Source organism: Cibotium barometz, chromosome 3 (assembly GCF_041138505.1).
Source record: "Cibotium barometz isolate CiBa-2024 chromosome 3, ASM4113850v1, whole genome shotgun sequence".
Taxonomy (NCBI): domain Eukaryota; kingdom Viridiplantae; phylum Streptophyta; class Polypodiopsida; order Cyatheales; family Cibotiaceae; genus Cibotium; species Cibotium barometz.
In genome coordinates, this window is record NC_141048.1 from 66,263,938 (window position 1) to 66,336,026 (window position 72,089).

A 72,089-nucleotide genomic window follows, 5' to 3' on the forward strand; every position below is an offset into this window, starting at 1 on the left:
GGAACAAGAGTTCATCAACATTACAGAGGAGATGGGACCACTAGTGGAAGAGAACTGGTTAGTAAATTTGGTAGGTGTTAAATAGTTATTAAAATCTTGATAAGATGCATTGTAATATTTGATGAACAATTTATTTTTTAGGTTTCGGAGGTCAGTCGCGCTGCACCGGCAAGGCCCTTCAAAGGAGAGTTTTGGCTTGGATGCACTTCTGAAGCTGAAGCGAGAGTGAATTTACGACTTCTTCCATGGAAGCAGGTTCCCAGGTCAAGGGTCCTTAGGTGAGAAGTGCTATGTTTTCAACATGTCCACCATTGGACCTGCTTCAAGGTTGGATTTGGTGAATAGAATGCGATGGACTGGCTCTGTGGCGACATGCATGGATACAGTTCGACCACACCTAATGAACATCAGATTGGGTGACCATGGCTTGTCATGTATATGATCCAAGGAATAAAATTACCAATGTAGAGTATTTAGGTGGTTAGAGCAATCTAATTGTACAACCTCTTAAATGACTATCGTTTTCACGCAGCACGCAGGATCTTCTCTTCACCATTACGACATGTGAAATGAAAGAGGAGAATATGGATGCCCAATGTCTGTTCTGGGAATGCATTAACGAAGTGATGGATAACCATGGTTGTGAGAGGGAAGATTTCCATGGTTTCATGGCAGACAAGGCTCATGCAAACTGGAATGTAGTTCGACATGTGTTCATCAATGGTGGAAAAAACAACGTCTTGACAGATAGGGAGAGGTTTTGCCTATTTCATTGGGAGCAAAGCATGGTTGCCCACACAACAAAGTATGTGAGTGTTACGTCTCAAGGAGAGCACAAAGCAATGTGTGAGAAGTGACACATGACTCCTACCAATGAAGCTGCACGGTGGAGGCTCGATTGATACGTCAATGATGGTGTATAGTGGTCATGTGATGGACATGAATTTGTCAGCAATGGACTCTTGGTTAAGCTGGTGGGAAGTGCACATATAGCACAATGGGGTTCAGTCTCATGAGAGTGACAACGATAGAGAGAAGTAATGATGGTCCAAATACCCCAAGAACAAACCTAGCAGAAAGCAAGCATAGAAGTTGGCTGGCAAGGGAAGGATATAGACGCAAGATTTCTCTTTACGATGCATGTACTACCGATATGACGAATGCAATTTTACAAAGCACAAAGGCAGTCTCTTACAATCAAGGCAAGCACATAGGGAGAGGCCCAAGCTTAGAGAAACTAAAAGAATGATGCTCCACAAGCCCTGCCCAAGTGGTCTGAATAGTTAATTAGGCAACTGAAGGAACACACATGTACAAGGCGCCTACCCCTCTCACTGGGTGACAAAGAGAGCGCACGTCACAAGAGACCATCAAGGGTGGTAATTGATATTGATGATGAGGCCACACATCGACCAACGTACAAAACACATATAAGAGATCGCAAGTATTCTGGGAGGCCACGAAAGATCAATTTCAAAAAACATAATACAAGCAAAACTCCAAAAATAACTACAAAAGTCACAGAGGGCAATGTCATTGAGCGCAAGGTGAATAAAGTAATGTGGGCAATCCGAAGGACATGCATTGGCAGCAAGGTCACATGCAGTAGAACGCCTCGTGGGGGATAAGAGGTGTGGGCAACACATAGTCAAATCTGCTAAGGGTGTGCCTGCATCTTCCTTTGAAGGCTATCACGCAAGCACCCTAATGGTCTCATTAGACAATGGATGTGGTTCTGCCCTGACCACGTGCTTCATTGCTATATAGTGGACAACAACATAGACCGAAAGCCCAGTCCACCATCCAAGATATGGCCAGTTGCTTTAGGAACAAACCTCACAATCGAGGAGGTATATTCATTGTGGGAATGTGGATACTAGGTGGAGTGCAAGAATGCAAAGGTGTTGTTCCCACCCCATCACGTAGCAATGGGGCTTCACGGTTCTTTACAACTACAACTTCAAAAGATCCGCCATATGGGTCCACTACTAACATAGAGGCTGCTGGGTCAAGCATGAGAAATGGCATATGAGTCAAGTACCGCACATCAGTATCAGAGAAAGTAGCCAAGAAAATAAAGGCTGCTTTGAAAATGAAAGCTATGGTGGTAGAAGAAGTGCAGAGAGTGGAGCACAAGTATGAAGTTTTCAAGATCGAATCACACAAGGATAATGCACACGTGGGAAAATATGATGTGCATGTGAAAGACGAACCATCTTGTACATGTCCAGATTTTGCAGATAGAGACGCCAAGAAGAAGCCATACCTTTCATGCAAGCACTTGTACTTCATTTATTTACGTGTGATAGGCTTAAGCCAGAGCAAGAATATGTTCATCCACCAACCTATCCTATCTGACCTTAAGCTTTACAATGCCTTGTCTCATAGGAGAACATATCCTAATTTAGAAATTTGAATGCAAGGATAATCAGTTGAGCTTAACCTTTGTGGATATCACCTCATTGTAGAGGGTTCTATTGTGCAATGTCCATCTCCTTCAAATACATGCTCGCTCTTTCTCAAATAAGTTCAAAATATGCACTTTTTATTGTGGTGCCAAAATTCGAGGAAAGAAACCTTTATAAACCTTTATAAATAACAATAAAACAAACAAATATAGTTTTTTGTTTTGAGTGTTGAACCTCTCCCACTACTATGAATATAGAGGCAAGCTCCAAAGCAATTTGTTATACAGCATTGCCACCAAGCCTTGTTAGAAGAGTAAAACAACCCAAACCCTCCTTTTTATTTATGATTGCCTCATCAAATGTTAGCATTGAAGTTGTTGCTGCACGTATCAAGAGGGAGGCCACCAATGCGGAGATCAAGTAGAAGACCATAGATGATGCACAAGCATGGAAAGGTCTCACATCCTTTCCACTTCATGAAAATGATGAAAAAAAATCTCAAGTTAAGGACAGGTGGGCTTAATTGTAATTTGGTGAGTCCATGGTTTTATTGATGAATCGTCTGATAATGTTTTGCTAAAAAGGAAGTACGGAAGGGTACGAACACTGTTTGCTTACTTTGTGCCTACACCCCGAAGAACAAGTGAGACCATAGTAGTAAAGATGGTGTACATAAATGAACTTGGTTTTATTTTTAGTTTGAACCAATAACCCCAATGTAGAGGATGTGAAAATGGTTTTTGCATTTATGTACTTAGAAGGTGTACGTGAATGAGCTTGGTTTTATTTTCAATTTATATCAATAATCCCAATGTAGAGGATGTGATAATGGTTTTCACATTTTTGTATTTAGAAGGTGTACGTGAATGAACTTGCTTTTATTTTCAGTTTGAACCAATAACCCCAATGTAGAGGATGTGATGTTGACATGTGTTTATATGTTTACTCCCGCCGAAGTAATTACGTCATGTTGCTCTCTCTAACTTGCTTCTCCCCTCTAACTTGCTTCGCCGAATTTCAGTAGTTGGAAGATGTACATTAAAAAACTAGGTTTTATTCTCAGTTCAAACCAATAACCTCATTTGTAGGCCCTCTCTGTCTTGGGGAGGGGGGAATCTTTTTGAAATCCGCTCGCCCAATTCCCAAAAAGCACTCGCTCGAAAATGCTCGTCGCCAAAAAAAATGTCCCTATAGTTAGATGCATTGAATGATCCGTTGTTAAAGTTAGTGAACTTGGATGAGGAGGAGAGATTTATAGCTCTTCAAAGTTTGGAGGCTATGCAGAAACGTAGAAAGGCTTGGCATGACCAAAATATCAAAGTGTGGAATTTTAAACAGGGAAACTTAGTGTTAGTCTATGATAGTAGGGTACTATAAGTTTCTTCGTAAGTTAAGAACTAGGTGGTTAGGACCTTTCAAGGTATTACAAGTGTTTGATAATGGCTCTTTGAGTATACAAGATCTACAACAATAGGAGAATGAACCATTTAGGGTAAATGGATTGCGAGTGAAACATTATGTTACTTGAGTATAAAGTAAGAGTTTGAAGTAGTTAGGGTATTTGAAGGTATATTTGTTAGAAGGTATAGGAGTTGTTGTGTATAACTTATGGTTTTGTTGTCATGTTTAATTAGGGATGAATATATATTTTAGATGGACTTTACGTGGACTAATATGAATACACCCACCAATCATGGACAAGAGTAGCATGGATGTTCGCCATCAGAGTGCCTATAGCATTCCTTCACTTCAAATTCATTCTCACTACTTGTATGCATACAGGGGTGAGTTATGTTATGCTAATCATTTTGTCCATTTGTTTCTTCTTCAGTTCCACCCGTTTCCATCATGTAAATGTTGTGAGAGGGAGATGGTGACAATAGCATCTCCTCTATGCTAGCAATGTTTCACCTACTTTAGACACTATGATACACCGTATGTTAGGGTCTTAATAGGAGTGTCTCGTGAGAGGCATGATGAGTGTAGTGTTTTCCATCGTGAGAGAGGTATATACTAGGACCAGAGACATAGGCCAAGAGATGGAGGGTGGTGAGATGTTCTAAGTTGACCTTTCCTTTTCCTGAGTTCTTGCTACCATTAACTTGTGGATTTTGGGGTAGTACACATGATTTTTGTGCTAGATTTAGTGCTGGTAGTGGCCTCCCTACTTTATCTCTTTAAGCTGGATTGCTTGAGTTACCTATGCTTTTTTATAGCCTATGAGCCTTGGAGCCTTTACAATGGAGAGACCAGGTCTATGCGACTTTTGTTTGGGTCGACGAGCAGGTAGACGATAACCTGAGGGACATATTTATTGTAGATGAGAGGCAAGAGGATGTGAGAGTGTGGAGTTTTAGAACATGGCTTATTGTGATGATGAGGAGTTATTGAGATGAGGAGTTGTGGTAGTTTGTATATTTTTGTTTTGTTATTTTGTGAGTTTGTTGTTATTTGGTGTTATTAAAAAAACTTTTAAAAAAACCCAAAAAATTTGATTAGGACAACGCTACGTAGAGGCGGTGTTGTGGTTATGAGTTACATGTATTTTACAAGAGTAAGAGGAGACTATCAAAAGGATATTTAAAGTGAGTAAATAATATGAAAAAATAATGCAGATATAAGGAACCAGATTTTCACCTTACTGATCAGGTGTATTCAAATCGTATTTATGATAATTTCTTTTATTACTAAATAGAATTTATTATAATTTAATTAATGACATAGTGTGATTAATTGAAGTGTTAAAGAGTGAAAGAGTAAGAGTGTGACTGAGCATGATTGGTCTTATGACCCATGTAGTCTTGCTAGTTAGATGACCTAAAGTTTTAACCTTTAGAGGCTGGTGTTAGTCCCTTTATGCTTAGGCATTATTTGAGATATGTCGATGAAGTATGCCAAGATACTCATGCTGTGTTTCTAATGAACCATTTGGGACTTTTGCTTTAGCTTTATAGGTAAAATTGTGCTTAAGAGGGTGAGCTAGCAAAGTTCGAAATGAAAAGAAAAAGAAGAAAAAATGAAAGAGTTGGAGGCTTTACAAGAACAACATGAAACAAAAACACAAGAAGATAACTATCACCATGTGAGATTCTTGGTAGGTTTCTAGGAACACCCTCAGCGGAAACATTGAGGCCTGGAGCCGATGCCTTCGTCTCAATGGGGTGGGGCCTTGTGAAAGAAAGAAAAAAAGCATTTTCGCTAAGTAAATAAAAAGTGTTGAAGTGCTAATGCTTAAGAGAAGCTTAATTGATTGTAGTTTTATTTACAGAGTTAGAATATGTAGTTTTACAACATGATATTTTGTATGAGACTAAGGTCATAACTGTAGACATAGCTTAAATAGTGTTTAAGTGTAGAGTGGATTAGTGCTAGTTTCCTTGAGTGAGGTAGACTTTAGCATTCATCTTTGTAGCATTTCTATATGGAGATAAAGACCAATTTAGGCTATACCAATCATAATTTGAGTAATAAGTGAGTAAACTTTCAAGAGAGTGGTTAAACAATCGAATTATTAGTATGAGTGCGAGTCTTTTCAAAAGAGCGAGTTATTGGTGGTACTCTTTATACATGAAGAGTGAGAGTAGTAGAACCAGAATGAAGACATGATATAGTGCTCGTGAGGATGCTTCACCATTAAGTGTGGGGGAAATTGTAACTCCTAATTTTGGGGCTCAATTTACATATTTTTTGAGCAAACTTGGGTAATTTTAGCAATTTTAGGAGTAAAAATTAACAAAATTAGCTATTTTTAGCCCCCAAAAAAGTTATTTTAAAGATTTTTTTTCCATTTTAGGAGATGGTGACAATAGCATCTCCTCTATGCTAGCAATGTTTCACCTACTTTAGACACTATGATACACGGTATGTTAGGGTCTTAATAGGAGTGTCTCCTGAGAGGCATGATGAGTGTAGTGTTTTCCATCGTGAGAGAGGTATATACTAGGACCAGAGACATAGGCCAAGAGATGGAGGGTGGTGAGATGTTCTAAGTTGACCTTTCCTTTTCCTGAGTTCTTGCTACCATTAACTTGTGGATTTTGGGGTAGTACACATGATTTTTGTGCTAGATTTAGTGCTGGTAGTGGCCTCCCTACTTTATCTCTTTAAGCTGGATTGCTTGAGTTACCTATGCTTTTTTATAGCCTATGAGCCTTGGAGCCTTTACAATGGAGAGACCAGGTTTATGCGACTTTTGTTTGGGTCGACGAGCAGGTAGACGATAACCTAAGGGACATATTTATTGTAGATGAGAGGCAAGAGGATATGAGAGTGTGGAGTTTTAGAACATGGCTTATTGATGATGAGGAGTTATTGAGATGAGGAGCTGTGGTAGTTTGTCTATTTTTGTTTTGTTATTTTGTGAGTTTGTTATTATTTGGTGTTATTAAAAAAACTTAAAAATAAAAAAACCCAAAAAAAATTGATTAGGACAATGCTATGTAGAGGCGGTGTTGTGGTTATGAGTTACATGTATTTTACAAGAGTAAGAGGAGACTATCAAAAGGATATTTAAAGTGAGTAAATAATACGAAAAAAAAAATGCAGATACAAGGAACCAGCTTTTCACCTTACTGATCAGGTGTATTCAAATCCTCTATTGTTTATGATAATTTCTTTTATTACTAAATAGAATATATAATAATTTCTTTTATTACTAAATAGAATTTATTATAATTTAATCAAAATGACATAGTGTGATTAATTGAAGTGTTAAAGAGTGAAAGAGTAAGAGTGTGACTGAGCATGATTGGTCTTATGACCCATGTAGTCTTGCTAGTTAGATGACCTAAAGTTTTAACCTTTAGAGGCTGGTGTTAGTCCCTTTATGCTTAGGCATTATTTGAGATATGTCGATGGGAGTATGCCAAGATAATTAGTAGAGTTAGGTAATTAATTTCAAGATAATTTTTGAAATCAATATGTTGGTTTTAATGTGTTTTTATGGCATGTAAAGTTCTATATTGTTTGAGGGTACATGCTTAGTAAAATGGTGTCAATATATTGCATAACAAGAAACATTAATGAATGTGAAATAGTTTTGAGCATTGGTTAAGAGAATTACATGTGATTAGTTCTTTTTAGGATATAGTTTAAGATTAGTTAGGAGTGGTTATTCTGTAAAGTAGGTGGCTATAGTAGAGAAGGAGCCCTCGATCTTTCTATTGTCCTTCTCTTTATATTAAAGAGGAGTTGCCTTTGGCTTTAACAGTAGGAAGCGTTTAGAAAGTCCTTAGAAGCTACGATCCGAACGGAGCACTGTCCACCTTGCTAGTCTAAACATTACCCTATTAGTCCACTTATTTCACTTTGACAACACACAGTTGTCAAGCATGACACTACTTGTTATACTTCAACTACATACACCTGTAAAGCATGGTCTCAAGCTATACCAATAACACCAGGTAACTAGTATTTAATGTGAGGTCACCTACGATACCACTTCACTAGCATGGCACACTAGCATCACGGGCGTCCCCGTTTTAGCCAAAGGGTGGACTTTATGTAAAATCTTTCTTAATGAGCTTTTCAAATTTCTTCCAAGATTTTGGTTTGTGCTTGTGGTGGTTCTAATACATTCCACCATAATGCTACATTTTCCAGCAAATGATTGGTAGCACACTTGATTTTGTCCTTCTCATAGAATTTCTTCCCCAAAAAGTAATCATCAAGCTGACTAGCCAAGCAATTATTGTGTGAGCATCTTTCTTGCCATCAAATTTTTGAAAGGTATCCTAGATTCCTGAGATCTAAGAGTAGCTTCCATGGTTCTCTGAATTTGGTCACCATCAGAGTCTGGAGATTCACCATTACTAGTACCTCTATGCCTCTTCTTATGGGATAACCTATTCTCTAGATCTGTTCTCAACTCATTCTCAAACTAAAATTTGATTTTGGAGTGACTGAATTTGCTCTTAAATGGTTGGGGGTGGAGGGTACATGATGAAAGAGAGATGTAGATAGATAAAAGGTGCAAATTTTAAATGTAGAAATGAAAATTGTTGAAAAAATGATAATACTTAGCTTTCACCCACAATTTGTAAGAAGTCAGAAGCTCGTTCAACTCATGCTGTGAGAAGAAAATCCACAAGTGCCAAGAGACCGTCGAGTAGTATCAAAGTGGGCATGAACTTGCCCCATAAAGATCTCTAGAGACTTTGCTTTTGAATTCTTTGAATAACAAGAAACAACTTCAGAAATTTGTGCTACTAGTCCCCAAATCTGAAATCTTATCGAATTATTTAATGCTTCCAATCTTTAAGCCTTTATGTTTAAACTTTAAGGGGCCCCTTCTTTATGAGCTAGCCACTATGCTTGCAGAAGCTTTTTGAGAGAATGAGGTTTATAGAAATGTAAGCTTTTATAGCTTATAAAGGTTATAAGCCTTTAAGGGTTATAATAGTAATAAGCTTTTTACGCTTACAAAGCTTCTGCTTTTTAAGAAGAAAAACTTCTCTCATCTCACGACTATAAGAGAACCCGTCGGAGAGAAGAGAGAGAATGGAATGGTGGCAGGCCGATAGTGCAAAGAGAAAGAGAGGAATTAAAAACAAAAAGCGCCGAACAAAATTGTAGAGAGAGAAAATAAAAAAATATAGCCCGATGAACTGAGAGAGAAAAAGAAAAAGAAAATCCACCATAGCCCGAATTCGTGTAACCGATTGATGGAGGGAGAAAAAGAATATTAATTAAAGCTTTATTTCTTCCCTTTGAAAGCTTGGAGATTTTATCTTGATTAATCAAAAGAATAATGGCATGCAAAGAAATAAGGAAAAATTTAGATTTAACTCGTTTTCTCAAAATTGGCTTAAGAGCCCACCATAGCCATTGATCATGCAGTTTATGACAGTGCCGTGGGTTTAGCAATGTGAAAATTGACCTTAAGCCTTCTTCAATTGTTGATTCCATCGAAAAAGGTCAGATCATGGAGAGGTAAAGAGTTGAGAAAACCCATTTTTCATCAAGAAGGGTGGTTTTGGGCAAAAGTGGTCTTGGGAGTGAAGGTGACATGAATTGCAAGCCTTTGATCTTGTTCCCCATCCAATGGTCCACAAAGTTCCCATAAAGCATTCAACCTTTGTCTAAGAGTCCTTAAGCTTTTTGCCTTCTTTATCCTCTGGATTTTTGTGAGCTTCTCCCTTTTCTTTAAGTACAAGTACCCATAGGTCTGATACCACTGTCACAAGACCTCATGTACTTCTTGATTAATTAATCAAACTCACATACACATCAAGGAACAAAGCATAGACTTGAATCAAATTGACAAGATTAAAGCGTAACATCAAACATGAGATAGAGTAAACATTACCATCAAAACACACTATTGGGTGCAATCTCCCCCCTCATGCGTGCAACTACACTTTCACTACATGAGTATTTTTTAGAATTGTATTTAAAATATAGCCCAAGGAGTTAATACTAGTGGTGCGTACAAAATAGGGCTTGATTTTCCACTTTTACAAAAATTACTCAAGGACTAAATCTTGTTCACACACGTGCTAGTAATATAGCAACACCCCGCACAAGCACGCATAAATAATATTTGACACACGGCCAACAAAATCTCACATGAAATAATAATAATCCGAGATTATATAGACAAGATCCTCCATGTGCGATACACGCACTACTTATCACCTATCTCCCAAAATTAATCCCAATATGAAATGTTGATTAGACACAAACACAACATACACTCACCAATGGTTACACTTCGATGAGAGTATCATTATACACATCATCTAGCATGGCATGTCTCACCACTTGTTACACTTAGATGAGTGTATCACTATACACATCATATAGCATGGCATGTCTTACCACTTGTTACACTTGGATGAGTGTATCACTATACACATCATCTATCATGGCATGTCATTTGTATAAACCACTTGTTGCACTTTGACTATGTGCAGTTGTCTAGTATAGTCCACTTGTTTTACTTTGACAGCACACAGTCATCAAGCATGGCATTACTTGTTACACTTCAACAACATACGCCCGTCAAGCTTGGTCTCAAGCTATACCAATGACACTAGGTAACTAGTATTTAATGCGGGGTCACCCACGATAACATTCACTAGCATGGCACACTAGCGTCACAAGCATCCTCGTTTAGCCAAAGGGTGGACATTATGTAATATTTTCCTTCTAATACAAAGAAATTGGCACCAAGACCACCTTCTTTTGATTTTCATAAACTTAGGTTGATGCGGATTTCTCTTGGTGTGGCTATGTACCCACTCCAAATTCTCGCCACTTGGGTTGTACTTCTAACTATTTCTCACTTAAGTTGTTTGCTTAGCCTATTTCTTTCCATATTTCCTTGGATGCATTAAGTTCTCATCTCCACTTCCTTATTGTGAGGTTATGGTCACATTTAAATTAAGGCCACCAAGCGCGTGCATCTTAGCCTCCTCCTTTGTCATATCACCAATTGGTGAAAGTGCAAGTACTAATTGATATTATAATCTAAATGCAATGTATGCTTGATGTCATCATTGCAAAACCACACCATTTATATTTGGAAAATAATATTTTGGAGGACGATGATTTTAATACTTTATCTCATTTTGGTCTTGGTAAAGTACTTGATATTACATTACTAGATACACTCATGGTTGAATTGGTTTACACATTTTATCAAAGAGATATTGGTTATACATGAGATATACCTAAAGTATCGCTAGATAATACACATTTTTACCAAAGCATTCCTTAAACAAAATTTAAATTTGTTATAAATAATTTGGAAGACAAATAGATAGATTTAAGCTTAAGAGTGAGTCTAAAAAATGTAAGATAAATTTCACCAACTTTGATAAGCCATTGGTTAAATTTCACCAACTTTTACAGGTTAAACATATAAATCGATCACGTGGGCATATAGATCACATGGTGGGTATGGCATCATATGTTCTATGTGCAATCAAGTTAAGGCAGTTTTCATCACGATGGCTAGAACATACATTAGCAAGGTCATAGGAAGTGTAGACATATATATAAGGAACATGCATATTTAGCATGCATAGCATTTGCATATGGTGACAAGACATATAGGGATATAAGGGATATGCATCATATGTTGATGCTACAAATCATGGACATCAACCCTTTCATGTGGCATGACGTGGATACACATGAATGGTTATCAATTTAGGGAATCTAGAAATATAAGGATACAAGGAACATGCATAGCATTAACAAGGTCATAGGAAGTGTATACATATGAGGAACATGCATATTTAGCATACATAGCATTTGCATATGGTGACAAGACATATATGGATACAAGGGACATGCATTGCATGTTGATGCCACAAATCATAGACATCGATCCGTTCATGTGGAATGACGTGGATACACATGATGGTTATCAATTTAGGGCATCTAGTAAATAGCATCCAGTTTGAATAATGTCCACATTTAGAGGGCCGTTCTACATGAATGAATGGCATGGGACATATGCCAACATGTTAGTGATGGATATGGGGAGCATTCATAAAATTTATGGGGATGTCAGTTCACATGGCATGGCATGTTACAACAACTCAACTCACCAATGTTTGGCCACCTTACTAGGTCAATGTTTATATTTAGACTACGTAACTTTATTTGACCACGACCATAGGTATAAATGGTCACATGAAACTCTAATAGATCACAAATGCACTGGTAGATGAAAGGGTCTATTTTGTGCATTATGTTACATTTTTTTGTTTGGGAAATGATGTGGCAAATCTATTTCATAATTAATGAATTCTACTAGGAGATATTTGAGCTTTTATCTCCATGTGGTGGTCTCAATCTATGCAAGGTTTGACAGTGATCGTAATTGGTCGATGAACATTGAACCTATAAGTTATTGATATCTCTTGAATTTTAAGGTATTTTATGTGTGTAGTAACATTTTCCTAGGAGTAGTTTTAAACATTATAATTTAGTAATGCCCTACTCAATAGAACCTTCAAATTTGACCTCTTTAGACTAAGCTAAGATTGGTACAGAGTGTAGGAAAACTTGGACCTTAAAGTGGCAATAATGTCATGTCTTCCTTTGATTTTAAACTATTCACTAAGACTAGACATCTGAATGTTGGATTCCATTTAACTCAATGAGTTTGTTTGAGTTAAGCTTGTAGTGATTCCACATCTGTAAGGTGATGTTGCAGTGCCACTCTAAGACTCGTGATTTGAAACCCAAAGGAACCTTTTCTGCTTTCATAAGAAAGGTGACATGTCAAACAAGAATGAGAAAAATAAAATAAATTGGCCACATGATCTTGAAAAAGATGAGATGAATGGTGAAGGATGACGATGATGTTGATATAAGGTCACATGATCTTGAAAAAGATGAGACGAATAATGACGATGATGTTGATATAAGGTCACATGATCTTGAAAAAGATGAGACGAATAATGAAGATGATGCTGATGAGGAAGAAGAGGAGGAAGAGGATTTTTAAATTCAAATCAATATTTCCTCAAGTACTTTATTGCACAATCTTAAGCCTTTCACATATTATGCATGAATATAACCATACAAATGCTTGGCTTATGTATAAGGTTGTTCCATTTTATATAAGATGTGTTTTTTTTTTAATTCAAGTGATTGACTTAATGTTTTTGATTTAGTGATTGATTGAAAGTTTTTTTAAATAAGTGATAGTTTGACTTATAATCACTCTAAGTAATTGCATGATCTACATTTGTTTGTTTGTTTGTTGTTTGAGAGAGAGAGAGAGAGAGAGAGAGAGAGAGAGAGAGAGAGAGAGAGAGAGAGAGAGAGAGAGAGTTAATACTTCCTTTGTCATTTCATCAAGGTTTCAAGGACTATCTTCAAAAAGCTAGCTTGCCTTTTCGAGACCTTCTTTGAAGCTCCAACAAATGGTATGCGATGTTGGTCTCATACAAGAAGAGCATTTATTATCTTAGAGAGAGAGAGAGAGAGAGAGAGAGAGAGAGAGAGAGAGAGAGAGAGAGAGAGAGAGAGAGAGAGAGAGAGAGTTAATACTTCCTTTGTCATTTCATCAAGGTTTCAAGGACTATCTTCAAAAAGCTAGCTTGCCTTTTCGAGACCTTCTTTTGAAGCTCCAACAAATGGTATGCGATGTTGGTCTCATACAAGAAGAGCATTTATTATCTTTATTTATTTGTGTATGTTTGTATTTGACAATACTCTTTATGTTGGTCTCATATAGGAAGAGCATTAATTATCTTATTTATTTGTGTATGTATGTGTTTGACAATACTCTTTCATAAGCATACCTAGATTAATTGACCTGTGAGCTCTATGATTGGTCAATTTAAGGTAGAATCAAGTATGGGTGTATCTAACTAGCTAGATGCACCCATGGTTAAAATAACTTGGACCTCTGAGCTCTGTGATTGGTCAATCCCATGTAGAATCAACTATGGGTGTATCTAGTCAGGTACTTAAATCTACCAGCTTGCCTTTTTGAGACCTTATTTGAAGCTTCAACAAATGGTATGCTAAGCATACCTAGATAATTGGACCTATGAGCTCTATGATTGGTCAATCCCATGTAGAATCAACTATGGGTGTATCTAATGAGCTAGATACACCCATGGTTAAAATAACTTGGACCTCTGAGCTCTATGATTGGTTAATCCCATGTAGAATCAACTATGGGTGTATCTAGTGAGCTACTTAAATCTTGGTAGATTTAAGTTTTTTAAAGTTTGATTTTTTAACATACTTTTTCAAATAATATTAACATTTATAATTGATTTACAATCAATTGAATGTTTATGGTCTTTCATAAGTACAAGTGAAAGATTATAAAATCTAGGCATCATAGATCATAGGAGTGAATGTGGGCTATGATCTTGCAGGGGAGTTTGATAGGTGAAAATAGTAAAGTAAAAGTCTATTATACACCACGATGAGGAAGCTATATAACTTGGATTGTGAAGGTGGGTTTTATCGTGAGAATTTGCAAAGCATAATGGAAGAGTAATTTACATGAAGGCTTTGTCTTGCCAAAGATAAATGGTGGAGCAATTTGTGTTAAGGCCATACGTTGCCAAATATAAAATTGGTTATGATATGCTATTGCATTTGTTATATAAAACATGCATATGTTGCCAAATATAAAACTGGTTATGATATGCTACTATATTTGTTATATTTTTCATTTTTAGTTCAAGTGTCAACAAACAAATTTAATTTAGAGATATTAATGTTTGTTGAGACATTGTGTATCATTAATGTATGATTTTCTCAATATTGTCATTGTTTTTTCCATTAAAAATATTTTAGGATTCTTCAAAGTTCTTAATTTGATTTGATATATTAATTACTAGTAAGTTACAAGGATGAGAACTAGCTAAGCTTTTCGTATGCAAATTATAGAAGAGAGTTTCTATGTAGAATTCAAGATCCCTTTCATGTACATGCGCAAAATTTCCTTTCATGTACATGCACAAATTTTCCTTTTATGTGCATGCACAAATTTTCTTCCTATCAAAACAATGGGCTGGAGGTTCTTTATATGTACAAAGCACAAAAATTATGAGTGAAGGCTACCTTTTATTCTTTATATGTATAAGTAAAAAGTTATTCCATGCATCACGAGGGTCTATTGATGTACGACCTTATCTATATGTGCAAGCAAAAAGTTATTCCATACATAACAAGGGTTTACTAATGTACAACCTTATTTACGAGGAGAATGTTAAAGGTTATAGTGGAGGGGGAGTGTCACTTATAGAAATATGTTGGACCTACCTATCCATTGTCTATGTAGTGGAAAAACTAACATCGATGGAGTCTAATCTTTGAAAGGTTCAGTCTCCAAATGATTAAGGTGATAGTCAAGGGGGAGTGCTATTTCTAGAAATTTGATGGACCTACCTTACCATTGTCGATGTAGTGGAAAAATGAATAGCTGTGGACTCTACTCTCTGAAAGGTTGGGTTTCAAAATATCCAAAAAGTATTGCCTGTGACCGTTTGATCCACTACAATCTACATCGATAATGGTAAGTTAGGTTCAACAAATTTCTATAAATGGATTTCAAGAAATAGTTTCTATGGTAGAGTGGAAGGTTTGGTTTCAAAATATCCAAAAAGTATTGTCCATGTCTCTTGGATCCACTACAACTTCTCTATCATAGAAATATTTAAAGCGGAAGTAATAGCAGTCTTCTAGTCTTATAGGTCGTGACACAAGGAAAGTTTATATTTGATAGAAATCTATAGCCTTGTGTGATGAGCATCTTCTTTAGCATAGTAAAAGGCACCACAAATATCTTTATCGACTTAACCAAGTGCCTCCATTTATATAGAATGTGTTTATCTAGGATGTGTTTAATGAAATACCTTATTGTTCTAGAATGACATACGTACAAATAAATTCCTTGATTGTCAATAATGATATAAAAGATTAAAGACCACATGTATATTTGAATTCATGACATAAACATATAGTGACTTTGTTATCTGAAGTAAAATATATGAAAAGAAAACTTATTAATTTCATAGATGTAAACACAAGCACAAGCACAAGCACAAACACAATCAAATTGATTAAAAACTAAAACAGAAACTTTATGCATTTTACATTTCACTTATCCTACACAATGTGTGAACACTCACACATTAACATTTTGATTATCAAGCCATCACGAGCCTTCCAAAAAAATAGGGGAACTCATTTTGATGATATTTTTGTGTAGATTGACATAGATTTCAAAAATTGAAATTCAAAACTTGTAAAACACTTAGCAAGGTGGCACTTCTATGCAAAATTTAAAAGGAACTTGATTCAGGGCCCCTAATATGGAACCAAAATCCTGGTTTGCTATTAATTAACTAGTCGACTTGGGTATTTGAATGTAAACCTTAATAATAATTTTATAAGGTCGAATACTGTGGGTGGTGAAGTTTCAAGATATTCTGGATGCTTCTAACCGACTCCTATTGTGCTTATAAATAGCATAGTGGAGGTTTGGGTGGCTGGGGCCATTTGGCTCCGTGCGAGAGAGAAACGATCTAAAGCGAGAGAGAGACGATGTTAGCGATTTGAATTGAGAGAGACGATGTTTGGTGCAGTTTGAATTCAGAGAGAGGTGATGTTTGCAATTTGAATTGAGAGAGAGAGAGAGAGAGAGAGAGAGATGACGTCTCTGATTTGAATCGATGGAGAGACAATAACAGTCTAAATAAAAAATAAAAACCTTACGTTAATATTCGGACACTAATTAATGAATTTCGGGTGTAGCCCGAATTTCACACATTGCATGGGGTTAGCAGGCTGTGATCTAGTAGAGGCCTAAACTATAGACTAGCCCTAGAGTTGTGAAACCCTTTCAAACGAGATATTCTTATTTTCTTTTCACAATTAGAAATAATACGCAGATCGAATTGCTCAAAGGAGATCTTTCTAAGGTTGAGAGTTGCTCCTACATACATATATAATTTAAATTAGGTTTCAGATTTATTCTAAGGTTTTTGCCTCTTCAAATTAATCAAGCTTGCGAGCTCAAAAGATTTAACAAGGGGATCGCTAATCTTGCTACCTTTCGAAGACGGGTTTTGGGGTTAAGTGTTCCCGAATTGTGGGCTGATCCGGAAGAGCAGACATGGCGCCACCGTCTGGTGGGGGCGGTGCAGTGGCGGCGGCGACAGCGGGGGCAGTGGCGGGGAGGGGCGGGAATGGGCGGCAGCAGCCTCAGCAGCAAGGATTTGGGAAGGTTCTTTTCGGGATCATGCGAATGGCTATCTTCTGGTACATCGCCACTCAGATGTTTGCCCCCAAGAAGCCCTCCAACCCAGCTCTCCTCATCAACAACCTCGTCTCCAAGGGCGAGAAACTGGTACCTTTCTTAAAATTTTTGAAGAACTGAATAAATATCAATCCTATTTGATTTTTTTAGTTTATGTATCGGAGACACAGTCACAGGGACGTGTAAAAAAGCAAAAATCAAGGAAGAGCATACACCACTTGATGGAGTTTAAGATTTACTTAAGACAGATTCTATATCAATATTTAACAACAAAGGCTTGCATGCAATTTTCTTGATTTTTTGATGAGGGCTGCTTTTACTCATTCAAATAATAATATTAAAAAACCAGGACAACTTCACTCTTGTCCAAGAACTCTTGAGTCCAGGTGATGCAAATTATTATGGACTGCAGGATCAATGGGTATAGCCGGGTTAAAATAGGGAATTCACGAAGTCAACACCTCAATAAAGAAGTGAGGCCTAGCTCGATAGGTACCGCTCTTGTCTCCCTAAAAGGAAGTCCTGGGTTCGATACCGTGTAGGCATCTACAGTCCATCTCCCAAAAAAGAAGAAGAAGTAAGGCCTTGCACTAAAGAAGAGGGCTTACTGTTATTTTTGGTTGAAATAAATAAATAAATATTAGGTAACAGAAAAAAGGACAAGTAAAGCGAGGGCTTACTTAAGATGCTAGGCCAAATGTCTGCCGAACGAGGAGAGGTAGAGGAGAACGGAGGCCCATATTTTTCAATTAACACTAGAATGGCAGCTGAGTTTATTCAACATGAAAGCTAAGCCTTCTAGCTTTCCCACCTAGAGGCTTAACCTTTGAGTGAAAAGCAGCACGAGCCAAAATTCCTAGTGTACAAAAGGATAACCTTTATGCACTATTGTGCTCAAGGGACATGTATAGTGCAGGGTTGTCATTTGTAATTTAGGATGGAGGGTGAGGAACCCATGACGGGATGCTTCATAGTATGTTGAGCTAACCCATTTACCTTCTTGGCAACCGACTTTCTCATTAAAGTTACCTTTAGCTCATTGGTGTTGATGATAGCGATGCGCCAAAGACCTGAGCCACAGCTTGATATTTATCCTGCACCTTCACAATATCAGGGTGCTTATCTGGTGTAGCCGTGAATAGCAGATCTTGCCATGCAGAAGTGTCCTTGTTTTCTACCGTGCTTTTGTTGCATGCAGAGAGTAGGGATGTAGTGAAGAAAAGTAGAAAGTTATGATCGAGGAAAGAAATTGGTAACATTTGAGCATTATAAAAAATATATATATATATGTACTTAAGCATCCCTTTAAGGTAATTATGAAAAGTTGAGCAGAGAGTGCCAAGTTGTGGTAATAAGTCACATGTGTGTCTGCAACGTAACTTGTTAGTTTATGAAATCTTGCAGGATATGTGGCTTTACATCTCGGAGGAAGAAAGGTTTATGGACTTTGGAAATGAGAAGGCTCTTGTGTGGCATGAAACAAATATACCGTATGCCATAGGGGGACCAGAGAGTGTTCGCCATCATCACATTGTATATGACCCTTCGGAGGTGGTTGTCTACCAATCATTTTTATTCATGCAATTGTCTTCAGTTCAATGGTGTAGTGTTTCAATGTTTTCTTTTTTGCAGATTGTGAACCGCAATGCAAGTGTTTTTTCCCATGCCTTCTTTGCTCGCTCTGGGTACACTCCTGATCCAAGTGATCCAGAATATGATTCGTGGTCTTTCAGCAGAACCCATCGTAAGTCGTCCTGAGTGCTCTTTGGCTGGGAAATGGTGCTTTATCAAAACATGGGGTTACTCATCTTCTCGGGTTTCTGCATGCAGCGATTCTAGTTCATCTCCCAAAACCCAAGGTTGACAAGAGGAAAAGCCTTTTGGGTGGTGTAAATGAAGAGCAAGAACTTCTAGATACACCGGTAACTTTATATTTTATACTTTGGGTCTTTTCACACCTCTCTTCTGCCCATGAGAGGGGTTGGAAGGGGGAGATTGTTCGTGCATGAGAGATGAATGGGTGAGATCTCCTCTTCTTAAAGGCAGGGGATACGACTGTAAAGACTTTTAATCAGCACTACGCCTAGCCTATTTTAAGGCTCGGCAATCATTGAACTCAATTGTAGCAGCATTCCCATATAAAAATCATATCATTAGAATTTCGTTTTGTCCGGCAAGCTAAAAATTGTGATTGTTGGTTGGTTTTTGAAGACAACACCAAGTGAAACAGAACTGGAGGAGGAGGTGGCCTCACCTGAATTTGTGCCCTTTTGGAAGCCGAATATTACCATCTGTTTGGTTGAAGATTTTACGAGGTGTGTTACTAGCCATTTGCAAATCGAGCTTAAGTAGGATGCTATTTGTATGGCTTTGGTTTCTGCATTTATAATGAACTATTCTCTCTTTTGGTGTTCAGATATTCGAAGAACGCGCTTCCTCCCCATATTGCAGGCAGTATCCTTGCTTGTCTTGCTTTGCATAAACCAATGTGTGTGCTGAAGGGCGTGTTAGCCATTGCCATGCATTGCATCCCTGTCTGCTCGAAAAACAATTTTGGGTGTACTGTTGTAATGCCTGCTTGATTTGTGAGTGGTCGTTCTACGAGGCCAGGGATGCCTGAAACAATGCTCATAGGATTGTGTGTGCGTGCGCGAAAGTGTAAGTTGACATAGCTTGGGTGTTGCTGATAGGTTGCTTCAAAACAAAACATGGATTAAGGATCAAAACAAAACATACTCATGCATAAAAAAAGCAGCTCGTGTATAAGAGTTTTATCTCGAGTGGTCGAGAAGAGCTAACAGCTCAATAAAGGTGAGAGACCTACAATACAAGAAAATGAGGTAATTATGAGAGCAATGCTAAGAAAAATATGCTGTATTCATACTCTATAAATACTATATGCATACTCTATTCATACTTTATACATGTATACTTATGCTCTATACTCTATGTTCTATGCACGCAAAGAGTATGCATGCTCTATGCATACATAAAGAGTAGGCATGCTCTATACATGCATAATTATGCTCTATAATGTATGTTCTATGTATGCAAAGAGTATGCATACTCTATGCATACATAGCATGCATACTCTTTGTGTGCATCTATACTCTTTATGTATGCACACTCTATACTCTTTACACATGTATAGAGTATAAAGTATGCATAGAACATTGGAGTTAATGGTTGTACTTTTGAGTCGAAGTCTTTTTTAAAGTTTAGCTTAATGTTTGGTTCTAGTTCTTAGTGCTTTAGGTCTAGAGTTTACAGTTCTCTGTTTTGCTATTGTGTTTTTTGTTTTTTTTGGTTTGTTTTTGTTTTTTGTTTTTTGTTTTTTGGTTAGTGTCGTAATTAAAAGTCTTCGTTTGATATTATCTTTTGATTTCCTCTCCTTAGTAGCTAGGTTTGTTAGTTTATTTATTTTTGATCTTTCAAATGCTTTGTTTTTGTCTTTATCCTTCTTCACTATTATTTCTTTCTCAAATCTCTCAATTCGTAAGTTCAGATTTTTTTGACCTTATGAAGGTATATATATATATATAGAACATCTATACTCTTTATGTATGCATGCTCTATACATGCATAGAGTATAGAGTATGCATGCTCTATACTCTTTATACATTCATAGAGTATAGAGTATGCAAGCTCTGTGCATGTGTACTCTATGCTCTATGCTTTAGGCATGCATAAAGAGAGCATGGTTTATGCTTTATGCATGCATAGAGCATGCCAGTTATCTTGTACTCTTTGGCTTTTCCCTCTAGCGGGCCGAATTCTACGATCAGGTCATTATCTTCGGCAGGCTTGATTTCCACTTCACCTTCTGTTGGCAAGCGGAACACTTCGGACACGTACAAGGGGTTGAACTTCCTCTTCTCTTTTGAGGGCAGTGTGATGACATTGGAATACTGGAGCTGTTTCAGTTGTTTTCCTGCCTTGAAGTTATGTTGGAGCTACTCCCAGGGCAGCTTTGCAAACTTCCTCAAGCCTATCTTCTCCAGCCACTCTGCATGTTTGTCTGCTTCCTTGTACAGGATGGATGACAGTTACTCGAACTCCACCAACTAAAGTAGGGTGAGAGAAGGTAGGGATCACAACACAGTTTAGCAAGGAGAGGACAGGTAGTGCAGCGAAGCAGAGTGCGGGCAACATAGCTTTTGCACAATAGAAACATGCAAATCAGGCGTTTGAGAGAGCAATTGTAGTGTCTCCGGCCCTCCCGGCCGTTGTCGTATCACACGTCTCTCCTTGGTATGGTCATAATTACATGATTTTCCACAATTCTTTTCAAATATTGTTTATTAGCGCTTATTGCACAAGCCACGAGGTCATTTATGGCCTGGTAGTGGTGGGGTGAAATTGATGTGATGCCTTTCCCTTTCCATCCTTTACGGGGTGTCACCATCGATTTTCTTGCTACTTTCATGCAATTGGAGTTGGCTCTTCGCTTTCTATACTTCTTGAAATTACATTTACATGGATAGTTTTTATTTTTAGATCTTGTGCTTTTTGCTCTTTCCAGAATCCTGTCTTGATTCCCATTCTTGATCTTGATTGGATTCGGATTATGCTCCTTGGATGCTTTCCGATTCTTGACGAGCTTGTTGTGCTTGTGTCTCTTCCTGTTCTGGCATTCTTCCATGATAAGGCTTCAGTCTATATCCGTTCATTAGTTTCTTTAACCTTTCTTCATCTAGGCTTGCTAGTTTGAAGGTTTCTGTTTCCATTTTTCCGATGTTTGTGAATGGGCCTGTCCATCTCATTTTCAGCTTTCTTGGGTGAGGTCCCCTGCTTGAGGAGAATAACGGGACTGTCTCTTTCCTCAAAGATCTTGAATTTTGTGTTCCTATCCACTTGGAGCTTCCCTTTTTCTGCACAATCTCAGTTGTCCATGCACTATATAGTCTTTTTTCATTCAATTTAAGGAGTTGCTCGATTTTGTGAACTTTCTATTCTTTCGGAGATAATCTTTTTCAGCCATGGCTATTTTGAGGCTTTGTGTGAGGAATTCCATGGGCACTACTGCTACGAGTCTGTACACCATGCTAAATGGCACAAGTCCCGTCGCATTCTTGTAAGTTGTCCTTGAATGCCCATAATGCAGAATGCAGCTTTGTGTCCCAATCTGTCATGTTTTCATTGACGGTCTTGATTAGAATTCCTTTCAAGATTCTGTTTTTGGATTCCGCCTGTCCATTAGCACGTGGGTAGTAGACTGTTGATTTCTTGTGCATAATCATGTGTTGCTCTATGAGCTTCTTGATCACTTCATTGAGGAAGTGGCTTCCTTAATCGCTAACTATTTCAATCGGGCATCCAAATCTTGTCATGATAGTTTCATACAGAAACTTTGCCACTGATGATGTCTTGTAGTCTTTTAAAGCTTTTGCTTCTACCCACTTTGTGCAGTAGTTTGTGGCAACCAGTATATACTTGTTTCCCGTTCTCTAAGCTGGTGGCTTGAATGGGCCTATAAAGTCCAGACCCCATTTCTGGAATGACTCGAGTGGTCGTATTGTTAGAAGTCATCTCCTGTCTAGTTTTATACACCAGGGCCTTTGTTGTGGGTGTGCCCGCCCTTATGAGGTGTTTTATCATTTTTCCCCACTCTCCGCATTTTTTCCCTATTTTTCCTATTTTTTTAGTGGCTTGGGAGGTAGCCCGTTGCTGGACGTTTGCTGGAACTGGTCCACGACTCCATGTATGAGTTGGCCGACTGCTGACAAGCTGGCCGACTGGATGGGGTGCTAGTCGTGGAGTTTCAGGGCCATTCGGCTGCCCTACAGCAGGCCGACTGCTGTTGAGGGGCCATATAAATAGGCCCCTAGCCCCCTTGCTAGTTTTGTATCATACTCTGGGATCTTCTTCTGTATATAGAGCAGAGTTACACGCCTTTATCTCTCTCTCTCTTGTGCTCTATTTTTCTGCATACGTTTTTGATCTTGTGTTCCTAGATCTGGTCATCATGTCCGCTGCGTATTCTGACATGGTATCAGAGCCTAGGCTCTAGATAGTTCTTGGGATTTGTGTGAGCAAGAGGGGGACTGTTGTGTGGCTGATTGGTGGACCGTACGGGACTGTTCGGGAAGAGGAGAAGCAAGAGAACGGCGGGCTGATTTGCTGGACAGCCACTTGCAGGTATTAGTTCTTCTTTGTTCCCACCCACCCACTCTTTTCAGAGTACATCCCCGCCATGGCAGATCTGTTTGAGATGGCCGAGAGGCATGTGAAGATCCCGACACTCCCCACGTTCTCGGTGGACCATCAGTTGGACGGGAGCAACTACGGCATATGGAAGGTTATGATGGAATCTGTTCTGGAGTCTTACGACCTCGCTGATTTCGTCATTGTTGGGGTTCCCCGGCCGGAAGTAGAGGAAGGGGAGTTACCGTCAACCCGAAAGGACCGGGAGGCTGAGACACAGATGTGGGATCGTGTCAACGCCAGGGTCCGTTCGTTTATTTTTCTCAACTGCACACCGCAGGTAATCAATCATGTAAAGCATATGACGCTGGCCAGAGGTATATGGCAGCATTTGACCTCTCTTTACAACAGGGTATCGCCCATGAAGAGGATTTCCTTGGAAGTACAGATGCGGGTTATGAACCCTGCAAAGTCGTCGACGATGCGGGAGCATATTAACAAGCTGCCTGCTCTTCAGCAGGAAGTTCTTCAAGCTGGGAAGGAGATATCGTCAGAGGACATGGCCATCACGTTGCTGTCATTTGCCCTCTTCGTACTCAGCATTTTACTCGTCTTTGATTACCAGTGGCAGGCTCAGCACCATCACGTGGAGGAGCTTGTGCCCATGGTCCTGGACCAGGAGGAACGATTCACGAACCCTCCTCAGGGTGGAGGTTCGGAGGCCTTAACTGGCCAACGGTCGAAAGGCCGTAACACGGGCAAAGGAAAGACTTCGTCGGAGAAGTCTTCTGAGAAGAAGTCCGTTACTGATCGCGAGAAACTAAAGGCAGAGAGGACCTGTAATGATTGTGGCGTGAAAGGCCACTATTGGAGGCAGTGTCCCAAGCGGAAGACCGAGAAGGGTGAAGATTCCTCAGCAGCAATCATGAAGTCTCCGGCTTTTGTGCACCTGGAGGTGGTGGACACTGATGTTTCATTTTCTTCAGGCAGGGAGGAGATTGGAGGACTCTCCGCAACGGATTATCGGGAGTGGATTCTCGATAGTGGTGCATCCAAGCACATGACTCCTTTCTGTTCCGGTTTACAGGATCTCTGCAGGTGTTCTGGTCATATTCTTACTGGGGATACATCCACTATCCCAGTTCACAGTGAGGGCAGGATGGAGATAGTTCCCGATGGTAGAGGGGGGAAGCATTCCTCCCGGGTGTTGTATGTTCCGTCACTTGGTTTTCATCTGTTGTCAGTGCATCAGGTTTGCAAGACTGGCGTACGGGTGGAGTTTGATAAGCATTTTGTTGCTCTCCGAGACAAAGCAACGGGCCAAGTGGTTTGGGAAGACGGAGTGGAGAATGGAGTATACAAGCTTTCAGCACTCTCTCTCCCAGGTCCTCAGGTTTGTGATGAGTGGCAGTCTGGTAATGGCCACTTGTGTGTGGATACGTTGCAGGTGCAGGCTTTCCGGGACCAGATGGTGGATAGCTTGCCAGTAGATGGCAGCAGTTGGCAGGAACTCTCCAGTACTGATGTTGGTAGTTCTTGTGTTCGTCAGTCAGAGGAAACTGAACAGGTAGCTTATACTCTGATGTCTCGTACCATTCGGGACAAAGAACCTCCAGTAGATGAGGATGTTCTTTCCACAGGGACCTTTTGGAAAGCCAGGTAGGTGGCAGTTGATTACTTGCAAAAGGAGGTGCATACTCCAGGCTTTGTGGTTCCGGATTCAGAGGGAGTGGTTAACAGGTTTCAGAAGGCCTTGCGTGGTCTTCGACAGGTTTCCAGGACTTGTTTTTGCACCGTAACAGGTGTAGATCCTTGTGAGCAGTGTGATGCCTCTTTGACTCAGAAGCAGAATGGTTCATTGACCTGGTGATGGGACACCAGATTGGACGGGAGCTTCCTGATGAGGCAGTTGAGCTCATGGTTGCGGATGACTCTTTGGGAGGCAGGATTGCGTTTTCTGTGGTTTCTGCGGCATGCGAAGGATCATGGACTCTTTTACACAGGAGGGGGATTGTTGGATGGAGTTTGACTCCACGGTTGGAGTGACTCAGTTTGGGGAGGAGATCCGGACACGAGGAGTTCTACTTTAGGCCCAGGAGCAGTTTTATGGAGCAGTAAGAAGCAGTCATCTTTTGCCTTGTCGAGCACAGAGGCAGAGTACCGGGCTGCTTGTGATGCTGCTTGTGAGGTGGTGAGGATGCAAAGGTTGCATTGCAGGTTTGGGCTTCCACTGGAGGAACCCATGGTCATCCAGAGGCACTTTGTTCGTGAACAGATCGTTGCTGATGACATCTTACTAGAGTTCTGTTCGACGGAGGACAGTACGGTGGACCTCTTCACGAAGTCGCTCTCTCAGGATTTGCTCAGGCGGCACCCCAGCTCCCTGTGGTTGGTTTCACAGCCAGGAGGTGAGAGGGGGTGTTAGAAGTCATCTCCTGTCTAGTTTTATACACCAGGGCCTTTGTTGTGGGTGTGCCCGCCCTTATGAGGTGTTTTATCATTTTTCCCCACTCTCCGCATTTTTCTCCTATTTTTCCTATTTTTTCTGTGGCTTGGGAGGCAGCCCATTTGCTGGCCGACTGCTGGAACTGGTCCACGACTCCATGTATGAGGTGGTCCACATCTATTATTGCTTGGTGTAGCAGAGATTATGGATTGGATGAGTTCCAAGTTCATTGTTCGAGGTTTTTTTTTGGGACATGATGTGTTCACGGTTCACTGTTGAGGGATAATGGGTGCAGTGTGTTCAGCAACTCATCATTTTATTCTTGGAGTTCACTGCACACTTGTGTGGGAATTTGCAGCCAAGCACAGTTCCTTGCTGTTTGTGGTGGCATTTTATTTTGAGGAAATAGGTTGGCGGGTGCTCTTTCTGAGGTGTATCCGGTACTGTTGTCAAATCCCGACTGGATCTCCTCGTGGAACGCTCCTGGTACGAGACTCGAAACCTGCAAACGAACAAACAACAAGGGGGTGCAGGCCTGACTCTATACCAGCATTTGTACTTGCTGTACCAACCACCGTACCGACTATACCAGCCACTGTACCTGTTGTACCAGCAACTGTACCGGCTGTACTAGCCATTGTACCTATTGTACTGGCTGAATGGAGAGTTGTACTTGCTGTACCAGCTCTATTGCATGAAGACCCGTGGTTTTTGGGGAAGAATCAGTACCCACACGGAGGTATATGGATTATATTATTGGCTCGGCATTTCTACAGCCTATGTTCTGGCTTGGTTGCCTCGTGTTGGGCTGTGTTATGGCATTTGTATATGGATAATCCTGATAGAATGTGCAGCGGAAGAAGGGAAAGTGGAAACACATGAGAGAGAGTGAGAGAGAAAGATGGAGAGGAAACACAGGTGAGAACCTGCTCTCAATATCATCATCAAAAGGAATACATGTCCCGAGCAAGAGGGGAGAACCTCGTAAGTGAGGGACTGCAGCTAGACAAGCTAGGCAAGCAATGCAAGCAGTAAAAATATGAGGGAGGCATGCCGGCTATATATACCTCTACATGAAGGCAACCGACTAGGGATAAATACCTCCACGACCGGGGAAAATCCCAAGACCATAAAATGGGGAATAAATATGGCTAAAATATGAGTGAGGGGTGACCAGCCCCTCTGACTAACATGGTCAGCCCTAGAGGCTAAAATAGGACACTAAATAGGAAGCCAACAAGTAGGGGATGATGTCTAACACCCCCTCTCAGCACCGGATGCTGAGCAAACTCCAAGAAGCCAGAGACGCCGTCCTCGATCAAAGATGAAAGACTGCAGAAACAGGTACCAAGAAAGCTCCACAAGCAATCTCCTCAGCAACTCAGCGGCAAAAGCAACAGAACAAGCTGCCAGGTACACCGTTCCTCTGGAAGAAAACAACGATATAGGCTGCGACGTGCTGCTCCAAATAATGGTTCCAAACCCAAGTGTAAGAACACTCCCCGAAGTCAAATGTCATGTATCCAGCCTGTAGAAGGTATGAAAAACCTCAAAACCAACCAAGATCAGATCCTGTATATAACCAATCCTGGGAGAAGCAAACTGCTCCTCACTGGAACCCTCAAAAGAAATAGAGTGAATCTGCTCCAACTCTGTACCAAGAGTAGCCAAATGCTGTATAAAAGCATCCTCTGAAAAGGTCGGCATCGCAAGATGTGTAGACTCTGTAGAAAATATGGGGTCCATTTGCTCAAACTTCATAACATGAGTTGCCCAATGCTGTACATAAGTACACGCCATTGAGGTGGGCATCGCAAGATGAAAGGACTCCACATCCCCCTCTGAAAAATGATATCGTCGGACTCGTACAAGCCCAACCTGATTCTGATCCAAATCCAAAAAACTCTGGAAGTACCACTGTGCCCCAGGCACGGTTAGCAACCACAGATCCAAAGCATCCCACCGGGTCCAAAAAACCATCCTCCAAAACAACAAGCCATTAGAACTGGCAGGGGGAGGGGCATCCTTAGAAGCATCACAAAGAGAGGCATAGGTAGACTCCTCACAATGAGGAAGGGAAGCAGGAATATAAACTGCAGTGGCAACAAAGTCCTCAAAAGCATCACAGATAGCAGAAGACTGTTCCAGAAGTAGAACCAAATCCCAAGAATCAGCAACAGATAAAAGATCCATGTGAAAGGATCACACCGCAAAAGGGGAAAACACCCTCCTTGTTCTGCAAATACTGCAAAGAACACAAGCTCGGACAAAATAAACTTTGCTCAAGGTCTTTGAAAAGATCACTGCTCTCCTCCAAATAACTGTAAACTCCTGTCAGAAGAATGTCTCCACAGATACAACACAGCTCCCGAAACTGATCCTCAAGTGAAGTAGCTGGAGAAAGGCCCCCTCTGAGTGTAGAAAACTCCTGTGGGAAGCAAAACGCAGCCAAAACACTGCTATCCAGCAAAAAATAGCACTCCCACCGCCAACAGAAGGCAAGGAACATGTAGAAACCGGGAAACTGTGTAGGCCAGGAACAAAATACAGGTATAGATGCTCCAAAATCAGCAAAACGCTGACCGAAATCTGAAATTCAAAATCCTCCTCAAGTACCAAACTGCCTCCAAAGCCACAATCCAATCAAGAAACCCCCTCTGCAAGTGATCTGTGTCCACTGGAGAAGAAAACGCAGCCAAACAAGGGCTACAAACCTGAAAATTCAGGCCAACCAGTGTCCACACCTCCTATGAGGAAAAACGCTGAAGAGAAGGTACCTTCGGGTCCAACAGATGAAGCCCAAGTGAAGGTAGAGCTACCAGCAAGATCGGTTCAGAAAAAACGCAGCAACCATGGCTGCAAATCTGAAAACGCAGAGGTATAAGGGGCTGAATATGGAAATGCTCTGGAGAAATAGGTACACCCAAGCCTCAGATCAGCAAATCAGCATTAGAAACCTGTAGAAGAAAAAAACGCAGCAAATATGCTGCTGTTGGCCTGTACAAAACAGGCAACCAGCACTACAGGGGGGGTATGAATGCTGAGAACTGCTGAAAATTGCTGTAGACAGCCACTTGAAGAAAAACGCAGCAACCTATGTGCTGCTGCCCTTGCTGAAAACGCAAAAACGCAGTCTGTCCAGGGGCGAGAAAAACGCAGATATGAAGAGGTATAGGAGGGAGCATCCAACGCTGAAAATCACCGGCGCTCTGATACCATGATAGAATGTGCAGCGGAAGAAGGGAAAGTGGAAACACATGAGAGAGAGTGAGAGAGAAAGATGGAGAGGAAACACAGGTGAGAAGGTGCTCTCAATATCATCATCAAAAGGAATACATGTCCCGAGCAAGAGGGGAGAACCTCGTAAGTGAGGGATTGCAGCTAGGCAAGCAATGCAAGCAGTAAAAATATGAGGGAGGCATGCCGGCTATATATACCTCTACATGAAGGCAGCCAACTAGGGATAAATACCTCCACGACTGGGGAAAATCCCAAGACCATAAAATGGGGAATAAATATGGGTAAAATATGAGTGAGGGGTGACCAGCCCCTCTGACTAACATGGTCAGCCCTAGAGGCTAAAATAGGACACCAAATAGGAAGCCAGCAAGTAGGGGATGATGTCTAACAAATCCGGCATCTCCCGTGGGGAGAGTAAGGCCCTCAAAGCTTGTACATGATATTATTCTCCTTGGGTAATAAAATACTCCAAGGGGGGGTCGGCCCATTCCGACCTCTATGCGGTGTCACACGGGCAAGCTTCATTTTCAGCATTTGTGGATATTTTGTCTAGCTTTTATGTTTTATGCAAAGTGATGATGGATATGTGTTAAGGCTGTGGCCATGTTTAAGTGTTTTAATATGCATTGATGGTATCAACAAGTGTGTCAAAGGTCCTAGTCCCCCGGGCACCCGCCGCGAGTTACATGGGTAGAGTAGCTCTGTACTCTATTACAAGTCACGTCAAACAATTGGACAATGAACATCATCAACATCCAGGTTCCGGTAGACTCTGAATTGAAAGATCACTATGGACCTCACTCTAAGATCACTTCAAATCTTAGAATAGTTGATCTCTACGGACCATGCACGAGCACTTGCATGTGTGCGGACTAGCATAATACACTTTGGTTGTTTAGTAGCACAACATTGTGGTTGTTTAGTACGTCCTCATCCAAGAGATCGTCTCATGAATCTAGGACCATACGCTCTCTGGCTTGACTTTATTAAGCCTTAACAGGATAGGCTACAACATCACGGCCCAAAAATGCAAGACAAAAATGGGCAATGGATTGATATGCATTATCCCAACAATGGAAGCTAACATCTTTGTGTGCCTAGCTTTGTGTGTGACTTGGCACACATAAACTAGAAAATGTCAAAGCTCATGCCTTGTGTGACTGCGCACACCTAGAGCTAAAAAAAATTCGAGTTACACTTGCTTCAATCATCTCGAATTCTTGGGACACACTGGAGGTAATTACCAATGCACCATTGCACCTTCATGATCACCGACAAATTGCAAAGCAATTAATTCTTTGGCACAACCGATTCGGGTTTGGAAACCTCACCCAACAACCTTATCTTTTTAACCCATAAGGAAACAATCCTTTGATTGTATTCATGTTCGAACTCCGCTTGATCATTGAGTGTCCACTTGATGCAATATGGCCCTCTTGCGATTCCAACTATGCAATGACCACAAAGATGCATGTATGCAGTACTGACTACTGACTACGTGCAACCAAGCATGAGAATACTCGTGCAGTGTTTTGTGTCGGCTTGATTAACTTCTCCATGAATGGGGAAACGAGCCCTAAGACTTTAGTCTTGTTTTGTTTTCTTTGCCACTGTCGGCTGCAGTTGCCATTTTCCACTGAGTCTCTCTTGCTCTCCTCTTGGTATCCTACACACATCAAGCACAACGAACCACTCAAGAGACCTGCCACTGAAAATCTCTACTGCTTGTTTTCTGATTGCAGCCGCCCATTCACAGTCCCCTAGATTTGCTTCCAAAGAGTGAGAAGCCACTGTCCCACAACTGCCTCGGCTCTCCGCCTCTTGAAGTGTGCATTCGGCCGCTGTTCCTCTAGCGAACGCCTGTAAACTGGGGTGCAGTGTCGATAATATGTTCTCAAGGGAAGCAACCAGCTAGCGGTTCTGTTGCACCCATGCCTTGTAGGCCTCCATGGCCCTTTGTTACTATGCTATGGCCTGCTCTATTGTCGTAGAGATACCTTCACCCCTTGCCTTGCATGAAGCAAAAACTACTAGCCTCGATAACAAGGAAAAAACACCCCAAATTTCCTAAGTGCACCTAATTTGACATATATGTCTTTCTAGCGTAGTTCTGATTTCATGGCATGGAATCCATTTAAGTCCTAGTTTAAGGATGTGCAATTCTCCTTGATCTCCACCTTATCCTCTTCCACACATAGGCAGGCAGACAGGTAGAGAAAAACGAGAGAGAAAAAAAGATTTGAAAAACAAAGATAAGACTTATCTCTTCCGGAGCTCGATCACGCGGAGAAGCGAGTGGTCGATCCAACTTTGCTCTGATACCAATGTTACATCACCGTAATTGCCTCCATAGCACAAGAGGGCAAGGAGCTCTAGTCACCACCCAACCATAGAGGAATGTGGATACGTTTCCACATTGCCGGGCTTATCTAGTGGCTTGCCTGCCTATACTAGCCCAGCCGCCCGTGGCCCACGGTCCACCGACCCGGGCGCCTCACCCTTGAACCCTGGACACACTCACCACACGCACTCTGGCGTGTGGACTCCGTGTCCGGTTGAGCTCTGCCGCCGCTACAAGTGGCTCACGCATGCCGTTATAGGCTACGTGATAGAGGGTGTCAATGTTGACAAGCCTAGAGAGAGGATTTGTGTTAATCGGTGGGACATGACGCACTCTCCCTTGCATGCTGCAGGTTTTGGATTGCATCCTATTTGGAGAGGAAAGGGGCAAGAGGCACATGGGGAGGTGAAAAATGGGTGGATGACACTCATAGAGCGCTATAGTGGGTACAATGTGGCAGAAGAGGGAGTCTTGACAAACGAGTTGGATGTATACAGATCGGAGGGGGGCTCCTTCTCTCGTGCACTTACAAAAGAGGAGAAAAGAATGCATCAGGCAGGTGCATGTACTCCAAAATTGCAAGCATTGGCAGTTCATATGCTTTCTCAAGGGAGTACAACTTCTCCATGTGAGAAATTGGAGCACTTTCTCTCTTATACATACAAAAAGAAGGAACAGGTTGAAGCCCTCAAACATAGAGAAGTTTGTTTACAAACCTTTGACTTGTTTCAAACATCAAGGCTAGAGGGTCTGAGAAGATGGAGGTTACTTTGGAGATGATTAACAAAGAGAAAGATGATGAAAGGCTGATTTCTATGTAGGAACTTCAAGAGCTTGAGGAGCATCCGGGAAGCCACAAATGCACAAGTGGAAGTTGCTGCTGAAGAGCAAGTTGAAGAAGATGATGACTCCAATGATAATGAGATTGCTTCATCTCCATCTCATGTGGAGGAAGAACAGGATGAGGAATCTAGTTGAGGTCCAAGCCTCAACCCGCGACTCTTGAGGATGAGTCATGAGTCATTAGTCATGAATCGTCACTCATGATTCAGTATTTGCTACTAGCTACAGCCTAGATTGCCCTATAACTAGTTTATGAACTGTTATGTTTCCAATATTTTCAGAATTTTCAGATTTTCCAGAATTTGGAAATTCAGAATCTTCAAAATTTCATGCTTTATAATTTCAGAATTTCAGCTTTTCATTTTCATCATTCAAATTTCAAAATTCATACTAAAGTTCAAGCTATATAATTTATTAATTTCATAGTCTCAGATTTGTAATGCCTGAAGACATCCAGGGTAGGAGCATTTCCAGAAACGCAGGCAAGGTGTCCAAGTCGTCATCTACGGGCTGTTTACAGCCAGACAATCTGTCCCCTACACATTAAGCAATAAAGCAAATGCACCATATCTCTTGGGCCACACCCCCACCATTATAACGGCATTCAATCTCGTCGTCAAGAAATTTTAGAGTCTTAATTACCTTGAAGAGTTTGTTGATGGGTTACTCATGCAGCATGCCGTGGTTTCAATGAGTAATTATGCTTATTTCAGGTTAAGGTAGGTGGTTTCAATGAGTAATGATGCTTATTTAGGATAAGGTAGATCATCAGACCTTTAAAATCCTTGACTTGGGAATCAGACTTGATCATTGATCAAAAGACAGGCAATTATTTTCCGACAATATTTTTCAATGAGTTTTGGCTGTTGAGGGACAAGCTTGTGGCTGTCAATGAGAGTGTGGCAGAGTTAAAGTTGAACCTTGAATTAAGTCCTATTGGCTTAACAAAGTGGCAGATGTTTCTGCAAATAGATCAATCTTTCCAAATCCACCGCAGCTATGGAAGTATGCTGGAAGGAGAAGCCGATGAACTGAAGGTGCAGTTTTAGCTTGTTTGGCTTGATGCTCTCTTTAGTGTTTACCTCTCTGCACTCAACTGGTTTTTGCACACCTTTTAACAGAGGGTGTTCTTGGAGGGCAACCCTTACCTGTTGGTTATCACGGTGTGTGTGTCATTGCTGCACACAATATTTGACTTTCTGGCATTCAAGAATGGTAATCTTTGCTGCATCCTTACATTGTGCGTGTGCGTGCGTGTGTGGGTTTTTTGGGGGGGGGGGGGGGAGAGGTTTGAACCACATTCTTACATTTTTGTGCTTGGCATGCTGTAACTCAATGCGTATTGTGATTCATGCAGACATTCAGTTTTGGAACAAGAACAAGTCCATGGAGGGTTTGTCGGCAAAGACAGTTGTTGTCAGCTTTATCTGTCAGCTGGTCGTTTTCTTGTATCTGTTAGACAACCAAACCTCATGGATGATTCTTGCAAGTGCCGGTGTTGGCTGCTGCATTGAATTTTGGAAGATAGGGAAAGCCATGCATATTGAAGTGTGTTTCTCTCTCTTGTCCCTACTTCACACACCATTTTCTACATAAGTTTCAAGATATGGTGTAAGTGGTTTTGTTGGTATATTGTTACAGGTTGATCGAAGCCGGGGGTTTCCTATCCTCAGGTTCAGAGATCGGGAATCTTATGCAGGCAACAAGACTAAGGAATATGATGATTTGGCAATGAAATATTTGTCTTACTTGTTATTTTTTTTGGTGATATGTTTCTCTATCTATTCTCTCATGTATGAACGCCACAAGAGTTGGTACTCGTGGATATTGTCCTCGTGTACAAGTTGCGTGTACACTTTTGGTGGGTTGTTTACACTTCATCCAGTGATGTTCTTTGAGTGGCATTGAGATTTTTAGGATTTGAACTCACGCCCTTGGTATTGGTTATTGCAGGCTTTATCATGATGTGTCCACAGCTGTTCATCAACTATAAGCTGAAGTCAGTTGCCCATCTACCATGGAGGCAAATGACCTACAAGTTCTTGAACACAATCATAGATGACCTGTTTGCGTTCGTTATCAAGATGCCGATGCTTCATCGATTGTCTGTTTTTCGTGATGGTATGGCGCTACTCAATGTGTTTGGATTTATGTTTTTTGTCCCTCATGCATGCTAGTGTAGATGCCTTGTAGAATAATTTTGGTGTAGGGGTGTGGTCAGAGGACGGAAACACCATTTGGGCACAATTGGGGCCAGTAAAAAAAGGGCTGTGGCTCCAGATCTGAATGAAAGCTGCCTTGCGCCCTTGTGTAGGATGGCAATTAGCCTGGAAACATTGATGGGTCAGGTTTGAATAACTCATGTTCAAATGGTGCCAACAGTTTGTGTATGGGGAGTAGGTGTCCCCTCAATAGCATCCCTGCAATGGGTGCGCTAGATGTGCCAAGGAGGATTGGAACCTGGTGGACCATTATTGCTGTGGTTTGATGACAGCCCACGTGCAATGCCAGGCCAATGGCATGATCTAAACCTGCCCATGCTAGTATGCTGGCAACCCAGGCCAACAGGGTTCTGGGGTGGGCCTTCATAGGAAGTTGCTGCACGCAAATCAACATGACCAAGGGACTGTAGCAGGCAGCACTACTCAAACTGAGATGCAGGTACACTTGTTGTGTATACGAGGTGGGTTGCTATTAGACCTCAAAGATTCATAAAAAAATGGGGTGGAAAAAACTGGCTTGAAACATACGAATCATTTCATACGTTTCAAAAGGTAGTAAAAGTGTTTCATGCAATTATGATGATCTTCTTACTTATTTCTGTTGTATACTTGCATTAAAAATCTATGAACGGTAAAATCTCCTCACTGCTCTACGGCTTTGTAAAGTGCATGGTACAGCACCATAGTTGTTTCCATTGCATCTCTCTGTACAGAGATCACTCAGAAGGAAAGAAACAGGCACCGTGAGGGGGAGAGAGAGAGAGAGAGAGAGAGAGAGAGAGAGAGAGAGAGAGTGTTATCAACAATCTTCAGAGGGACCAAACGGTCTATGAAATACCCAAAGGGTCTATGAGACCAAAAGGTGATACAATACTGTCATGGTAAGAAGAGAACTGAGAAAAAAACTTCTTCTGCCAATGCCTGTGTTATAAGCGCATGGCACGGTGTGAGAGGGAGCCTTGCAAAACGATCGGCTGACGGTTATACCATTCTCGGCAAGTACAGATCTGATGGTTGAAAAGATGTCGGGTTTCTATGAATGGGAGTCTTCCATGGTGTCAGAGAGCATCCTTGATCTGCATCTGGCGGGTGGAGGATTGTGATGCCTGGGGCCAGAGACGTCTTTCCCGCACCGTGGATCAAGCCCCCTCATTAGTACCCCCCTGGGTGCTACCGAGGGGTTGTGTGTGTGAGTGGTGGCCTCTGAAGTATGGGGGCATATGTCAAAGAAATCTGTGATGATAATCTGAGATGAGTCCTACTGAGTCTCTCTTGGAGTGCTAACTCAAAACAGCGCCTCTATGGTGTCTGAGATCCATCAGGAACATGCCTAGGCATCTCTGATCCTTATATCATTTAGTGCTCCTCATCCTCCACCTCTCCTGTAGTGCATACTCTGTATATCTGGTCCTCCCGTGAGATGTGCTTGGCTCTACCAGTTTCCACCCCAAGGCAGTGAGGATACCCTGAGCTGATCAATAGCTATCTGCATGGCATGTGACATGTGTGTCTAGACATATGTATTGTGGGTTCTCAATGAATTCGTCCTCCGAAACTCTCTCTATAGAAGTGGAGCTTCCTGCTAAGCTGTGGCTGGGACACTCATTCCCAATGTATGTGAAGCCCTAGCAAGTCCAACTGAATAATACGGTTGATCTCTTGCCTTTAGAGATCCAGGTATGGGGAGTCCATGCTATACTGAAAAGGAGGGAGCCGGTCCATCTGGAGGCCATGTGTCAAACCACTCAACCACCTGGGAGTACCATTCTGGTGCTGGTATTGATGGTGATACTGAGGGTAGTCTGGCATGCCTCTCTCTCTCTCTCTTTCTCTCGCCTGGTCGAACTACAGGGATGACTCAAGTGCCAGCCTTGGGAGACGGTCCCTAGTAAGTGCATATTCTTGCTGAATGTACGTGGTGGTCTGGAAGAGGGCATCTGTGACCAAGGGGGCTGCCCGAAACTCTGCTAGCACAATAGCAAGTGGCACTGAAGAATGTCCGGCATCTGGAGCTGGAAGATTGTTGGGGTTGAGGATGATGCAGGATCAGCAGCAGCAGCAGCAATGCACACGCACACTCAGTCATGGAGATGCAGAGAAGCGTGAGAGGGAAGAGTGCACAAGTGCCAGTCTTGGGAGACGGTTTCTAGTGAGTGCATATTCTTGCTGAATGTATATGGTGGTCTGGAAGAGGGCATCTGTGACCAAGGGGGCTGCCCGAAACTCTGCTAGCACAATAGCAGGTGGCACTGAAGAATGTCCGGCATCTGGAGCTGGAAGATTGTTGGGGTTGAGGATGATGCAGCATCAGCAGCAGCAGTAGCAATGCACACACACACTCACTCATGGAGATGCAGAGAAGCATGAGAGGGAAGAGTGCACACAACTTGATGTAGATTGCTTGATAATGAAATGTGTAGCAAGTACAAAGGATAAGTACACCCCAAAATGTAGGATAAGAGGGTGTTCACACGGTTTGGGAAAAAAACCTCCTAAAGAGTGAAAAAGCTCCCTAGCCTCGTCCTACATGAGTTCACATATCACTACCATGACAAACAATCTACAAATTCCCTCCTGGAGTGATGATGTGAACATGTACAAGAATATGGCTGAGCAATCCTCAAAAGGCAATAAGCCCAAAGCTTGTTATCATGCACATGCACATAAACCAAGCTGATCTCTCCTGCAGAGAGTCTTTGCTTGACATAATGATATTGCACCTCAATGTGCTTAGTGCGAGCATAGAACACGGGGTTCCTCGTAACTACCAATGTGCTTTGACTATCAGTGATTATGGTAGTGGAGGACGACTGACCACCAACACCCAAATCAGCCACAAGGCATATGAGCCAAACAACGCAACTAACAACTCAGCTGTACAGTAAAAGCTGTCCTGTACTCAGCCTCACAGCTCAAAGTGGCCATTGTTGGTTGCTTCTTGCTGAGCCACGAAATACACGAGTCACCAAGACGAAAGCAAAAGCCACTAGTGAATACTCTGGCGTCGTAATATCCAGGCCATTTGGTATCACCAAAGGCATGCAGCTGTGAGAACCCACCCCCCCGCGCGGCTTGCACGGTGCCCGCGATAGAACAATCCAAGGTATTGTGTGGCATGCAAGTAGTGAAAACCCGCTTAAGAGCTTGCCAATGCCTGGTACCAGGGCTGTGCATAAATCTGCTCGATTGGGAGACCCCAAACTGAATATCTGGCCTCATAGTGTATAAAAAACCAGGCATCTAGCAACTATGAGAACCCACCCACCCTCCCCTCCCCCTCCCTCCACGCGGCGCCCGCGATAGAGCATTGAGTGCCATGCAAGTAGCGAAAACCCGCTTGAGAGCTTGCCAATGCTTGGTACCTGGGCTATACATAAATCTGCGTAATTGGGAGACCTCAAACTGAATGTCTGGCCTCATAGTGCATAAAAAATAAGGCATCCAACAGCTTGTTGATATCTCATGTCATCAAAAGAGTCACTTGGATCCTAGAGACTAAGCTTGGCATCTCTCTCTATTGGTGTAGCAATAGCGTGCAGTCTTCAAGATTAAACCTCTTCAGCAGCTTCTGCATATACTTTGACATCAACATGACAATACGATCATCACCTTGAGGAAATTGAATGCCTAAATAGTTATGCAACGGGCCCAAGTGTCATCTCAAATGACGCATATAATTCAGCCTTGAAGGCTGAAATCTTCTCATCATCAAGGCGTGTGAGCAGCATATCATCAACATATAGAACGATGATCAAAACTTCCTCTTTAGTCTTCTTGACATAGAGGGTACTTTCAGTTGGACTATTGCAAAAACCATGTGCAACAAATTATGCATCAATCTTCCCATACCATGCTCAGGGAACCTACATAAGGCCATACAAAGCTTTCTGCAGCTTGCATACTTTCTTCTCTTGCTCATTTTGAACAAAATCATAAGGTTGAGATACATTTACATCTACATTAATGTAATGATCAGGTTTCGTGCGATAGTTGCACTTACTCTTCTTCCTAGGTTTGTCGCCCTTGTTCTCTCATGTTTCCTGCGATAGTTGCACTTGCCCTTCTTCCTAGGCTTGTCACCCTTTGCGTCCTTGCTAGAGGACTGCGCTGACTCTGTCTTATTAGACTTATATACTCCCCCCTCCCCCCCGCGCCCCGCCCGCACGTTGCGGGTGAGAATGCTTTGCCTTTACTACGCTGTTTTGCTGCAAAGGCTTTATCCCTAGTACGCATAACAGACTTTTGCCTTGACTGCTCATCTTGCAAGAGCATTGAAACCAACTCATCAAATGTCAGAGTATTTGGATTACCCTTCATCAGGTAGAAGCAAAGCTCTTGTACGAGTCTGGCAATGCATTGCGAACGATGGGCACCAATGGATTGTTAGGATACACCTCATCCACACTTGCAAGCTACTCCTTCAAATCTTTGATTTTTGTGACTTTCGTGAGAAAATCATCCATCAAATCTCTCTCATTCATATGCTCTGTCTCAAGCTGCCGACGTAGAAGGTAACACGTGCCTCATTGCGTTCCTAGTAAAGCGTTGCACACCCAAGTAGTCTTTGCCATTCCATCTAGTTTGCTCCATAGTAGAAGGGGGTGCAGGATCAGCCATCAAAGTAGACACAGTATCACCCTCTGAAGCACCTTGTCACATGTGGAAGGTGCTTTGGAGTCTTCTTTCGGCCTGAAACACCATCCTGGAACAACTTGATGCAAAATGCAAGCAAGAGAGATGGAGAGAAGAGAGAGATAGCTGAGTTTCAGTATATTCATATAGTACAAAAAGGAAGTACAACTTGGCAAGCCCTAGGCTTCCCTTGAAAAGGATTCCTGACTCCTGGAAGTCCTAGTCTAGCAACTCAATCCATAAGGGACTGAATACCCAACAATGAGCCAAGGAATTGCTATATATAGCCCTTTGAAGCATTTGTGGATTGGCCGACCTGCGTGTCGGCTAGGTCCCTGGCCCATAATATTCAAAATGCTCTCAACGCCTTGTGATAAGCTTCTCATATGCTGGCCGACAGGAAGTGGTCCCACCAAAAAGCCTCCCATGCCTATGCTAGCTGCTGTAGGCTGTAGCCCAAACTTTGGTCCTAAATCTTGTCTTTATTCTATTGCCCTTTAGGGATTAGCTCTTGGAATGAGCATGCACATGTCTTGCACATGACATCCCCCTTTGCTAAACTTGACGACGGGATTCCAACTTTTGTCCTTGGATGACTGCCATCATCCCTTTGTCTCTTCATTGACTCCCAACCCGTCATCCTTCCCTTCGTAGCAACCTTTTCATTGAAAACCCTACCTGGTCTCCAAATCCACTCCAAATCTGATGAAGATGTGTGCATCTGTTCCACCTTGTTCCCTTTCCTTCTTGCCCTGTCCTTGAACACTTCCCTTGGGTCTTGTGGAACACCACCAACCAACCTCCTGGGAATTTCTTCCATGTGGTGTTACTCTCCTTGGACTCTGCACCTTCATTTGGAACACCATCAATGTTTAGCCTTGCTGAGGTTGATGCTTTGATACCAATGTCACATGCGGAAGCTCTAGGAGTCTTCTTTCAGCCATAAGCACCATCCTGGAACAACTTGATGCAAAATGCAAGCAAGAGAGATGGAGAGGAGAGAGAGAAATAGCCGAGTTTCAATATATTCATATAGTACAAAAAGGAAGTACAACTTGGCAAGCCCTAGGTTGCCCTTGAAAAGGATTTCCGACTCCTAGAAGTCCTAGTCTAGCAACTCAATCCATAAGGGGCTTAATATCCAACAATGAGCCAAGCAGTTGCTATATATAGCCCTTTGAAGCATTTGTGGACTGGCCGACTTGCTTGTTGGGCAGGTCCCTGGACACAGAATATTCAAAATGCTGTCGATGCCTTCTGATAAGCTTCTCATATGTTGGTGGATAGAAACTGGTCCCACGACAAAGCCCCCCATGCCTATGCTAGCTGTTGTAGCCCAAACACTGGTCCTAAATCTTGTCTTTATTTTGCTGCCTTTCAGGGATTAGCTCTTGGAATGAGGATGCATAAGTCTTGCACATGACACACTTGTAGCAGACTACTGGCGTGTTGGTGAGGCAAGGCGTGCCTCTAGTCCAATCACCACATTCAAAAGCCTTTGGCAACAAGGACATGCATCATCTGTTAGAGTCACGCAGCAGCCGTACGCACAACACCCCAGGGCACCGAGCAATGTCGGTGCCGGCTGGGCTCCCCTCCTAAACTTGATGACGGGCTTTGACCATGGATGACTGTCATCATCCCTTTGTCCCTTCATGGAATCCCACACTGTTATCCTTCAATGCCTTGCAACCATTCTATTGAAAACCTTGCATCTGGTCTGCTTGTCCCCTGGCCCTTCATGCCTTGTCCCTGAACACATTATTTGGTCTTCTTTTCCAGAGTATTGAGTTTGGCATCCTCACTTCACCCCTTGGACGATCATCATCCCTTGGAACCGTTTTCTTGAAAGCCTTTTGTGGTATGCCCCAAGTGGCATCCGACTCACGGGGCTGCCATTCCCCGTGGATCTTGTGGAACACCACCAACCAACCTCTTGAGAACTTCTTCCATGTCGTGTTACTCTCCTTGGATTGTGCACCTTCATTTGGGACACCATCACTGCTTAACCTTGCGGAGCATGATGCTCTGATACCAATGTTACATGTGCGGAAGCTCTGTGTCTTCTTTCAGCTAAACACCTTTTGTTGGAACACATAGATAAAGCCATGTAGAAACAATAGAGAGAGAGAGAGAGAGAGAGAGAGAGAGAGAAGCAGAGTTTTCACCTAAATCTACAGTATATTAAAAATACCAAGAAGTATGTATGTATGTATCTACAAAGCTGGTGGCCATGGGCACACTCCAAAACTATGAAAAGTCCGACATCTAACCTAGTCTATGACCTATCCCAAAAAGGGAACTGCACCATGTCCACCATGTCCATGTGTGCACATGACATCCCCTCTTGCTAAACTTGATGACGGGCTTCCAAATCCTTGACCGTGGATGACTGTCATCATCCCTTTGTCCCTTCATGAAATCCCACAGTGCCATCCTTCAATGCCTTGCAACCCTTCTATTGAAAACCTTGCCATACCCTAATTCCACTCCAAAGTCTGGGTAGATTTGTATATCTGTTCCACTTGTCCCTTGGCCCTTCATGCCCTTTCCTTAAACACATTCTTTGGTCTTCTTTTCCCGAGTATTGAGTCTGGCATCCTCACTCCACCCCTTGGATGATCATCATCCCTTGGAACGGTTTTCTTGAAAGCCTATTGTGGTATATGCCTCAAGTGGCATCCGACTCACGTAGGAACTCTGCTTGGACTGTGCACCTTCATCTGGGGCACCATCATTGCTTAGCCTTGCTGAGCGTGATGCTCTAATACCAATGTTACATGCGTGGAAGCTCTATGTCTTCTTTCAGCCAACGCCTTTCCTTGGAACACATAGATGCAGCCATGTAGAAGCAATGGAAAGGAGAGAGAGAATCTACAATATATTAAAAATACCAAAAAGTATGTATGTATATACAAAGCTGGTGGCCATGGGCACACCCCAGTGAAAAGCCTTACATCTGACCTAGTCTCTATGACCTATCCCAAAAAGGAAACTAGGTGATCCAAATAAATTCTTGCTTAGCTTTATATAGCCTCACAAGCAACTGGCCGGCCATTCAAGTAGTTGTCGGCCTGTTGAAGACTGCCCTGACTGGATGTATATCATCGTGGCTGCACACATGGGCCTCCTGGCTGTTGCTGACAGGATACAGGACCCCCAAGGAGCTGCAGACTGCTGTCCAACATCATTGATGCCTAATCAGGTTGCCTAATCCAAACCTTCAGCCTTGGAAGAGCACTATGTTCACCATGTCCTTGTGTGCACACGACACACTTGCTCTGAAGCACGGGCCCTTCTAGATTCTAGATCCGGAATACTAGATGCTCAAGGTGCCCACTCCATCCTTTCGAGACGGGCAGATATAGTCTCCATTTTAGCTGCCTGTACGTCCATGGATGCCTTCATGCTAAGAAGCAAATCAGTGAGTTGTGAATCCATGACAGATATCTAGAGATCAAGGACCGGGTGAGGGATTTCAGCCCTGCATGATGAGGTAAGGGTTTGGTGGGGCACAATATACCCCTAATAACCCAGGTACAGTGAAGAGAACCCAAATATTTACTTTCCCCAAACCCGTTCAAGAATCCACATGGGTGCCAGAAAAGAAAAAAGAAATTTGCAGGCTCCCTAGGCTATGATACCAGCTGTAGAACACTTGCGCCTATGTGCTAGGGTTTTCTAGAGATAGAAAGAAGAGCGACGGAATCAAACATACAGCACACACGAGTCTTAAACTACTGCTTTGTATTATGTACAAGATGAAGTAATACAACTGAATTCAAGTACAAGATGTAGCTGAGAATGAAGACGTCAAATCGCAGCCCTGTGACCTAAATAGTTCACGCCTGGCTAGCACTTCGGTTACAGAGAAACACTGTATGAAGTACAACGCTGAGGAAAGCAGATGAATATGACGTTTTGGCTACCCACGTATATATATGCACCAATGTTCCTAGTCGGCCAGCTGTACTTGACTGCCACGTCATCAATGCCATGTCATGACTGCCATGTGGTAGTGCCATGTGGCACTTGTGCTGTTCGACTCTGTCCTGCATACTAGTAGGTGTCCTGCATACTTGAGCAAGTACATACTCAAGTATCTCTGATCTCTGTAGTGCATCACTTGTGAGAGAGGACTGAAACCAGCTCTGAATAGGCAGTGACATCTTCCCCGTATCTCTTAATATACTGTGCATGGGAAGAAGCAGTGCTTGTCCGAGTCATCCCCTCTGGTCGAGCATAATCTGCATATCTGTGCCTCCCGTGGATTATCCTCAGCTCTTCCCATCCCAATCCTTAGTTGGTGCGAAGATGTTCGCAGCTGATCAATAGAAATTGGCATGGCGCGAGACGTGTGTCTGAAGAGATCTGGGTTTCTTGATGAAACCATCTTTTGTGACCTGATAAAAGTGCTCTTTATAAAACTCGAGCGTTGTGGGGTGGTATCAACCATGTGAGAGACAAGAAGAGAGAGAGGAAGAAAAAAAGAGAGTTCTATCAATGTTTATGAAAGAGCAAAGGGCTTATGAGACCAGAAGTGTTACTATGTATCCATGAAGTGCATACTGGATCATGGAAAAAACATAAAGAAGAAAACCTACCAGAATTGAAGGAAAACCAGTGAATGCCAATGATCTAATGATACAATGGGGTGGGATCAATGTGATGTGAAACTGTTGAGTGGAGCATTTCCTTGGACCAGTGAGTCTCGGGCGTCTAGCTTGCTGCACCTCACTCTGTCTAAGGAGACATCTGTGTGGTGGGTGGATACTGCCACACAGAGAGAGAGAGAGAGAGAGAGAGAGAGAGAGAGAGAGAATCTCGAATGTCTTCTCATTTGTGTCAGATGTGATCTTCTTGATATATTTATATCAACGCTGGGTCTATCCTGTTGACAAAAGCCGAGTCAATGAATTTGGTTTTGGTGGGGAGACAAAGAAAGAAGAAAATGAGCAAGGTGGCCAACAAGGAGCGGCTGTTGGTAGCATTCAACCAGGTGACCGGTCTGGTACAGCTGCAGACAGCTTGAAAGAAAGCAAGAAAAGTAAGTGAATGTTGTAGGTATGGATGGGCACTTGTCATGCAATTAATGACATGGATGGGCACTTGCAATGCCAAACCGTTCTCTATGGACATTTGATTGCGTCATCTCTTGTTCATGGCTGCCATATAGCACGTAGTCTATGCCACATATGCTATGCATGAGTGACTTGATGTTTTGAAGCTTTGTGAGCAGACACTCATGGAGTCGAGATTTCACTTTGGTTTAAAAGTTGGGGAAATAACTGAACTTCCCAGTGGTACATATATTACATTTCATTTGTGTTGATCTGGGGATATTATGAGTGAAGGAGCAGCAGCTCGAGAATGATAAGCATAGGAAGTGTAAATCTCAGTAACAAAAAAATTCTCTGCTTGTGTAGATGGGAAAATTTATCGAAATCATTTTGTTTTCTTGCTTCGGTTCTTTTAACATTCATTTGAATGGAGTGGGCTGGAACGCATCCACTGCTGGCAGGTGCATCAGAGAATCTGAGGGCTGTTGCATTGTGATCTTGTTTCTTTTATTTAGTAATACCTGTAAAATTTTCAGGCCATAGCCAGACCCTGTTCTCCCACTCGGCTTGCAGTGATTTGTTGAAGTTAAGCACAAACCGTTTTTGCAACGTGGATGATGCACCTGTTTTACCACCTGACACGAGGTGGTTGGCCATGATTTGTAACCCTTCTTTTTCAAAATGGGAAAATCTGTTGGGAATTGTTCAAAATGCAATGAGATCTAGTCCGAGGGGTGAGGCGGATTGGGCATATATTTATACCCCTAGTGTGTTCTTGGATTAAGTGTACCTCCTGGAGTGTTTACCTTGATGGAGAAAATTCTGGTCCCTTTCAAGTTTATTCTTTTTCTTTGTTGTGGGAGATTGACTTCGAACTCAGTCTTTTTAGGGTAACATGGTACGATATCCACTTGGGGAAGGGAAGAACAGATTAAAAATTAGTATATTTGAGTTTGTTTTACTGTGTTTGGATAACGAGTCCGCATATCGTGATCTAAATAATCTGTTAGTTGTGGTTTTTCTTTTCAAAATAGTGTGTATTTATATCTGGCATAAGACAGCTTCCACACAGATTTGAATCGTCCCAGGCTGTATTTGTAATTATCGCACTGTTTTAAAAATTGTCTACCTGCAACTGTTTTAAGTTTCTTTCTTAGACTTGAGGTTTAGCAACACAAATGAGTAGCTGCCAATCTAGTGTGGCGCGTGGTTTTGTGATGTGGGATATTTGCAAAGGTTATCACGAGACACCGAGCACATGCATTATTCCATTGTACACATTTGGTAACAAGTGACAAAACTCTTGCCTAAGTGCTGTGCTGTCAAGTGCAATGAGCTTTGTTGTTGTTTGGCTTACTGAAAGTTGTGAACTGCAACATGCAATTTGTGGCCATTAACGGCTAACAAAAGTAGAAATGCCCATGACCTATGATGTGGTTACTTGGGTGCAACATAATGTACATTCTTTGTCTTTCAAATACAAGTAAAAACCATACCAAAGGAAGAGTTCTTTCTCAGAGGGTTTTTAAAATATTGTTTGATTAAACATATTGAAAAATAAGGGGCATAATTGAAGAAAGTTTTGCGATATGAGAATCCCCAAGGATAAAGACAGTTTTTTACCCGTGAAAATAAATCATTTCATACTTGAGAATGAGTGAACACATTTGAAAATTAAGACATAAGAGGGAGGTTCCATTGTCTCTTCAGACAGGGGTTTGGACCCTGATTTAGGATCATGGATTACCAAGATCAATGGTGCTTGGGCCTCTTCCTACTAGAGCTTCATTGCCACAGAGACTCACTGATTAGGGGGTTGAGACTCCATGGGAGACACCCACCCACTCAGTTCTTCCGACCACGAGAGGATGCCTCACAAACTATGGATGACATACCCATAGCCTCATTGACTCACTTTCTTGAGTGCCCGACCCCCTTGCCAAACTCGTGGCTCTAGACCAGGCCCCGACACTATAGCGAGCCCGATACCCCATACTCCTTGGACCTCGCCAACAACACAAACATCAGCCCTAGCTTGAAGTGATCTTGGAGAGGCCCCCTTTCTCTACTAGGGGGTTAGCTCCATAGGTTGTATGATGATGGTCCCACTTTGTATCATATGGCTTGGATTTGACATTCTCGGCTCATGGCTCTAGTCTTTGTTTTCTTTTGTACCATTCATGGAAACTATTGTATCACTTTTGGTCTCATAGAGCCACTGGGTCTTTAATATAACTTTTTTCATCTCTCTCTCTCTCTCTCTCTCTCTCTCACACACACACACACACACACACACACACACACACACACACGGAGTGAATGAATTAATAAATGCGGAGAGCACCCTTGATAGGGGCTTTAAACTACCTTTTGACAAACCTCTATTGCCGAAGCCTCAAATCCTTGCAAAAAGCTCTATTGTCAAAGCTTCAACTCTTTACCAAGATATTACAATGTATATTGATATCCTTTAAATGCTTTGGCTTTTATACAAAATAAGTACCTTGATCTCCTAGTTTCCAGATGGTGAAATTTGAGTACGTTAAGTGGCAATGGCAATGTTGAAAATCGTTTTTATTCAAAGAGGGCCTGGCAAAGGAAACTAGTGGAAAGAGGGTTTGAAATTTAAGTACATTAAAATAGTCCAAATATGTTCTCTTTGCTTTTCTTTTCATCTAAAGGCTAGATGCGGTTTGTTCCAAGGGTTGCAATAAGGGAGCAAAGAATCAATTACATTGTATCCAGCTACTTATTTACCTGTCGGAAATTTTAAACTCTCCCTCTCTCTCTCTCTCTCTCTCTCTCTCTCTCTGTCTCACACACACACACACACACACACACACACACACACACTCCCTCTCCCCCCTCCCCCCCTCTCTCTCTCTCTCTCTCTCTCTCTCTCTCTCAAAAGGCTAGGAAGTTTTGGCAAAAGGTAGAGGGAGGGGAAAAAACATGAGGGGGACTTACCCTTGAGGACATCTATGAGCACTGTAAAACGTTCTACTCTTGGGATAATGCAAGAATGATGCTCACATTTGCGCATTCCCGTCTTGTTTCATTAAGGAGGAACATGCTAGACGACATAAGTATAGTAGATTTGTGATACATTCAGTTTAGTTTTACAACATAGTATACCAATTGATTGGACTACAAACTAGATAAATCCTCCACAAAGGAGGGGGTAAGAATCTAAAAGGTAACTACTGCACTATCAAACTTTCTGGACTATCATGAACTGCAAACTTAGCACATATGTGGAAGGAAACAACAAGTGAGCCAAGCACGCTTTGTTTTGCACTTGGTAACATTATCAATTTGGTCACCCTCAAAGTACTCATGTAGGAGCGTAATGAATGGTGGAAAAACAATGCTTCTCTATGTTCAACCATGACATGGTTGGCCCACATTTTCACTGATGGGTTTCTCAGTGGAGTGCCTACTACATCTTCTCACTAATGCCTCCATAGACCTAGTTGTCAATACCTCACTTATTATAAAAGAAAACGTGGCTCAAAATACTAACACTACATCAACAATCAATCCTAACAAAAACAAGCCTACTTTTTGCTAAGAGAGGGTGTAAAACTATATTGAGAACCAATGCCAGAGTATGCTATCCCACCATTTACCTTACCTCTTGCCATCTATAGTGTGAGATTAGATGGAGGTATGGGGTTATAAAGTCACATAGAGCATGCATTTATTTCTCTCTTGGTACATTGCAAGAAATGGAGTAACAAGTTCTTTTGGAATGCCCAACTTATGCTATTATCCACACACACTTCCCTCACCTATTTTAGGGAGTACTCCAACATTGCAAGGATCTTACCCCCCCCCTCCTGAACAAATTATTTTTTTGTTCTCTCTAGGTATGTACATAGATGGTTTTGTACTTTTGTATGCACACGTCCCATCGTCTCATAAGTCACATTTTGCTTCTCTCTATCTACTTGCAAATTCAAATTGACGATTGTATGTCCAAGGTAGGAATGAGAAAGCATATAGTGGGACTTTATAGCTGGAATATAGGTGTCACTTGAGATGCATTTCTATACCTTTATAATCATGCATTCTCGTCTTGTTAAATTTTTTTTGGGAGATATCTTCTTGCATGCTTGTGCTCTTATGCTTCATTTTGTTTAACTCTAATTTTCTCATTATTAGCTTAATATTGCTCATCAATGTGTTAGTTTACTTACCATGAGTGCGAATCTTGCTTTTTTTAATTTTTGATTCAGAGAGTTAAGAACACATCAGGTGGTTTCTTAATATGATATTAGAGCTTAGCCTATGCTCCTTCTCTAGTGTGTGAGGCTAGGGAGGATTAGTGGGATTAGTGAGATTTGTAAATGTTAATGCGAACTTAGTGAGTATTATAGTGAAAATTTCAATCAGTTTAATGGTTTATTCTCTTCCCTTGTTAGAGAGAGAGAGAGAGAGAGAGAGAGAGAGAGAGAGAGAGAGAGAGCTCTATTGGGAATTTGTTTTTATCTCACTATTTTTATCTATGCATAATAGTCTCTTTCTACAACATACTTGCATGTGTGGTAGTAGTGCTGAGAGAGAGCACCTAGTAGCAAGTTCCGTTGGGAATTTGAGAGAAAGAGAGAGAGAGAGCACCTAGTAGCAAGTTCCGTTGGGAATTTGTTTTTATCTCACCGTTTTTCTCTATGGATAGTAGTCTCTTTCTGCAGCACCTTTGCATGTGTGGTAATAGTGTTGAAAGTATGTAAAGATGAGTAAGAACTTTTTTTTGGGCATTATTTTATGTGTTAATGACATGCTTCTCATAGGCGCGTGAGTCAAGGTGATGGTATCCACGGCTCTCTACTCTTGCTTAAACTTTGGAGCTTGTGCTAGAGGCATGGATTTGGGTCGCGACTCCATCATGTATTTGACATTTGATGGTGTGTTTATAGAGGCCTGGTTCATGGATTTCTTTGACAGTGGAACCCACATGTAGGGGTTCCCTTCGTAAAAGCCTTGAGCTTTCAACAACTTTGGTAGGATCCACTGAAGCATTGTCAGTTGGGCTGAGATATCATTGGGTGATTGGGCTACTCTCTTTGGCTAAGGGGGTTGTGGTGCTGGACAATGAGGTTTTTGGGACCCAAACAGAAGGGTTTCTCTTGTAGAAGCCTTGAGCTTTTAACACTTCGATTGGAATCTAGCGGGGCTCGGGTTGAGGGTACGTTAACACGTGCTTGAGGCTCCTACTTGGCAGATTTGTGTTCATAGGTAGGTTTCTAGCCAAAAGATGGCCTACCAGGTCTTTGCTTTGCCATTGTACCATCCTTGGCTAGCTAATCATTATGTCTGGCAGCTTTGTGTTCACAGGTAGGCTTCTAGCCCCAAAAGATGGCCTACTAAGTCTTCACTTTGGCATTGTACGATCCTTGGGTAGCTAATCATTATGTCTGGCTTCTATAGTCTTTGTAAGAATAGCACATAACGTCTTATTAGTGCTTTCAGCCTGGCCATTAGCTTGTGGGTGATAGGGCCAGGAATTTAGATGAACAACCAAAAAGCCCTTCACATGGCACTGAGTTATACCTCATTTGATGAAGTTTGATCCTTGATCACTTACCAATTCCAATGGGCAACCAATTCTAGAAATTACTTCCTTATATATAATAATTTTGCGGTGGTACGTACAATGTTCCTAGAAGCCTTGGCCTTGGCCCATTTGGTGAAAAGTCTATGGTCACATTAATGTAACATGCTTGGATTTATCATGTGGTGGAAGGACTCACGAACCTTCAGTAATACCCAATGTGGCCATTAAATCTTTCCACACCCTTGTATTTTGTTGGAGGTAGTAACTCCAAAATCAATTTTTGTTATCATCATTGAAATACCATTTATGGATAGAATGTGTCCCATAAAAACCTTGTGCTTAACCCAAAATTGGCATTTTAGAGGGATAAAAGATATTCGATATAATTGACATCTTTCTTTAGCAAGCTAGATGGTCATTCCATCTTGATTAAGCACACAAGTCAAGTTGTCTATGAAGACTTCTAACCAGTTTTGTAAGTAGACGTAGTGGACATTGCATTCATTGACCTAAAGATAATCCAACTATAGGGACTTGTGCTAGACTTTAGGGGGTAATAAACACTTGGTTGTAACCCAAAAACCACCCAAGAAGTAGCTGTATGCTGATTCTCATGCCACTTGTTCTAAAACATGCTCTAGGGTAGTGGATAATGGTCCTTATGTGTTATGGCATTAACATTCTTTAGGTCCACACACATACCCTCAACTTTCCACTTTTCTTGGACACAAATGACAATGGGAAAAAACACAGTCAGTATGATGATCAATTTCCTTATGTGTTTGTGGCATTACCATTCTTTGGGTCCAAACACATACCCTTAGCTTTCCATTCTTCTTGGGTACAAATGACAATGGGAAAAACATAGTTAGTATGATGGTCAATTTCATTGTTGAAACCCTAGTAATAAGTTTATCAATCTCCTCTATGATTGTTGAGTATTTTGGGTTTATTTGGTATTCGACCAAGCCATCTCCTTCTTGGACACACCACACTTTTGTAGTCTTTTAAATCTCATCCAAATGTTGTGTATAACCTCGCCACATGGTGCCACTTGTTTGTCAATTCTACACTCTTTATTGACAAAGATCACTTCCTCAAACTCTCGCCACCACACTAGGCCTCAACTACCCCATCAATGAAGATCACTTCCTTCAAACTCTCGGCACCACCAGGCCAACAACTACCCCATCAATGAAGATCTACTTCACTAGGCCATGCTAGCCATAAAAACCCTCTTTCACCGAGGTGTAAAGTCAACCTACCTCTAGGTTTATCACATGCCCAATAACCAATACAACCCACAGAGCATCTTTTGACTATATCAAATAGTCTACACTTACCACCTTGAGCAAGCCCTTTCCATTAGATATGCCACCATTCACACCATGGTTTACTCGTAAGACATCTCCATCAATGAGGCACAAGAGCCTTGTGCCTTTTTCCAAAAGCCACAAGACTATTACAAGAGGATGACCTTGAATATTCCTCAGAAGGCAAATAGGGTGAGACCTAGCAGCCTTCTAAAGAAGAAGAATCGTAAGCCAATGATACCCACTCTTCTAGAAGTTTTTAGTTGACAAAATGAATACCTAGGAGCCAAACCCAACCCCGACCATGAGCGATCCTGAAGCTACCCCACCCATTGCTTAGGTCCTATCTACACCCCACCCATAACCCTCCCATCAATCCATGTGCATTTTCCTCCATGGGATTACCTATTTCATCCATACCTTAAACTCCAAGCCTAGAGCTTCTCCCTCAACTTAGCCACCTCATTACCTGCATCCATGAGTCCCCCATCATTGAATCATTCCATAAGGGGTTGGATCTTAGTGAGGCACCACTGCCATTCAGGAAGAAGCCAGTGAAGCAAATGGGAAGGACCTAGGGGTGTCCTTGTTTCTCCATGAATAGTAACACATATCCACTCAATGTGTAGGATATCACATTCCAAGGAAACTTTCATAATAGCCTTGACACACCCTTTGACATGGTCAAAAACCATTTGGTAAATCAACACATGAATCACCTATTTGTCCAAGTGGAAAAATCGACCACCCGTGGCACACCAGAGGAGGCTTGCACTTTTTTAATCACGTCACAAAGGAGCACAACCTGAGTGCTGCATTCCGTATCTGCTCAAAGACCACTAAATGTGACAATAGTATAAGCACCTAGAGAAGTTCGCATCAACCACCTAGGTTCATGCCAATCAAAAGAAGGCGGTCCTGACATAAGTTCTTGTGCATGGAAGGAAAAGGGACCGTTTACAACTTCCCATACATTGAAGAACCCACACCACTCACCACCATGGAACACCATGGATGATGTGGCTCCAAATGAAGAAGTTTGACAACCTCTACTACACTAAGGTCCCCCAACCCCGTTGTGGCCATATGCCGGTTCTTGTTGCTCATCATCCTCATCCTTTGAGGAGGTGCCCAAGAACCAATGGACAAGCAATGAGCATTTTCCTCTTCAGCCTCAATGAAGGTCCTAACTTATGCCAGTAGAGCAGATAGATTTTTACTACATGGTCAAATACTACCCTGGCCATAGGGTGGTCACTTTCAAAGATATGCTAAAAGACATGCTGAATACAAGGTTCTAGAAACCCTTTAATATCATGTAGCGATCCGGACAATAGCTTCCTCATAAGCCCTTCATCATGTCCTTTTATGAAACTCGTGTTGGCATCTTTATAAACCAATGCAGGTTGGTAACCCCTATGCCGGGCCCCCAGCTACTCCTTTCTAGTTTTTATGGGCCTAAAGGTACAAAACCCTCATCCAAAACCCTTGTCTAGTGGTACCACAAAAATAGGATACATGGTAAGCGTCAAAGAAAGTAATGTATTGGAGTTTTCACCATAAGGAGCTTCTGCATGGGCACACCTTTAGCTAAATGCATGGGAAGAGTTGAAGAAAGCAGTGTATTAGAGTTTTCACCAGAAGAAGCTTCTAGCAACCTTTTCTTTGGCTCAAACTCAACACCACTAGGCCTCACCCTGGCCATGTGTCTCTACGAGATGAAGAAACCCAATCTCTAAGCATCAAGTTGTGGGATCTGGGAATATTATCATGTCGTGCCTAGAAAGTTCAGACTACCATCTACCCATTTATGGGTGGTCCTCTAGTTCTTTCTGCCCATCATAAGGCATGGGCCGCCCAACCACCTGAATTTTAAGAGCCCAAGCCACTTCTGCACCTGAAAAAGGCCTTGCATGAAGCACCTCTACATCGTACATGCCTTTCATTTTTCCTTGAAAAGGTGCCTACTAGTAGTGCTATACCCAAAGCTTATCACTAATATGCCCTGTATCTCGCTACCTACTACTGCCAGCACTATAAAGCCTTAAAAAGCTACCTACCACTACTCAAATGTTATCACCAATATGCCCTACATCTGGTTGTTATGGAATTTACCACTTAACCTTGTATGCCAATTTTTTAGAGTATTTGTACCATCCACATGTCTCTGACTTGGAAGTAGCTGCGCCACAAACTGGGATGATGCGAGGACACGATCACCATTAGAAAGGGGGGGATGTTAAAACCAATTCGTAGGTTAACATGGTTTCACCCTACCATAAGATGCTTTGCCATCTTTGTCATCTTAGTCGCTTAAATGGGTAGCATCTATAACTTTTGTAAGATGGAACTAGAATGTATAAAGTGGCCTTAACATGAGCTTAATGTCAAATAGGCAAAGTCTAAGGACTTGCATTATTGTACATACTTGCTTAAGACTAGTAATAGTGGGGTTGAACCATTTTTTAGTAATAGTGGCCAAACCATTTTAAATTTTAGCCAACCCAGTGTGAACAATAGTCACTTGTATATAAGTCAATTTTCACAATAAGCAATACACATTCATTTGCTTGTAATAAAATACTTGTGATCTCTTCTATTCTCTACTCTTGCTTACTGGTATTGATTCTTATAAACTAGATGGAATGCTTGTATGAATAGGTTTTCTTGTAGGTTGCTCCCCCTTATTAGCTTCTTCTTCATTCATTCTTGTGAGAGAACCATCATGAAGGCCATTCTCTTTTTGCCTCCACCTATGCATAGAGAGCTTCTCCACCCCCATAGACATGGAGCATTTTGGTGTGACAACGGAGTGAGGACATGACAGACGGAACATTCTGGTGTGACAATGGTGTGAGGGTATGATAGACAAGCGACACATGATGTTGCAAGGCAAGGTAAGATCTCTTGACTTGAACAATTACCCAAGTCCTCACAACCCTAAAAACAATACAAAACACTAAAAAATCCCATTTTTTATTCTTTTTCACACAAAACTCAAAACCTTATTCTCTTCTCAACTACTAACCAAACATTTCTCAGAAACAATATGCTTGCACAAGGGAGTCGAGGCTCTAAACAAAGTGAAGGAAGTGGCCCATTTTTTTCCGTCTCAAGGACTCAACAGTTCACAAAGATTTGCATAAACAAGCAACAACGGTAAACAAGAAAAGAACGGTTGTGGGGAGGTACTTACAAGGGTCTCTTGAAGCCTTCTAAACCTTCTAAACCTTACCAACTTCTCTCTTTCTTGTCCTCTCTTCCTCCTTGTCATAGAGGAAGCTTCTTCACCTTGCCACCACAAGGACTCACTTACCTTTCACTATGTACGTGCTAAGCAACATTCTAGCCTCTACTCTCTCATCTCTCTCTCTCTTGCGTCACACACATAAAAAGAAGCAAAGGAGTAGATAAGTGGAGAATACATTTAGCTCAAAGGGGGATTGCGTCCATTTATTATGAGATAATGCCGTATATTCAATTGGCCCTTATTCATACTTGCGGGGCCAAAACACTAAACCTAAGTAAATTTGTTTGGGTGTAGCCAGATTTCTCATAATTGATTCAACTTTTGCAGTGCCTTTGCATGAAACTTACTCACACTTATTCTTCACTCTCAAGTGTGGTAGAGAGAGCATCTAGTTAACCGAAAATAGGGTTAACAATATATACTCCAAACCAAGAATTTAGCAAACCTTGAAAACTTGTATCTAGATTTGTGCCAGAGGTAACTTGTATACCTTATTACACCACTCACAACCATATTCTTTTTAAAAATCTCAAATGTTGTTTGAGTTTGTCACAAATATATACAATGGATATCCCATGACTTATCTAGACCCTAAGTAAGAATATCGCACATGTTTACTGCGTGCTAGAGGTAACTGAATTAAGTACTAGTTATATAATTTTCATTAGAAGCAAGCATGTTCAAAATTTGTGTATTTTAATACACCACTCACAAATAAATTCTTTATAATACACCACTCACAAACAAATTCTTTATAATAATCTTGAGCATTGCTTAGGTATGTTATGAATATATACAATAGATATCTTACAACATATCTAAACAGAGTACTTGCACATAGGTATGTGAATTGAGTACAATGACAAATCAAGCACACCTACCAAAAAAAAGAGAAAAAATAGACTAGTCATTTTGTTTTGTGGCATTCTTTAATTTATATTTGTTAAATATTTAGTGTAATCAAATACATTATTTGTTTTAAAGTATTTGATAATTTTCTCACTTCAAGTGTTTCTCCTTTTAAAATTAAATATCTTAGTTATTTATACTACTTAAGTATGCCACTTAAAGATTAATATCTTTAGTTGAAAAAGATGTCACTTAAGTATCTTAAAAAGGGTTTTTACTTTGAACCTTATAGTGGATTGTACATAAAATTTGAAGATAATTGTGATGTAGCCCTTTTGTTTAATACTACAATGAAACTTCTCTTTATTTTTTTTTGAACCTATTCTTTTACCTTTTTCTTTGGCTTTTGTACAAAATGTCAAAACAAAATGAATACCATGTTATATGTTACATGTCAACAATGAATAATGTGAGTGAATTAACACATTATACTAAATGAGATGTGTCAACGAATACTGCGAGCAAATAATGAGGCCAAACTTATAATTCATGAGCATTATTCACAAATAAAACAATTGTAATATGAATAATGCAACTTAGGTGTACAATGAGATGACAAGATCTTCACTTGACTTATTGATGCCAACTTCCACCATATGATCTCACAGATCCTTGATCCATGAAATAAACGGTTTGCTTGCTTCTCCATTAGAAAGATTCTTTGGCGCTAGCCAAACAATTCTCAAGGTATTGATTTGTTGTTTTCATACCAGTTTTGTAGAACCACCTAAGCCTCTGCTATGCATGCTATGCAGTAGTTGCTCCATGCCAAAACAAGAGCTAGATCTAGCAATATTGTTTACCTTGATTTGCTAAAATGGAAATTAGACCCGGCCTTCGATCAATCCCAATTGTTATCTCCCATAACTTATAAGATTATAGAATGGACGTTATCTTAAACTTTTAGTGTATAGTTGTTCCATCTAACTTTCCATTGCTGGAATACTGGTGGTTGGGCCCTTATGGTTGTAGGTTGTGCCATTTCCCCAAATCTTCAACTTTATCTGAAGCCTCTCATTGATAAAATGTAAGAAAATATAATCTCAGTAGAATGATAACAAGACAAAGAAACTTGATGTAAGAGAGATGGAGAATAATATCAAATTATATAATACCACATTATTGTTGCAAACCAAAGTTATAAACTGATGGCGTCTACCCACCCCTATATTTATAGAACGTGACATAGATATAGAGAGAATGCATGTGAGAGACACATATATGCGTCTATGTAAGAGAGTCCTACACATGCACAAATGCGTGCACATACACACAAACACACACACCCGCTTGCACACACATACACATGCATACATGCATCCGCACATGCACACAATTGCACACTTACATGCGCACTTGCATATGTTACATATGCACTTACATATGTATGTACATATGCATACAAGCAGCAACATGCAGGTCACCTACTTGTTACTTTTAAAAGGATAATTTTCCTTCCTCCTTGAAAGCCATAGTTTATCCAAGAAATATAGATCCCAATGTGACCAGTTCATGAGAGAGTGGGCTTTTTCATTACCTCTCATATGGGACCTTGCTAGCAACACAAGGCACCAGATTGGTTAAGATTTCCTCCCTGGTTGATCTGAAATCTCCCTTCTTGTATTTTATTTTCACACTTAACAAAAGTCTCTTTTCTGGGAAAAAAAATAAAATTAAAAAGTTTGATTCATCTTGATCAGAAGAGATTCTCATGATTTTTGTGTGTTACATTGAGACCTTTCAACGAAGAAGGTCTTCCCAATGGCCTAGATATGATATTTGGGAGCCATTATCCCATACAACAGAAATTTTGCCCGTGTAATTTGTGGTGGTGCATGTTTTGCACACTTGAGTCACAAAACAAAATCGGACCCCCCCTTGCTTAGAATGAGATTGTGGGTGACACTCCACCAAACGGAATGTCTTTGAAATACAGTGCTAGTGTTACCACCAAATAGCACTACCATTACTATCCACAACCAGCTTCTTGCGTTTATGTGCTTGGTACCAGGAAAAGGTGTGCTGCCCTTCGTAGGAACCAGACAGTACTTCAATAAAGCCAATAAAAAGAGGTCTCTGGCATAGCACACTATTGCCTGAACAACACGATGCTCCTGTTCTTTTGGATTATAATCCTTAATGGTGCTAGCTTCAACTAAAAACACAGTTGCCACCAAAGGGCACATAGTCACTGCACCACAAAGTATTCCACCAACCTCCATAGCGACCCCGGTCCACACCCTCATAGTGCTTCACATTCACAACTCCCCTTGATGTCATATGCTAGGTATATGATCATAGCACACAAACACAAACACAAAACACATGGACTAAAACAAAGCTCCCTATGCCTTTGCTGCACCTTTGGGCCATCAAGCTTGCTGGCAGATGCCAAAAAAAATCCCTCTCCATGGCTGTGCCTTTGCTAAAAGGCATTCTAGCGCTAGCAACAGCCCACTAGCTCACTAGCTCACACATAGCTTTTTCAACAGCATATATCCAGCCACTATTGCAATGACAATAATAGTAACAACAAGATACTTTGCAGGCCAAAGATTGAAAGCGATACCAGTTGACGAACTTGATTAACAGCAAGTTTGCAAGGAAAAAAAACTGCTTCGCAGTGAAATAGACTACAAGCAACATTTGATTGTAAAAACTGAAGCAAAAACCCTAAGGTACAAGCAAATAATAGTTATACCATTTCTGACGTCCCAAAAAGGCATGCCAAAAAAAAAACATCTTTTAAATAAACGCAAGTAGCTTACGTAATGGGCAGGACCTGAAGCAAGCTTGAAGTTCCATAAAAAACATAACAGGTTGTGTATATAACATCAAGTCTACAGGATTTTTTAATTGAGATCAAGCGGTGAAGCAACGTCTAGTTGTTGCCCATTTTTCCAAGGTGTCACACATCAATGTCAAACTATACGTAAATTTTGCAAACAAAGTGACGGCAAATCTCTAAACTACATGCGATCAGCAGAGGAATCACAAAACATACACTGGAACGATAGCAAACCCTAGACTGTATCAAATAGACAGAGGAATGATTTACCCGTAATGGGTAGAGCAACAGGAAATCCTAAATTACATGTAAAGGGCATATCACCCAGAAACTCTAGATGCATTGCGGCAATTAAAAAACCTACATTGCATGTACTAGGTAGGCTACTAAAACGACATGTTGAGAGATCAGAAATCATAATGTAACAGGCAGAGCCAAGAACAGTGTACCTTCACAAGATTGGAATGTATCCAGCCTTAGAAATCAAGAGTATTTTGCCAGAAACCCTTATAGGAAATCATTAATGTGCAGAGTAATGTAAATATCAGTCTGAGTTACATGTGAAAGGCACAGCCATCAGAAAGCCTACATGTGATGGCACGGCCGTCACAAAACGCTCGGTTAGCCATCAGAAAGCCTAGGTCCTACATCACATGTGATAAGAAAGCCTAATTCACATGAGATGGGCAGAGCCATCGGAAAAACCCTAGTTCACATGAAATGGGCAGAACCATCAGATCAACCCTGGGTTCCATATGATGGTCGGAGCCCTCAGAGAAACCCAAACAGATGATGTACCCTAGGAAACCCTAGGTCACACAAATGATGTAGGATACAGATAATGAGCAGAGCCATCGGAAACCTACCTTACATGTGATGGGCAGAGCCATCGGAAACCCCGGCAATGGCTACCTGGAGAGATTGCTGTCATAATCCACAACTTCAGAATCAGTGACGGAGCGGGAGTGCTGGACAATGGATCGGCCAACAGAGTTGATCCACTCCTCTTTTTCTTTGTCGGAGTCTGCGATGAAGTACATAGTCTCGCGGCTGGTCGTAAGCTCAAACGCATGTTGTCTGTTGAGCACATCTTCGGCGCCCTTGACAGTGAGGCAGGAGGCCACAGGAATGACCCCGCGCGGCTTGGAAGTCCTGGACACGAAGCTGTCCTTGAACCAGAAGAGCTTGCCCCTCTTCAACACGAACCATCGCCGGCGCCATGTCTTGATGTACTCACCCTGCTTCATCAGCCATCCGGAGCGCTCCGGGTTCACCCAGAAGTCGATCTGATAGTCTTGATGTGGCCTGCCCTTCAGCATACTCATCAGCGAGTCCATCTCGTTGGATCAACAATGAAGTGGAGGAGCTACAATGATACCCTTGACCCTCTCACCACATGATGGTGAGCTCCAGCACACAAGAATGCCCATTTCTCTTCTCCAGCTAGATCGATGTGCTAAAGACAATATGCTTTGGCCAAATCTATTCCCTTCTAGGTCACACCTTTAAGTCTATAGTAGAAATGGATGCCTTTCACACCATGAAGAAAGGCCAGGTGGTTTTCACTTAGACTTAAAGTCATTTGGAATTAGGGGCGAGGCAACAGTAAAGCTTCAACAAAAGTTGGGCGCAAGGGTTCAATACTCGACACACCCCCCTGGTCGTCTCCTCTCTCTCTCTCTCTACGCCACAAAAAAAAGGCAAGTTGGAGGCATCTTGTGTAGACAATTTTGACAAGAACTCATTTTAATGGTGGTCTTCTTAAAGGTGGCTAACAAATAAAGTCGAAGGGGCTATGAATACATACTAGAAATATCATGATGTAATGATCAATGGCTCATTGACATAGCCAAATTTCTCATGCTACTAATAGCTCATAGTTAGATTGGTTGTTTTATCTTCCACATGACCTTGCACTTACACAACCTAGGCACCCTTTGTTGCATGCCCATTGCACAAGTTGTGGTGGAATAGGCACCCGAGCTTAAACACTTTGTTGCATGCCCATTTCACGAGTTGTGGTGGAATAAGCACCCACGCCCACAATAACACTTTTAACCTTTTAGGGCTTAATACACAATCTTTAATGACATTAATGAGTGTGCCCAATCAAGGTTTGTATAAGTCAAGAATGTAGATTCGGGGTATGTATATGCCAAAAATGTAGATTCGTGGCATGTATATGTAAAAAATGGACATACCATTTAGTGTCTCAATAGTCCTTACGTTTTTGCCTAGTTTTTGTGCATTTAATGTGCTAGGGTCTATGCTTGGATACTAAAATAGTCTATAGATACTATATTATAAAATGTGTTCCGTGATATTGGTCTAGAGGTTTGTTGCTTGTTAATCTAATACATTGTGTAGTTGTTTTGCATTTAGGTTTTTAGCTTTTATATGTTTGTTATAATGTTTATATCGTCCAATTCGTGTAGGATCCTTGATGGAAAAAAGAACACTATTGATTAACCATGTAAGATGATGTTCCCGGGATTGAGTGCAAGTTCTATAACTAACAAATCCATAAAAGAATATTATAACAAGGACGAGACTCAAGCGACATAATTTAGCTCAACTAGCTCACAAATGAGCACTCAAGTACGTATTTTTTATATACTTGACACATCTTTTTTTATTCTTGACACCTTAACCACCTAGGTGGCCCCAACCTATAGGATCACACATGTGTCCTCTCACATCCTTGCTTACATCAAACTAACTTCACCACTTTTTACCTTTTAAACATTCATCCAACTGTAACCAAAGAGGAAGTGTAAAGAGGAATTAGCATAGAGGAATTAGCATAGAGGGTAAAGAGGAATTCGCAGTGCATGTGATAGATAGTGAAGTAGAGACTAGAGTTTAGGCATGTATCAAAGTCTTAGGTAGGAGGAAATATCTAAGTGAGTATATTATTGTGGACTACATGATGAGAATATGTAGGAAGAGATGCACTAGTCAATCCTAGCTATTTTGGGAACCTTGGAGCTGATCTTGTATAGAGAAGATGTTGTAGATCAGCACTTAGACAAAATCTTAGCAACCCATGGCCACTATCATTCCTCACAACATATAAATTCCATGGAGAATCACTTACTTGTGGTGCATTGAATGAGTTAGGACTTCCTTTTGCAAGGAAGGTGATAATTTCTTCCCAAAGGAAGTTCTATAAACCATGGGAGAAAAAAGAGAACTAGGAAGAAATTGCTATAAACCATGGGAGAAACAAGAGCACCTTGCTTTATGAATGAGTTAGGACTTCCTTTTGCAAGGAAGATGATAATGGCATCCCAAAAGGAGTTCTATAAACCCATGGCCACTATCATTCCTCACAACATATAAATCTTAGCAACCCATGGCCACTATCATTCCACTTAGACAAAATCTTAGCAACCCATGGTCACTATCATTCCTCACAACATATAAATTCCATGGAGAATCACTTACTTATGGTGCATTGAATGAGTCAGGACTTCCTTTTGCAAGGAAGGTGATAATTTCTTCCCAAAGGAAGTTCTATAAACCATGGGAGAAACAAGAGAACTAGGAAGAAATTTCTATAAACCATGGGAGAAACAAGAGCACCTTGCTTTATGAATGAGTTAGGACTTCCTTTTGCAAGGAAGATGATAATGGTGTCCCAAAAGGAGTTCTATAAACGATGGGAGCAACAAGAGCACCTTGCTCTATTAAAATAAAATCTCTACACTTATCATTGTTTTAAGCTTGTAAGCCCCCCTTTATGCTAAGAACATGCTTTGTGTTTTTATGTTTAAGCAACATAAATGCCCAGCAAATCCCAATTTAGATAGTCTGAATGAGACTAGATATTTAAGAGATGGCTTAGATATGTTTGACATCTCGACAAACAGTCTACAGGAGGAGGCAAGTGCAAGCTGATTTTGCCACTCTAATCACACTAAGAGTAGAGGAAGATGTTCTTAAGACACAATGTCCTCAAGTTACGGTGTCCAAATGAGCACCCAATCGACCTTAAATGTTACCCAAATCATGTGATGATATTACTTGGATCAAAATTTTAAATGCAAATAATGTAATGAAATTTATGTCTCTCTCTCAAATAATGTCTTGAATAGTGAATTTTATTTACATATTTTGTGTATCTCTCTCAAATAATGTCTTGAATAGTGAATTTTATTCATATATTTTGTGTATAAAAGGCTTTCACACAAAAGACTCTTGTACGAAAGAATTTTTTGCTATGCAAGCCTTTCCTATAAAAGCTTTTCATTCAAAAAGATTTAATACAAAATAATGGCCCCATGTAATGGATATATTTTTTAATTTAAAATCATTTTATGTGTGTGTGTGTGTGTGAGAGAGAGAGAGAGAGAGAGAGAGAGATAGAGAGAGATAGAGAGAGAGGGGACACTACTTGCAAAAGCATACATTATCTCTTTCCACTATCTGTGTGTGTGTGTGTGTGTGTGTGTGTGTGTGGTTCAATGTAAGTATTTTGACTTAATTTGGCTGAACGTTCTAGATCTTATTTCTTAAATGACTTAATTGAGTTTTTATTTTTGGTTAATTATTTTATTTTAATTTTTTCTTTGTATTTATTTTTATTGTGTATAAATATTTTGAATTGTATGCGTGTTATATTTTTTAGGCTAGTAACTCTTAATGAGCTTATGTGAATATTCTAGAACCATCATGTTTGTTTATTTGTTTGTTGTACGCATTTTGTCATTTTGGTGGGATGATGTGAACATTCTAGACCCATCCCATATACATAATCTTATGTGCAAGTGTGTGTAGCATTATATGGTAGTGATGTGTGTGAATACACTTAGGATCGCCGGGGCACTTTTTCCCTCACTAGGAGATTTTTTCCCCCGTGCATACGTACACCCTCTTATCTACTCATTTTGGGGTGTGTGCCAATCTTTTAAATCTGGCACACATTTGTTCATTCTAATCTAGTGAGTTTGTGTGCTCTCAAGCTTCTCTATCTTGTGTGTGTGCATTGTTTGCAACCCTAACCCTAATTCCAATTTGATCTGGTAGTCTACCTCCCTCCTCATGACCCTGTTTTTCTATCTCTGATTGAGATACCCTCTTAGGAGAAGAAGCTATATACTGTAGTGTGCTGTATACATGTATACAATGTTTTCAGGGTCCATGCACGGTTCGGGCGCGTTTCGGGTGCGTTTTGGGCATCGCAAGGTTTCTGCAGATGTTCTAGAGAGGCCTCATTTTGGATTGGTTATGCGCTCGATTCTGGGTGTTTGGGATGTGCAACAGTAAAGATTTGGTGTGTAGCAGCATCTACAGTGTCTTCAACAGCATCGACCATTACACTTTCACTAGTAACACTCTATTCTCTACTCTGTGTTATTTTTCATACACTTTGCAAGTGATTTAGTCAGTTGGTAGCCATCCGGGGTTGCATTCAGTGAATACTGAGTACTTACAGTGTGTTGAAAGATTTTGCATTTGGTAGACAGTCATGGCTGGCAGTAGTGATGTATTCAACATGTTGTCTACTGAGGACAACCTTGATAGGACTAACTACCCATTGTGGTCCTATATGATGAGGCATGTAGTACTGGTTGCTAAAGGCCTTTGGAATGTGATCCTGTTTCATAAACTACTAGTGTAACTAGGTGCTGCAGGTACATCTGAAGTAGAATCTGATACATATATGGCTCCTCCACATGCACCACTAGTACCTCCCACTGCTGCTCAAACAAGATGGGATGGAAGAGATGCATAGGCACATGCATTGCTTGCACTTTTTGTGAAGCGAAGCATTATTCCTCATATTCGGTCATGTAAGACTTCAAAACAGGCATGGGATGCACTTGCTGCATCATACTAGGTGCCATATCTGTGCAAACAGTTGGAGTTTGAGCACATGAATGAGGGAGACTTAATGTACAGCTTCTTGATGAAGATCAAAGATTTTAAGGAGCAGCTTGCTAGTGTGGATGAGATATATCCTAATAGTACATTGGTGCCCACAGTTCTCAATGCATTGCCGTATTCTTATCAGAGTTTTGCCTCTACCCTTAGACTCATGATGATGAAGGGAAATCCAAATGCCCTTACATTTGATGAGTTGGTTTTAGTACTCTTGCAAGAAGAGCAATCTAACAGATCTGTTATGCGCGTTGGTGACCAAGATTTTCTTGCCAGTCAACAGAAAGGCGAAGGTAAAGCTTCTTTGCATGGTGGCTATAAGCCAAAATTAGAATCCTCTGGTAAGGATTCAGAGAAAGAAGGTGATAAGCCTAAAAATAAGGGCGTGTCACTATTGTAGGAAACCAGGGCACTACATAAATGAGTGTAAGAAAAGTCTAGAGAAGGAGAAAAAGAAAGAATCGAGCATGGCTGTGTGGTTGATGCATCTGCACTAAGTGCAGAGAAGAAGGAATCTACAAGTTTTGCTGAAAATGATTGGGCATGGACTGTACATTGTAGTTACCACCCTTCTGTTCATGATGTATGCATGTCAGTGGCAACATCGGATGTTTGGTACTTTATCAGTGGTGCTAGTAAGCACATTACTTCACAAAAAAAATAATTCCATCTTTGGAATCTGTCCCAAGTGTAGGAACCATCACATGTGCAAATGGTTCCTCATATCCTATCAAAAGAGTTGGTAGAGTTGTGCTCACTGTTGCAAATGGGAGCTATTTACTCTTTCTAAAGTTCTATATGTGCCAGGCGTTAAGAAGAACTTGCTGTGAGTTTTAGCCTTCGCCTTGTTAGGCTTGATGGTGAAATTTATGGATGACAGATGTACAGTTCAGGATAGAAATGATGGTTATTCTATCATTACCTTAGGTACCTTGTTTCATGGCCTATACAAGATGAATGTATTTGAGAAGTTGCAGCATAATGCTTGCTTAGTCTCTATGACTCGTGCTATGAGTGATGCAGAATTATGGCATGCACAATTTGGCCATTTGAATTATGGTAGTTTATTACGTCTTCAAAGGCATGATATGGTGTTTGAGTTGCCAACTCTTGAGACCCCTGCTAGACATGTATGTGAGGGGTGTATTGTTGGTAAAATGCATTGGGCATCATTTCGAAAGGATGGATCTGTGAGAGCTGTTAAGAAATTATAGCTTATACATAGTGATGTATGTGGTCCTATGAGGACACCATCTATTGGGGGATATCTCTACTTCGTCACTTTTATTGATGATTACTCCAGATATAGCTGGGTGTATCCATTAAAGCAGAAGTCAGAGGTTTTTATGTGCTTTAGGCACTTTGTATCCATGGCTGAAAATGCATATGAATGTAAAGTTGGCACCCTTCGTTCAGATCGAGGGGGGAGTATATGTCCAAGGAATTTCATGCATACATGGTTGAAAAAGGCATAAGGCATCAATGTAAAGTGCCATACACACCTCAACAAAATGGTGTGGTTAAGAGGAAGAACATGTCTCTCATGGAGATAACACGATGTATGGTGAAAGCCCAAGATTTACCTCATGGTTTTTAGTTAGAGGCAACTATGTGTGTAAACTATGTGTTGAACAAATGCTCTACCAAGGCCTTGTAGTCTAAAACTCCTTATGAAGCTTGGCATGGCAGGAACCTTCTATGGCTCATTTGTGTGTTTTGGTTGTCTTGCTTATGCTGCTTGAGCAACAACGCAGTAAACTTGATGATAAGGCAGTTAAATGCATATTTGTGGGATACAGTTCAGAAAGCAAGGGATATAGACTCTACCATCGGGCCTCAAAGTGGATTTTGGTAAGTAGAGATGTTTTTGTCAAAAACTCAGTTGAGCCCATGCTTTCATGCAAAAAATAGCAAAATGTATGCTCATAGGACATGTTTGATTTGTGCCTATATTTGTTTAATGGAGGACAGCCATATGTAGAGCAATTGAATGCTCAACCAAGTGCTGAAATTCAGCCTTTTGATGAGGCAATTATTGAGGATGTAGTGGATGAGGAGAGAGCAGCCATAGAAGAATCTAGGTGCATGCCAAAATGGCTTGTGCAAACATTGAGGATAGTAAGTTGGCATCTCCTTTACCTAGAAGAACTCGTGAAGTTTCTCATTATGCAGATTATTCTCATGTGGATCATGTTCTCATTTCTACTTTATGTAATGATGAGGAACATGTTTCCTTTGAGGAAGCATAGGATGATGATCATTGGATGTATGCTATGCAGGATGAGTATAACTCTATACTCAAGAATGACACCTGGTATTTGACAGATCTACCTCATGGCAAGAAGACCATTGATACTAAGTGGGTTTAAAAGTTAAAACACAAAGCAAATGGTAGCATTGATCGCTCTACAAGGCCAGACTTGTTGCAAAGGGGTATGCCCAGCAAAAAGACCTTTGCACCCACATCTCGTATGACTACCATTAGGTGTCTCATTGCTTTGGTAGCACATCATGGGTGGAATGTACATCAGTTGGACATTAAGATTGCATTCTTGAATGGTGATTTACATGAGGAGGTGTATGTATCGTAGCCTCTTAGTTTTGCTATGAAGGAGAAGAGTGTAAAGTATGCAGGTTGAAAAAACCTCTTTATGGCCTTAAGTAGGCTCCTAGAACATGGTATGAGAAGATTCATGCATACTTGGTTGCAAATGATTTTTGCAATAGTCTAACAGAGAGTACCCTCTATGCGAAGAGGAGTAAGGACACATTTTTGGTCATCGTTCACGGGACCCGATATAGATAAGATTTCAGCCTTTAAGGTTGATTTGCAGTCATCATTTCAGATGTTAGATTTGGGGCCCTTGCATTACTATTTGGGGATTCAGTTTATGTAGCGCAATGATGGCATTGTTATACTGCAGTCTAAATATATACAGAAGCTATTGAAGAGGTTTAATCTTGAAGACTGTAAACCTGTGGCTACACCTATGGAGACAGGTACTCGACTTAGTCTTCTCAAGATGTAGGAGACTCTTTTGATGCTAGTTTGTATTAGTAGGCTGTTGGATCCCTTCTTTATGTGTGCAACACGAGGCCAGATATATAGTATGCGGTCTCATAGTTGAGTAGATTTATGCATAGCCTAGGTACAAAGCATTGGTAGGCTGTTAAGCGGGTTTTTCGCCTACTTACAAGGCACTCAGTATTTTGGATTATTTTATCCAAAGGGGGGTGAGTCACAATTGCATGCTTTCAGTGATTCAAATTGGGCTGGATGTTAAATGGCCACTTCCAGCTGCTGTGAAGTTGAGTACATGGTAGCTTTTACAGCTACAGTTGAGTGTGTGGCTCAGATGTCTTATGGCTAATTTGGGTGATGAACAGTCGTCTAGCAGTACGATTTCCACTAACAGCCAGAGCGCATTAGCAGTTGCGAGGAACCTAGTGCTTCATGCTTGCACTAAGCACATTGAGGTGCATTACCACTATGTAAGGGAAAGACTCTCTGTAGTAGAGATCAGCTTGGTCTATGTGCTTACGCATAACAACATGGCAGATTTATTCACGAAGGCTCTTCCTCAAGAAAAGTTCGAAGCTTTTCGTAAAGCTTTGGGCTTACTGCCTTTTTAGGATTGATCGGCCATACCCTGTACATGTTCACATCATCACTCCAGGGGGGATTTGTAGCATTATATGGTAGTGATATGTGTGAACACACTTAGGACCGCCGGGGTACTTTTTCCCTCACACTAGGAGGTAACCCCCCCTCCTCCATCTTCACTGACAGCGGGAGTGCGTATGTACACCCTCTTATCTACTCATTTTGGGGTGTGTGCTTATCTTTTGTATTTGGCACACATTTGTTCATTCTAATCTAGTGAGTTTGTGTGCTCTCAAGCTTCTCTATCTTGTGTGTGTGCATTGTTGCAACCCTAACCCTAATTCTAATAGTGCACACATTCTTTTCTTTAAAAGGGCATTGTGAACATTCTAGACTTGGCCAATATGCATGATTTTAAGGGTTAATCATGTCCTTTGTGTTAGGGTTGAGACCAAGGTAGCAACACACACACATATACAGCAAACCAGGAGAGACAGAGAGAAGCATAACACTCAAAGTAGATTAACAAGAATGAGTGAAGTACAACTGAAGTGACATAGTTCACTTACACATACGCTTGAGGGGAAAAAAAGCTCCTAAAGAGGGAAAAAGTGCCCCAGTACATCATTAGCCTACATCCACACATCACTACCATATAAAGGGCTACAAATTCCCCCCTGTAGTCATGATGTGAACATGTACAAGGATCATGTGGTTAATCAATCCCCAAATGGAAATAAACCTAAAGCTTTATGAAAAGCCTCCAACTTCTCTTGTGTGAGAGATCCTTCATGAACATATCTACCACATTGTTGTAATCCAGGCTAATAAGCCTCTCCCTAATGTAATGATAATGCACCTCAATGTGCTTTGTGTGAGCGTGAAACACTAGGTTCCTTACAATGGCTAATGCACTCCCGCTTCTGTCAGTGAAGATGGAGGAGGCGGGATTACAGGTGTCAGCGCCATACACACTCCAAAATCATTGTAAAAGCTACCTTGCTGCCATGTACTCAACTTCACAGAGCTTGAAGTAGCCAGAGTCAGCTACTTTTTGTTGAGCCATGAGATATACATGAATCAAAGAGATGAAACTAGAAGCCACTACTAGTGACACTTGCATGTCATAATATCCAACCCAATCAGAATCACTAAAAGCATGTAGCTGAATATCACCCCCTTAGTGTAGAATAGCCCAAGCAATCGAGTGCCATGTCATAATATCCAACCCAATCAGAATCACTAAAAGCATGTAGCTGAATATCACTCCCTTAGTGTAGAATAGCCCAAGCAATCGAGTGCCATGTTAGTATCAAAATAATCGCATGATAGCTTGCCAATTCTTACTTTTGGGATTGTGCATAAACCTACTGAACTGGGAGACCCCAAATTGAACATCTGGCCTTGTATTGTGTAGGTAAATGAGGCACTCAATAGCTTACTGATAAAGTGATACATCAAAAGGTTCACCTACATCTTGAAGACTAATCCTAGCACATGTCTCTGAAGCTCACCAATCCATAACTATAGGATTTGTTACAAATTTGAATAGTTACATGCCTTGCCTATAATTACAGGAAGGATGGAATAATAAGATCCTTCCTATGGAGACATGACGTGGGCTGACTTGAGGATCGAGATATATAAGGTCAATCCCAAAATTAAGGACTTTAGTGTTTAACCAGAGTGTGCAGAAAGAGTTTTTGACAATCTATTTCCTCTCTTGTGGTCTTGTCTTATGTGTGTGTGTGAGAGAGATAGCTGAGAGTAGAGTGCATGAATCTTGGTGCATGTGCCTCTTTTTTGTTGTGAGAGAGTGAGTAAGAGAGAGAGAGAGAGGTGAGTCCTTGCAAGAAGGTGACACAAACTTCTTGGAGGTGACAACAAGGTGGAGATTTGGGAGGTTGGTGCTAGCAACCACTAGTTGTGCCTATAGGTCAAAGAGATCTTAAGCTGAAAGCAAGGTAAGAATCCCATGATGGTTGTAGTATATTTCATTGTTTGCAAGAATGGGTGAGTTATATAGAGAGTAGAAATAGTCCATAACATTATCTTTGTTTGATTTTGGGTTTTCTACACCACAATAGCCTTTAGTGTGCAGACAAGGTTGTTGTCATCGACATTGCATCTTTGAGCTCATTATCAGTAGCTTTGACAACATCGTCATCATTGTCATTGATGCATTCATGTGGTAACATTTCTACACTCTAAACTCTATCATTTTTCATAAACTTTGTAGGTTTCCTTGGTCACAAACAGTGATCTATTGACCAAGGAAACTTTGTAGGTTTCCTTGGGAACCATCTTGGTTGCATCTAGTGGGCATTGACAGTACCTATAAGTAGTTAGCTGTTTGCATTTTGTGTCAAAGATTTGTTATTTGCAGATTGAAATGGTAGGTAGTGATGTATTTGTTATTATGCTTTCTGCCAAGGATAACTTGACTAGACCAACTACCCATTATGGTCCTATATGATGTGTCATACATTGGTTGTCAAAGGGCTTTGGAATGTTGTTATTGGGATTGAGGCAAGTTCTATCTTACAAGTGTAGCAATGTAGTATAGCGGCACTTTGGATGGGAATACTAACTCAGATGTAACTATGACATATGCCTCCCATAGTGGATCAAGCTAGGTGGGATGGCATGGATGCACATACACATGTATTGATGGCGCTTTCCATGAAGAGAAGCATTATAAACCCAGGGAGGTGATGACATATTGTAATACCACACTTAACCACCTTAAGTACCATGTTGCACGAAGGGCGTGATGGATCTTTTGTAACTCTCATACAACCACCTTGCAGTAGCCATACATGGGGGGGTGTTGAGATTTGTGGTGCCATTGAGCACATGGTAAGGGCAAGGCATGAGTAGAGGACCAGGATCAGGAGCATACAACCACATCACACTTGGAAATTATTTCACATGAACACATTTTTAAGAGGTGTACCTCCCTCATATAAAAGGGGTCATTTTTAAGCAATGAATACAAGTTGCTCTCAAGTCTTTCTATGAGTACAAGTTTCCATCTTGTAACCTAACTAAACTTGAGTCAAGCTTGATTAATTCAATTAGTTCTTCATCATGTTTGTAATTAGGCTTTATCCTCCATATGACAATTAACTTAATCAATGTTGTTAGGGTTAGCAAGCTTCCATAGCCATTGATTAGGGTATCATGAATTTCATCTCACTTTGTAGGTTATTTTGGTGGATATTTGTTGCTATGGATATTTCTGCATCACTTTTTTTTCAATGCGAACATTTTTGTATTTCTGAGAATCATGTACATATAAATATTAAATTTAAATATTCTTTTTTTTTTGGGTTAGAATCAAGTGCTTCAAAGTTTTGAGATCTCATCTTATCAAACTACTCGGTTATTAATCCTTAAGACATTAGTGGCATGGAAGATGGATGAGGTTTTTGAAAACTACCAAAAACAGGGAAAGCTTTAAAACTAGAGGTTTCAACCCCGCCAAAAGAACTTTTTGCAAAGTCAAAATCTACATCTTTAGTGACTCCATCTTGTCATGACATTTGGCAATAGTTGCATCAAGACGCTCTGTCACTTCCAAAAATTCACTCTTTCCAATAGCCTCCTCTTCTTCAACTTGAAATTTTAGATCTTCCCCACCCAAGTTGGGATGATCACTCACCTCATTAACATTATCATTAACTCAGAAGTCAATATGAGCCATTGCAATAAAATTCTTGAAAAATCACGATTCACTCGAATTCTACTTCACTTGCCCTCTTTTGACCAAAATAATCTAGCAAATCAATTCGCCTAGAACTGACTGCACATAAGAAAAAAATGCTTTAATTAGCATTTTGGTTAGTAAATGTTTAAATTTTAATTAAAAAATGCTAAATTTTTTAGAATAATGAGAGAAAAATAAGAGGAGAAAAACATCAAAAATTAACTAGAGACCGCTCTGATACCACTGTTAAAACCCTAAAGATCTCTCTAGCTAATAACCATGCATAACATGCATGAACCAAGCATATACTCATCCACCCAACCACCACCCCCAAGCCCAAGGGTGCACACATAAATACAATGAAGTATCACATATCTTACCTTAGTATCCCATACCACCAAGGATATGACTTCACTCCAGCAGCACTTAGCTCTAGCTTGAAACGACAAGAGAGTAGACACAACTCTCTACACAAGAGAACATCCCTTGAGAATGCCCCATGCATCTATTATATAGGAGGGCCCTCAAGTGACTCTTGACTCTCCATTTCCATGTGTGACCCTTGGTTGCCTGACCCTCACCTTAACCCAAGGTTATGTTGAAATTTGAGCATTGTGATGAGCTATGGTGGATCAAACACTAGAATCAACATCATTAACAAAGTGATTAGCAAATAATTAAGACGTAATTAGTGGTCAACTAGCAAATAGATTAATGTAGGCATGGATACTCAAAAACCAGCAAATTCTCATTAGGGCTATGCCTCAATTTATAGAGTTTACATCAAGCATCAAATCCCATTGATTTCTCCATGATTCACTCCCAGAATATCTCCACCTCTTGCTTGATTCTCTCCACCTCTTCTCTTTTCCCTGAATATCTCCCAGAATAACTCCACACTTTCCAGAATATCTCCACACTTCCTAAATTCTCTCATGCTACCCTTTATTCTCTCCCAGTAGATTCTTCTCACCTTTTCACAGGTTCTTTCACA

General features: G+C 41.1%; 2 protein-coding genes across 3 annotated transcripts; one reads left to right on the forward strand and one right to left on the reverse strand.

Moving 5' to 3' along the window:
* The first annotated feature begins 16,739 nt into the window (after positions 1–16,739).
* LOC147640424 (uncharacterized) lies at positions 16,740–44,484 on the forward strand. 2 transcript variants are annotated; one of them, XM_086780378.1, is made up of 12 exons: positions 16,740–17,244; positions 18,559–18,705; positions 18,787–18,898; positions 18,985–19,076; positions 19,366–19,469; positions 19,571–19,608; positions 32,970–33,205; positions 33,290–33,383; positions 33,526–33,716; positions 33,810–34,029; positions 34,122–34,289; positions 43,872–44,484. In XM_086780378.1, the coding sequence occupies exons 1-12, from the start codon at positions 17,011–17,013 to the stop codon at positions 44,075–44,077; spliced, it is 1,842 nt and encodes a 613-aa protein (XP_086636504.1). In that variant the 5' UTR covers positions 16,740–17,010; the 3' UTR covers positions 44,078–44,484. The 2 variants fall into 2 exon arrangements, with proteins under 2 accessions (XP_086636504.1, XP_086636512.1); XM_086780386.1 differs by having other exon boundaries at positions 43,927–44,202.
* A 13,910-nt stretch (positions 44,485–58,394) lies between these two features.
* Positions 58,395–59,380, reverse strand: LOC147640425 (pleckstrin homology domain-containing protein 1-like). Its single transcript, XM_086780394.1, has one exon. It carries the CDS (start codon positions 59,234–59,236, stop codon positions 58,808–58,810), a length of 429 nt encoding a protein of 142 aa, XP_086636520.1. The 5' UTR covers positions 59,237–59,380; the 3' UTR covers positions 58,395–58,807.
* Positions 59,381–72,089: the final 12,709 nt, after the last annotated feature.

Coding starts and splice junctions, on each gene's coding strand:
- LOC147640424 (XM_086780378.1), top strand. CDS start 17,011: ATGGCGCCACCGTCTGGTGGGGGCGGTGCAGTGGCGGCGGCGACAGCG. Junction 33,717..33,809: donor GGAAAGCCATGCATATTGAA/GTGTGTTTCTCT, acceptor ATATTGTTACAG/GTTGATCGAAGCCGGGGGTT. Junction 34,030..34,121: donor AAGTTGCGTGTACACTTTTG/GTGGGTTGTTTA, acceptor TGGTTATTGCAG/GCTTTATCATGATGTGTCCA.
- LOC147640425 (XM_086780394.1), bottom strand. CDS start 59,236: ATGGACTCGCTGATGAGTATGCTGAAGGGCAGGCCACATCAAGACTAT.